This window comes from Hemibagrus wyckioides, linkage group LG17 (genome assembly GCF_019097595.1).
Source record: "Hemibagrus wyckioides isolate EC202008001 linkage group LG17, SWU_Hwy_1.0, whole genome shotgun sequence".
NCBI lineage: Eukaryota > Metazoa > Chordata > Actinopteri > Siluriformes > Bagridae > Hemibagrus > Hemibagrus wyckioides.
Window position 1 is genome coordinate 20,404,514 of NC_080726.1, and position 68,572 is coordinate 20,473,085.

Consider the following 68,572-nt stretch of genomic DNA (forward strand, 5'->3'; position numbering starts at 1 on the left):
GAATTCCAGCGTGGAACTGTGATAGGATGCCACCTGTGCAACAAATCCAGTCGTGAAATTTCCTCGCTCCTAAATATTCCACAGTCAACTGTCAGCTGTATTATAAGAACGTGGAAGTGTTTGGGAACGACAGCAACTCAGCCACGAAGTGGTAGGCCACGTAAACTGACGGGGCGGGGTCAGCGGATGCTGAGGCGCATAGTGCGAAGAGGTCGCCAACTTTCTGTAGAGTCAATCGCTACAGACCTCCAAACTTCATGTGGCCTTCAGATTAGCTCAAGAACAGTGCACAGAGAGCTTCATGGAATGGGTTTCCAACTTTCCAACTTTGGAAGCAGTTGCATCCAAGCCATACATCACCAAGTGCAATGCAAAGCGTCGGATGCAGTGGTGTAAAGCACGCCGCCACTGGACTCTAGAGCAGTGGAGACACGTTCTCTGGAGTGACAAATCGCGCTTCTCCATCTGGCAATCTGATGGACGAGTCTGGGTTTGGTGGTTGCCAGGAGAACGGTACTTGTCTGACTGCATTGTGCCAAGTGTAAAGTTTGGTGGAGGGGGGGATTATGGTGTGGGGTTGTTTTTCAGGAGCTGGGCTTGGCCCCTTAGTTCCAGTGAAAGGAACTCTGAATGCTTCAGCATACCAAGACATTTTGGACAATTCCATGCTCCCAACTTTGTGGGAACAGTTTGGAGCTGGCCCCTTCCTCTTCCAACATGACTGTGCACCAGTGCACAAAGCAAGGTCCATAAAGACATGGATGACAGAGTCTGGTGTGGATGAACTTGACTGGCCTGCACAGAGTCCTGACCTCAACCCGATAGAACACCTTTGGGATGAATTAGAGCGGAGACTGAGAGCCAGGCCTTCTCGTCCAACATCAGTGCCTGACCTCACAAATGCGCTTCTGGAAGAATGGTCAAAAATTCCCATAAACACACTCCTAAACCTTGTGGACAGCCTTCCCAGAAGAGTTGAAGCTGTTATAGCTGCAAAGGGTGGACTAATGTCATATTGAACCCTATGGATTAGGAATGAGATGTCACTTATATATATATATATATATATATATATATATAGATATATAGATATATAGATATATATATAATTATACATACATCACACACACACACGCATATATATATATACACATATGTGTGTGTGTGTCTGTTCCATCCCATACATATATGTTAAACCCGTGCCATTTCTCACGCTGTGCGTCCCAACCCTAGACTGGGTCGTTACACTCTCCTCAAGACTCAGAGAAGGGTTGGGCCTGTTCGCATGCACCACCTGTAAGACAGAAAAGAAAGAAAGAACACCCACAGCATGCACTGCAACCAAACAAATCTTATATACACACACCACTACAGTACCAACTGCCTGATACACACCACACAGCTTGTGCCACCCCACAGGTATCACCTACACCAGAGGAGGCTAAGCCCCTTTAAAGAAAAAGAAACCATAATTGTTAGTTACCAGTCACCTAATTATACAAATATACAAGGGCAACAAGACACAACATACTTTAGTGAAAGTCAGTAAACCAGTTACCAAGTCTCGGTGCTCAATCTCACGACCAAACTCTGAATACATAGAAAATACAAAAAACAAAAGACACAAGTATTACCCACAGCAACAAATCACTTGAGTCTCATAAGTCAACTTTAATAAAATAAACATTTTCAATTTACCAGTTATTCAGCACTCATAGATAGCAGGTACTGCAACAGTAAATACTTTCGGCCCCTCTTTCCCACAGTGTGTGGAAACACCATCATTTAATCACCCTGGGTGAAAAGGAATCACATTGCGCTATATCACACACATTCAGCACAAACAAGATCACACATTTAATTTACATACCTGGATGAAAAGGTGTAAGAGGGAGAAACGGCTGTACATTAAGCATACCTTCGGTAACAAAACAAAACAAACACTGCCTCGTCACTACTTATACCTTCATTGCACCAGCTATCCACCTCTCACAATAAATGGATTTCTAATTTTTCATATTACACTTGAAATATTTTCTTTATTATATTTATGTTCTATATAAAATAAAAATGAGAAGGAGAGAAAATTGAATAATAATAATAATAATAATAATAATAATAATAATAATAATAATAATATTGTTGTTAAATTGCTTTACACTTCTTAGAAAACTCTAAGAAAAGGATGGATTGTGTTCTCTCAGAAAACATCAGGCATCTGATCAGGGGTTTGCTGGTCAATAGGGGGCCCTGGGGTGCCGCCCCCTCAAATTTAGCCACTTTAACATGCTAAAAATAATATATTAATAATATTAATAAAATTAATAAAATAATATTTTAATAACGAAATGAAATCATTTAGTCGTACTATTCCTCTGTTAGTCCTATTATCATTTATTTAAAATAAAAAAAGCAAAACTGTATTTCTTTCATTTGTGTGTGTGTGAGTGGGGCGCACGAGTGTGGATAAACGAGTGTGTTTACGTAAACTTTTGAAAAGCATGTGCCTTGAGGCTGAGCTCTGATTGGCTTATTTCAAATTTTCCTCGGCGCGCAGAACCCGCCCACTGTTGTTGTTAGCGAATCAATATTGTGTTTATATTATTTGGCCTCATGTGATTGGAACATTTTTAACAAGTCTCATTACCGCTCAGCAGATGGTCAGTTAACGTTAGATGAGCCTGTTAGGAAACATCAATCATTGTTCATTAAATAACTCTAATCATCAGCATGAAATCAAGCAGACTTAATCAGTTACAGTTATTTTCATCCTCCTATAATCATAGCTTCTTCCATCGGGCTAATGAATTATAATAATAGTAATTATTATTATACATATGACAGAAAAGCATATGAAAAAAAGATCTATCCAATTAGCTTAGATTTTTATTCATTTCATTTCATTGTCTGTACCACTTATCCGATCTATACTCGGGTCATGGGGAGCCTGTGCGGGCATCAAGGCAGGATACACCCTGGACGGAGTGCCAACCCATCGCCGGGCTTTGGACTGTGGGAGGAAACCTGAGCACCCAGAGGAAACCCACCAAGCACAGGGAGAACATGCAAACGCCACACACACAGTGAACAGGACCCAAGATGCTGGAGGTGTGAGGCGAACGTGCTAACCACTAAGCCACCGTGCCGTCTCTTAGCTTTTTATCTCAAATGAAAATATTAAATAGTGTTAACAAAATAAATATCACTTAACTAATAAATATATTTATTGTATATAAGTATTACTAGTAAATAGTCTGGATTTCTTAATATAACTAATAAAAAATGAAATTAATGTTTCTAGTAAATATTAAATATTACTAGAAAATAGTAAATTCTCAAGGTGAGTGATTTTAAGATATTAAAATAAAATCAAAAATGTGAAAAAATACCTAGTAATTGTCTAAGGGTTTTAATTTAATTTAGAGTATGAAGAGGTGTGTGGGATTTTGAAATCATTCCTCTATCATATAACCCTCGCAAGGTGCTCAGGTATGCTGACTGTCAATTGGTTAGACGCTTTATGTCCCGGGAAGCCTTCATGTCTGTGTCACCTTCTGGCTCTCTCTTTCAGTTGTGCTGTCATAGCTAGTCTTGCCGGAGTCCCTGCCTGCACTTTAAACATCATCTAGTATAGGCATGCCTTTAAACATCACATCACAAGCATAACTTGTATCTTCTCTCTCTCTCTCTCTCTCTCTCTGCATGGACAGCCTGCGACCAGGGAACGGCTGTGCCAATCAACTTTCGGCAGAAAGAAGTTGAAGGTTTTTATGAATCAACTCAGGCAGTAAACAAAACAATTTTTGTAAACAGAAAGTGTATGACATGACATTATATATATATATACACTACTCACAAAAAGTTAAGGATATTTGGCTTTCGGGTGAAATTTCAGGATGCACCTAAAATGCACTATAACCTTTACAGGTGAACTTAATTTGACCTTCTCTACACTTTTGAATGCACATGTCCAACTGTTCAGTGATTCAGTAGTTTTTCCATAACTTGCTGTTCTCTAACAAGGTGCTTAACAACTAAATTCACAACTGGAGTTTGATCCATGAATCGACCAATAAATTTTCTGGTTCAATTAGAATTGGTATTTAAACAGTCCTCTTCATCATGCTGTTCACATTTTGACATCATGAGACCAAGACCACACCTAACAACTGATCAACAGTACCTCACCATTGCGAGGCTTCAAACAGGATGTTCTCAGAGGGAAGTGGCCACTGAGCATAGTGTGTCACAGAGTGTCATCAGCAGGTTGCGACAGAGATACAGAGAGACTGGAAGAGTCACAGAAAGGCATAGAAGTGGACGTCCTTTGGCCACATCCCACGTTGATGACCACTTCATTGTGAACAGTGCCCTGCGGAACCGGATGATGAATGCCACTCAATTCAAGGCACATTTAAGGGAGGTGAGAGGCACCCAAGTGTCACGTCAGACCATTCGAAACCGTTTACATCAGCATGGTCTGCGTGCGTAGCGTGAACTTTTTACATTTTCCTTACAATTTCACCCAAAAGTCACCATTTCAACTCATAATAGACTGTTACAATCACAAACAATCACACTAATAGTTCCAGGAGATTTTTTAATTTGTGCATGCCAAAAATGTATAACTTCCTAATTTTAAATTTTATATATTTTCGCAACCAAAATGCAAATAAATAAATAAATGCAACAAGACTTACAAATAAAAGGTCAAATACAAAAAATGTATTCTATTTAACGGTAAAATAATTATGAAAAAAGAGCTACAGATAATAACACTGAACAGGAGATAACCAAGTTCAAATTAATTAAAAGTTGTATTAAAAAGACCATTTTTATATTATATCAATTAGTTGATCATTAAAAGGTTGCAAAGCTTCTTTAAGAAGTGAAGAAATAATAAACTTATTTGACATAACCTATCAGATAACACAAGTGGATCTGTGGAAATAAAGAATGAAAACAGCTTTTTTTACTGAATTACATTTTTTTAAATTTTAATAGTGTATGCTTTCAACAGTAAACATTAATATAATGCAGCTGTATGAATCTGAAAGTTTATAACCCCACTGAGCAGGCCAGAGGTGATGGTGGCAAGGAAACACACAAAAGACTCAAAAGAGAACCCATTTTCATCTGGGTCACATCAGATCCTGTGTTTCTAAATTAGTAGTCTTCTAATCAGAGTGGTGCTGCTTAACTAAGCAGAAGAGCACTTCCTCTTTAACCAATAAGAAGTGTGCTGCTTCATTAACCAATAAGAAGTGTGCTAGTTCCTTAAAGTAGTTCACTTCCAGAACAAAAATGTACAAAAATGTACAAATTTCCTCACCCCCTTGTCATCCAAGATGTTCATGTATTTCTTTCTTCAGTCATAAAGAGATTGTTTTTTGAGGAAAACATTTCAGGATCTTCCTCCATATAGTGGACTTCTATGGTGCCCGAGAGTTTGAACTTCCAAAACGCAGTTTAAATGCAGCTCTAAACGATCCCAGTCGAGGAAAAAGGATCTTGAAGGGTCTAGCGAAACGATCGGTCATTTTCTTTAAAAATTGTATACTTTTTAATCTATTAAAGATTGTCTAGCACTAGCTCTGGGATGTGTGCCCACGACGCTACGTACTACGTAATCATGTCAAAAGGTCACGCGTGATGTAGGCGGAACTACAGACCCAGTGTTTACAAGTGTGGAGAAGGTGAGATCGTTTCGCTAGATTAGACCCTTCTTCCTCGGCTGGGATAGTTTACAGCACTTTGCTGTATTTAAACAGCATTTAAACAGCATTTTGGAAGTCTAAACTTATGGGCACCATTGAAGTCCACTATATAGAGAAAAATCCTGAAATGTTTTCCATAAAAAACATAATTTCTTTACGACTGAAGAAAGAAAGACATGATCATCTTGGATGACCTGGAAGTTCTGGAAGTGAACTTCTCCTTTAACTAATCAGAAGAGCACTGCTTCTTTAACCAATCAGAAGGCCGCTGCTTTATAAGCCAATTACGAGAATGCTGTTTCCTTCGCCAATCAGAAGAGCACTGCTTAACTTTGGGTTATAACTTTAAGGAGGTTAGCTAATTGGATGGACTTTGCTGGCTCTCCTTCCAGAACTGAAAAGTTGCTTCACGGTCTTCCAGGTTCTTTGAAAGAAGTCACCTTTTGGCGGCGTCTTCTTTTTTTGTTTTCCACCTTTGTTTCAAAATGAAAAAAAGAAAGATGCAATCCATTCAGCTAAATGAATTAGGTTTCTAGAGCTATGAATCATTATAATAAAATAATGGGTATAGTCATTTCCTTTTACTCACCAGTTGGAGTATTTTCTGATGTCATCACATCACTGATGTCTTCTTCCCTAGTGCTGACTTTCATTATCTCAGTGATCAGATCCATGATCGTCCCCGCATTTTCGGGTGAAACAGTCGGCTCCGTCCAGTCAGAAAAATCCCCTCTTGCTATTTTTTGCTGAATTCCACATAGGGCTTCATAGAGGACTCGCTTTCTCTCTAAATGTAAATGGCATGGAAGTTTTCCCCCATGTAGACTGACAGGCTTACTGTTGTCATTTGTACTTTCATCTGATTCATCAGAACTACTGGAGGATGAACGTGACCCACTGGAGGACTTGTCTGATTTCTTCTCACAGAACAGTGGCTTTTTCTCAGAGATCACTAGTGATACTCTGTCCAGTGCAGCTCTTACAAGATTATAAGCGAGGTTGATTTCTGAGGGGCAGTACGAGCTTTCAGTTGTGACGTCTGATGACAGGTCACTTGGAACCTTGCAAGAAAGCTGATTATCAGAATGTGGAGACTGGCAGCTCCTAGGCTGTACCTCATCTCTAGAGGACATTTTCTGTCGAGTCTCAAACTGAACCCACTCCTCCACCATGTCCTTCACCATCATCTCTAATAACACAGCACTCTTGGGATTTTTAGATTCAAGAGTATCAGTTTCAGTTTCTAAAGCTTCAGAGCTCCCAGATGGTAAAGCTGCCTTAGTCTGGGGCAGAAGTGACATCACCCTGTCCATAGCCAACTTCATGATGTTCTCACTAATATGAGGATGAACAGATGAAGACTCAACTTGTGAAGTCGAGGGTTGGACAACTGGGTCATCCGAAGTAATCACCTCTGTGTCCTTCTCAAGTTCAGAGTCTTTCATTGAAGGGTTTCTGCTATCCTTAGAATCCAACATGAGGCTAAGTGTTGAAATTTCCGCTACAAACTTATTCAACTCCTCCAGGACTGCCATCTGAATCTGATCTTTGGGGCTTTTAGGACTCTGAGCTGATAAGAGAGATGAAGAGCCAGAAGACTTGATGCTGCTCAAGAGACTTTTTTGTGCCTGAGAATGAAAAATGGTTGAAAGTTTATCTTGTTTATGGAAGAAATAAACTTTTCAATCTAAAAGGTGTACTTTAGGCACTACATTAGTTTAAGAGGTTTGCAATTTTTTTTTATTATTACACTCTTAAAGATCTGCATCTATCTCTATAGTGCATAAATCTGCATTCTTACCAGCACATCTGCAGATTTCCCAGGTGACTTACTGGTGACCCTTAAACATGGAAGAACACATTAAACACAGGTATTGCAAACATAGAGGTGGAATTCATTTAATTTAAACATATTGGATTTGATTATAGCACTTACTTATTGATTACTCCAACTAATCCAGTCGATCCAGCAGAAAATCTGTGGCGAGGAAATTTCGGGGACGGCTCGACCATTTCCTCGTATATAGTTTGTAGTGCAGGACGTGGAAAAGTCGAGGAGGAAGAGCGGACCTTTGAAGTCCATGCAGTCCTCACAGGTTTTTTCAATGCAGTCTGAATCGGGGGGACATTTTAAACAGTTTATTTTACAGTTAAAAGAAACATTGAAAGGGTTGAGACCTCAAATCATCAGGTAGTAATTCAGTTGCTGATTCATTGAGATTAGCACCTAACCTTTTTATCCTGTTGGAATCTGCGTTCAAGTCGGAGTTCTCTTATCACTTCCTTCTCCATTTTTTCCAGCTGGAGTCTCTGCCTTACCTTCCACAACTGAGGAAACAGATTTTAGTTCAAACTGACACATGAATTTTCTTAAGAATGTGTAGATTGTTTGGAAATCAGTAGCTAAATCTACTTCTATGTCAGTGTGATATTTTAAAAAAGTGTCTACTTACCACTTCATCATAATATGGATTGCTGCCAGGTTTAATGTTTTGTTTGTGCCTGGAGGTATAAAATGAACATTATAGAAAATTACGAATTTTAAAGAATTCTTTGGCTTAAAATTATTTGCGTGTGTTTTAGTTTTGATCACAGACTTATGTTCGTCTGAAGCACAAAATTCACATTTTTATTTAACACAGTCATTTTCAGCACCAATGATTAAAATGATTGGAGGCTACATGGAACTCTAAGATAATTTACATATTAATGTTAAAATTTCCTAGTCAATGTTTTGATCTATGTAAACGCATTAAACACATTTTTACATGAACTGTCAATGTTTTACTATAAAAACTCATAGAAACCTACATTTTCCTGAAGGTGCCCATCCCTTTACGTATCAGGCAGTCGCTCATGTCTGAAATGCTCATCCTGTCTGGGATTTCACCTTTCTGTTTCAGCATCATGAACTGTTTCAGGAGCCGCTTCTACAACCATAAGTGACAGCGTGAGACTTAAGCAAATCCAGTGCACTTAAATCTTTAACATTTCAGTCTCCAGGATTTAAACATCAGGTTAAATGAACGTGACTGAAATCAACATGATCTTTCACATCTGTAATTTATATATAGACGATTCATTTCATAACCATGAAGTGTTCACAGCTAGCAACAATCTTCTGATTGTTCTAGATCAAGTAATATAATTAATTAAATTATATAATAAAGACAAATATAATCCATTTGATAAACACACTAATTAAGACACCATATATAGGACTCTTTATATACTTATATACAGTCCACATATTAAAAATGTCTGTCTGCTCCGTGTTGATGAAGTTACCTGTTGCTCAAGCAAATGCTTCTCACAGCTCAAGTGAAAAGCCTCTCTGTAGCGCATGTACTCCCTGAACTCCTTCAGAGTACACAGCACCTGTAATAAAGCATGACGCTTTTCTGAGCATGACTGCAACTTTTCAACTCTGCAGCTCTAAATTCAATGTTCATCAAAACATTTTAACCTACTTATGAAATACTGTACATATAATAAAAAAAAAACTCTTTATTCAAAACTAAACTTAATGATTTCTCTAAACTATTCCTGTATATTACAGATAAAATATGGACCTTGTTATCTTTTGTGATGAGTCCCAGTTTCATCAGGCGCTGTTTCTTCCCTTGCTGATTAAAAAAGTGCTTCAGGTGAGGATCGTGCAGACTATTATACTCCATGTTCATGAGCTTTATGTTGGGGTCGTCCAGAGTGAACTCTTTAGTTCTTTCATAGATCTGTCCAAGAAGAATTCAAACCATGAGCTAAACCTGACTGACTCACATGCAGTGTTCTGCACCACACATGAAGAACTGATGAAGGTATAGATCTAATGATGCAGGAATTATTTGAGTTAAATCCTGTTCACACACTTACACTCTCTCCCAGCTTGCCTCTGCTGTAAGTGTTGCGAGGAACAGCAGAACTAGACTTCTTCTTAGAGTCGTTCTTCATTGTTTTGTTTCCTGACATCTAAAAAAAAAAAGAGGAGAAAAAAAATACCATCATTACAAAACACCACGCAAACCTGTGGCATTTCACCCGGGATATTTCTCCCTTTACCGTACATGTGGAGTTCATTCTTAATCCCTTCACCCATTTTTTGTTCGTTTTCTCCTAATGTTTTCAAGCAAATCTATCTGACAGACGTTTTATAACTTCCTTTATAACAAATTTTGAATGTTTGGACCTTCCCAAAGACAGTGATACAGCGTACCATTCTCATCCAAACATTTAACACGCATATCTTGGAATATTAGCAGACATATGATGAAGTTTGACAGGAGTTCTCATTAACCGTTTATATTGAATTAAATCTTGAATTTATTGTCTGTGTCTGTGCTTTTGGGTGAGAATTATTCCAATCTACCCCATCAATGTCCTATTTCAATTTCACTAAAGTTTATTCATTATTATATTTAACCATTATGTGTTCCTTCCCTTCCCTGTTATTTCCTCTAATTTTGATAAAGATGTTATACATGTTGATGATTTGTAACATTTTATTTGTAAATACTTAAGAAAAATGTTTTTGGGGAGTATTAAATATTTCTGGCCTAATTGATCAAATAAAGTAAGTAAGTAAGATCCCTTAACGTCTGAGTACTTTTTTTATTCCATAACTTAAATTTTCCATCCCTCTTTCCAGGTGTAAAATGATCAATGCCCCAAACAGGAGTAAACTGGCATATCACCTATATGTTTATGCCCAGCATGCCAAATTGAAATTGTACTTTTACGAAATGGATTTTTGTGCACTTACTCAGTGACTTAATATCTGAAGAGTATGGATATATATTTCAAGATCTGGGATGGACTCTTTCTAAATGCTTACCCAGGCTGAAGGCACTGTTGTATAGAATATATGGAAAAAAATATGGAGAAAATATGGACCTTGTTATCGTTTGTGATGAGCCCCAGTTTCATCAGGCGCTGTTTCTTCCTACACTGATAAAAGTGCTTCAGGTGAGAATCGTGCAGACTATTATACTGCATGGGCTTCGTGCTGGGGTTGTACACAGTGAACTTTTTAGTTCTTTCATAGATCTGTCCAAGAAGAATTCAAACCATGAGTTAAACCTGACTGACTCACATGCAGTGTGATCTAATGATGCAGGAATTATTCGAGTTAAATCCTGTTCACACACTTACACTCTTTTCCAGCTTGCCTGTGCTGTAAGGGTTGCGAGGAACAGCAGAACTAGACTTCTTCTTAGAGTCGTTCTTCACTGTTTTGTTTCCTGACATCTAAAAAAAAAAGAGGAAAAAAAATATACCATCATTACAAAACACCACGCAAACCTGTGGCATTTCACCCAGGATATCTCTGCCTTTACTGTACACGTGGAGTTTATTCTTAATCCATTGTCTATACCCGCTTTATTCCTAATTAGGGTCACGGGGGTCTGCTGGAGCCTATCCCAGCGCACACTGGGCAAAAGGCAGGGGTCCACCCTGGACAGGTCACCAGTCCATCGCAGTCATTCTTAATCCCTTTAACCATTTTTTGTTCGTTTTCTCCTAATGTTTTCAAGCAACTTTGCATAAATATGTGCTGATGGGACGGGACTGACATGTCATTTATAATATCATGTGTAAGAGCATGTGAGAAATCTAGCCCGAATGAAATCCCTTAAATCAAAAGACAAACGTCACTCCTTATGCTTTAGAGGTTTTTCAGCAGTATTGTACTTTATTGTTGTTATTATTATTATTATTGTGGTAAAGTCCTCGGTCAGTTAAAGTGTGTGTTTTGGTCCTTTTTGTGCTTAAGCGTCAGATTTTCTTCAGTCCCACATTTTGTCAGTGAGTTCGAAAGGTCACGTGACCCGCACCTGCGAGTTAGCTAAAAACTTTCACAAGCTAAATACGAGCGGCGTACAACTAAACTCATCACAATACCGATTTTAAATAATACTGAACCTATAGACGGATTTTTTTTCTTTAAAAAAAATACATTTCGGAGCCTGCTTTGACCCGAATTTGACCGAACCACAGCCCGGTTTAATCGGAACTCTGAATTAGCCGTGACAACACGCACGCATGCGCACACCCACACACTTTTCATCCATCTTTCTGCGCCAAAACAAAATCCTAAATCATGCCGCCAATTTTCTAAACTACAGCCTGCTCTATATCCTTTAACAGACTCGTGAAACTTCAGTCTTTCACACAGCGACACGATTTACTTACTTAATCATCAACAGACGGAAAGTAAACTGAGATCTACTCACATGTCCGTTTCTTTTTCTTTCCATTAGAAATGTAAAAATTCGTAAATTCTATCTTTATCTGTTTCTTGGTCAGGACGTTTCCGGTATGTGATGTGTTCAGAATGTTTTTCAGAACAAAATGTAGAGCTTGACTGTGACGTCACGGTGGATGCGTCCTGCGTGATCGACGCAAGAGCAGGTGAATGGGGGGGGGGTGTTCGAGAGGGACGAGAGACAGATTTATAACATTAAAGCCTAAATTATTTTACATTTAAACATTAATTAAATAAGGCAATTAATTACATGGAATTAAATGTGTAGTTAAATATACAGCCACCATTCACTTTATACAGAATACTACTAAAACTAATACTGGGTAAGGCCTCCCTTTGCTCTCACAACAGCGTTGTCATGTGGATGAAGCCAGCTGCTAGAGATGCTAGTAATATCTATTAGAATATGGGTAAATTGTGTTCAAGCAATGCTTAATTGGTATATAATATTGGTATTCCCCACATTATTACACCACCTTCACCAGTCTGGACTGCTGGGTCCACGGTGTTATTGACAAATTCTGACCCTACCATCTGTGTTACTCAGCAGAAATTGAGATTCATTCATTTGACTAAAATAGTGTTTAATGAGTGTATATATGTGCATACATTATACAACCAAATATCCTGCATGTTCAAGGTATTAGAATTAAAATGTTTATTTTAAGATATTGTTGGTATATTGTGAATAAGTGAGCAAATATACATACAAATCAACAAAAGCATCTCTTCTGGGTGGGGCAAGGCCAAAATAATAAATCAAAGAGTTTTAGAAACTTCCTTACCTGAAATAAAATCAGCAAAAAAAAGTGGATACAATGGAGCTTACCTAACTCTCTATGCATAAACAGAGGAAAACGACCCCGATCGCAAAGAAAATGCCACCCACAGCCCTACTGCCGGTGAACTAAGCAAACAATATGTACAGTGATCAATATATATACACAGAGAATGATAACCGCTAACAAGTCCAAAAAGGAAAGACAAGCTTAGACAAAGAAACTCAAGCAGAAGTTAAAACCAGAACAGAGAACTCTACACAACAATCACAAGCACAACAGATCTGCTAAAAACACTCCAAACATGCCATTTCTACCACCCTCCTCCTCAGTTTCCTTCTTCTTCAAATAGGGGGAGCAGTGATGATGCCATCAAAGGATCAGGGCAGGCTAGGGATGGCCAGAAGCTCTGACTGGGGATCGGACCTGCACACAAAACATGGCACAGAGAAAAGATGATAGGAAACAGACACACCAAAATACAGTATAATTGTAACAGTATATATTTAATAATGATCATAATCAATCATAATAAGGCACTCCCTTCACATGCTTTAGAGGTTTTTCATTAGGAAAGAGGGGTTTTTTTTCAGTAAAGAAAAAAGTCCTTGGTCAGTTTAAGCGTGCATTTTTGTCCTTTTTGCTCTCCAGTGTCATTTACTTGTGTTCAACATTTTGACCATTATTTCGCAAACATAAAAGTTCAAGTAACCTGCACAAGTCAGTTAATTCACTTAAATTTTATTTCTATAGCTCTTTTAACAATGGATATTGCCTTAAAGCAGCTTTACACAATATAAAAAAAATATTGAACAGAAATTAAGGTCTAATATTAGACTTGTTTTTAAATTAATATTTATATTCATCTCTAATGAGCAAGCCTGAGCTGACTGTGTCTAGGGAAAAACTCCGAGATGATATGAGGAACAAACTTTGAGAGGAACCAGGCTCATGGGAATCTATCCTCATTTGGGTGAAACCAGAGTGTGTGATTTCTACAGTCTTTCTACACTTTCTACAGTTGCTTAGTCATTTGGACTTGTGTAACCAGGAGCACAATATGGTAATGTGAATTTGATCAAAATGTACTGAAGCGCATGGTTATGGGATGTACACATGTGGACAAAATTGTTGGTACCCTTCCATTAAAGAAAGAAAAACCCACAATAGTCACTGAAATAACATGAAACTGACAAAAGTAATAACTAAAAATTTACTGAAAATTCACAGGTCTTCAAACTTGTAGTCAGTCAGTCTGCTTATTTAAAGGGTGAAATGTCACTGTGCTGTTTGGTATCATGGTGTGCACCACACTGAACATGGACCACAAAAAGCTAAGGAGAACGTTGTCTCAGGAGATTAGAAGGAATGTTAAAGGTGAAGGCTATAAGACCATCTTCAAGCAGCTTGATGTTCTTGTGACTACAGTTTCACATATTCAGAAGTTTAAGGTTCACAGGATTGTAGCCACCCTCCCTGGACGTGGCCACAAGAGCAAAACTGATGACTGTGGCTTGTTTGTTGAAGATGCAGAACAACGACATTTGTGCAGGTGCTCAGCATGAGCCTGTCTATAACTGGACATATTGGCTTTGTCTTTGTAAAGCTCTAATTTAGGTCTTCTCCACTTTCGCTTGAGGTTATGGGTTGCTCTTTCAGAGTACGAGTATGACTATTATACCATAGTGCAGCTGTTTTTCATTGACCTTTTTAATTCGGATGGGGCAACAGTGTCTAACGTCCTAGTGAAGATAGTGCCTATGCTGTTGGTCACTTCATTTACATCATTTGTGTTTAGGGGTATAGTAAGAAGTTGGGACAGATCAGGCTGCTTGTGAATCTGCCTTTAGTGGTCAATAATGCAGTGATCTCTCTAGTTAAGGAACAGACAAAGTTTCTATAGAACGGGCTATATGAGCACTTGCATCAGTTAAATGAGTTGAACAACAGCTATCGTGATTAGGATTTAAGGTATGATTTAGTCAGATGGTGCATAGCATCCTGAAGATGTTGTACGACAGGAGTTACACTACAACTCTGCTGGCCATCATGGTGGATAAGCCTAGGACACTCCCAAAACATTCCAGGTATCAACAAAGAGCAGTTTCTGTTCATTCATTCATTTAAAGCAAATAATCTGCTGAACCTCTCAATTCCTTGTTGGTAGGTGGGAAACAGTCCTGACACGATGATCCTCCATCTCAATCAGGTTCCTGAAGTCCCTCTTCATGATCTTCATCTGCTTCAGCCTGGTGTCTTTCATGCCAGCATGGTGGACAACAGCTCCGATGTTCTCGTTCAGGATCGCAGGTACCTGCACAGCAACACACAGGACATGAGCATCAGGAAAACTGCAAGTGCACACCACCTTACATTTAGCTGAGGTTGCACGGATGTGCCGGAAGATGGAATCTCGGAGGATCACAGCGAGTTCCTCACGAAGGCGGCCGCAGCAGTTCTGTGTGGACATCTTGAAGACCAGTGGCGGCGAAGTGGGAGAGGTCCTTTTCTGTGGTCTGGCTCGGGTCCTCCGTTGCTACTGCACTGCTGCTGCGCTGGGCATGGGCAAAGAAACACGCAGTGTTGAGGTGGTGGGAGTATTAGTTTCACACTGCATCTCAAACGTGTCCACTATTGCCTCCATGTTTTCATAGTGTCTTATCTCTGTCAGTGCCCTAAAAGCATATTCTACAGGTGGATATGCAGTGTTTGGTCCCCACTGTCCCTTTTATACATCATTTGGTAGAGGACTGAATGTGTGTAGGTCAAAATAATATAAATTAGTTTCAGCTGTGAAAGTTATTTTTACATGCCTGTCAATCATGTGAAGGATTTTTAACATGTCTGTCATTAATGCATGTTTACCTCAAATCGCATACATCTAATGTTTAAGCTGAGTTCCTTTATCAAAAACTCCCTAATGGTCATTTAAACAAAAATCTAAAAAAAATAACCACCCATTTAATAAAATACCAGCCCAAAATGTATTGTGATGACTAAGACAATAACAAACAGAAAACCCAAAACAAATGGTTTGGTGCAAAGGGAACTATTTAGTACTTAGTATTTAGTAACTATTTAGTTGGCTACCTGTATACGTTTTGTTTAATTTTCAAACATGACATCAGAATTGTATAGCAGTATAATGGTGTATAAAAACGATTACCTTTTTATAGGGACTTAATGCAGAGAATCTTCGCAGAACTTTTCTGCAGGACTTTCTATATTAACCCCACTTTAGCATGATGATGATAAAAAAAACACTTACAGCTTTGCTAATAACTTTGTGATATTGGCTTAACGAGTACAACGATTACAACAACCTGCCAATTCTGCTAAACTGACCCATAGAATTAAAACGTCAACACTACATATTATACGTCATTGTGAAATTCGTTTGAATGGACAATTAATCAAATATCATATTTATAATCAAAAATAAAAACCTGCCAGTTGCATCATAAAAAAACCCAACAATTTATCAACCCGGCCAATGCATTTTTTCCCGGTTAAACGTAACCAAAAGGAGCCCAATTGTGCGGGAATCCGTACAATCTGGCAACACTTACTTAGTGCGTCTGTTTGTGTGCGCGGGGCGCCGGACAAACGCGTGTGTATGTGGTTACGTAAACTTTTGAAAAGCATGTGACTTGAGGCTGAGCTCTGATTGGCTTGTTTCAAATTTTCCTCGGGGCGCAGAACCCGCCCATTATTTTTGTTGTTAGCGAATCAATATTGTGTTTTATGTATTTGGCCTTATGTGATTGGACCATTCTCAACGAGTCTCATTACCGTTCAGATGATGGTCAGTTAACGGGCAGGTACTGATTAATGGGAAAGCAAGCCAAATATCTCGAGATGAAAGAAAATTCGGTTATATCTTTACAAAAATACCCTTTCACAAGGTGTTTGGATCAGATCGACCCAATTTGCAAATTCAGCAGCAGTCAAGTGATTAGGCAACTTTCCTGTGTGTGTGTGTGTGTGTGTGTGTGTTAGTACTGGCCCTGACTGACTTAGCCGAGTAAAATGATCCGATTCTACATATTAACTCATGATTCATTAGTGCGAGGTCTAAATTAACCCGATTAACCTCGACTGATTCAGCTGATTCTCAGCGGACTCTCGGAGCCGGCTCATCGACTGATTCAGCTGATTCTCAGCGGACTCTCGGAGCCGGCTCATCGACTGATTCAGCTGATTCTCAGCGGACTCTCGGAGCCGGCTCATCGACTGATTCAGCTGATTCTCAGCGGACTCTCGGAGCCGGCTCATCGACTGATTCAGCTGATTCTCAGCGGACTCTCGGAGCCGACTCATCGACTGATTCAGCTGATTCTCAGCGGACTCTCGGAGCCGGCTCATCGACTGATTCAGCTGATTCTCAGCGGACTCTCGGAGCCGGCTCATCGACTGATTCAGCTGATTCTCAGCGGACTCTCGGAGCCGGCTCATCGACTGATTCAGCTGATTCTCAGCGGACTCTGACACTGCAGTGTATGAACCTGTCTTGAGCCAGTGAAAAGATTTGATTAATACTATGGAGTCAATTCAATGCCACATATATTCGCAAAAGAATTTATGTATTGCAAACGAGAAAAAAAGTATTGAGAAAACGTGTTTTTTGCCAACAAAAAAAATAAAATTTGCGAGAAAAAAATAAGTTTTGCAAAACAAAAATAAAGAGTTGCAAAATATAAATGAAACAGAGCACAAGCAATGATTTTGCAACAATTATTTCCCATGGCCATAGTTACTAAATTATTTGCAACGCTGCTTTTAGTTTCAGTCAAATGTGAGTTTGCGATACCGTTTTCCCTTTGCGCTTCACGTTTCTTTGCGTTTCACTTTCTGGCATTGTTTTGATGTGTGGGTGGAGTCAAGGTGTCGGGGCGTGGTAAGTAGGCCCGGGCAGACCTCCCTCGAAGCTACGCCATCAGCTGGAGTCTCAGATGAAGTTAACATGGCTGAGCAGAGGCGTTGAAATTTGGATTTCAGGTATGTGAAGTTGATCATTTCCTTTTATATCACTTACGTTAAAATGAGTATTGTTTTGTTAACTAAATTTGAAAAGTATTAAAAGCGTTTGCATAAGCGTTTGCATTAAAGAAGTTTGAGTTCCTTTACTTGATCTCTGTCTTGCACACTTAGATAATGTCGATAGATGTTATTTATAACTGCGGTGAAGATAGCTTGATATTAGACAGACATTCAGAAGCGGTATTTTAGAAACCGCCGTTCTGTTAATCGATTCATCTTCCCCTTCATAGTAATGCCTGTGACCTTGATGACATATTTTTGACAGTCGTTTCGCACGCCACACTTCATGGTCGTAATTTCGCATGTCGTGCGTGACAGACCTGTTGCAAAAACAAGTGTTATATCTCTAAACTGTCATAGTCGTACATTTTGGAGTTGTACTCCAGCAAACACAAAATCTCGTACCTGTAAACTGTCGTGGCCATAGATTTTGGAATCCAACTCTTGACAAAACACAGAATTACATACAATAGTTTTAAATTACGCACAAGTAAATTAAAATTACCAGGGCTGTAGCTAACGATTATTTTCATAATCGAATGTAATGTTTTTTCCAGCTTTTAAGCAGAAAACTTTTGGCCTTTTAAAACTTAAACCACAAACTGTTTGTGTTTCTTAAAGAAGCAGAACTACTAGACTACCAAGTTAAAAAAATACTGATTAAAAACAAATATTGTTTGTTTATTTTGATCAAACTGTTTTAATTGGACAGTACTGAACGGTCTTGCGCTACAACTATTAGTGCTGTTTATTATCTACATTGTGAATGAGGAGTAACGCAGCGCTCTTCACACAATAAACACCGGACACTGTAGGCCTGCAGATAAAGCATTCACACAGAATAAAGCATTCACACAGAATAAAGCATTCACACAGAAGGCATGTTTGCACAAATACAAGACTCGGTGTATAGGAATGGTTTTAAAAAGCGCAGTACAGAACGCCAAGGGCTCAGGATGTGCCATGCAGTTGCCATGACAACCTGCTACCGTAAACGAGGCTTGCAACACTTGCCCCGCCTCTGGGGCCTTCTGATTGGTCCAATGATCTGTGAGTAACATTGATGAGCTGCGCTGTTTGAAAAAGTTGAAATCATTCGGACATGAGAGGCGCGAGGGACTGCAAGAGATGCGCGCGCAGCGGTCAAAGACATTCGTATATCGCATTCATTGAAAAATAATGGAAAAGGAATTAGGAATAAAACACGTTCTGTGTGAATGACCAACACATTAAGCACACAAATATGGCACGTGACAAATCTGCATTAAACTGACCGTCCTGAAGTTCCGCCTTCATCTGTGATTCCCGCATGCTTCCGTTTTATGTGCTCGTTCATCATTGTCGTGTTTCCGTGACACTGAAGCTCCGCTTTGCGAAGTTTGCAAGTTACAACATTTGGCGTGGAATTTAATATGAAATGCTCCCGACAAGTCGTAGTGGAGCTCCTGACTGAATCATTTAACGGATGCAAGTGCTCATATAGCCCATTCTATAGAAACCTTGTCTGTTCCTTAACTAGTGAGATCACTGCATTATTGACTTGGTTATTATTGACTTATTATTCGTTTAGTTGTACGCCGCTCGTATTTAGCTTGTGTTCATAGTTCTTCGCTAACTCGCGCAGGTGCGGGTCACGTGACATTTCGTTTTCGCGAGCTAATGGACAAAATGTGGGACTGAAGAAAATCTGATGCTTAAGCACAAAAAGGACCAAAACACGCACTTTAACTGACCGAGGACTTTACCGCAATAATAATAATAATAATAAAACACAATCCTGCTTAAAAACCTCTAAAGCATAAGGAGCTACGTTTGTCTTTTGATTTAAGGGATTTCATTCGGGCTAGATTTCTCACATGCTCTTACACATGATATTATAAATGACATGTCAGTCCCGTCCCATCAGCACATATTTATGCAAAGTTGCTTCAAATCATTAGGAGAAAACGAACAAAAAATTGGTAAAGGGATTAACAATGAACTCTGTGCATACAATAAAGGGAGAAATATCCTGGGTGAAATGCCACAGGTTTGCGTGGTGTTTTGTAATGATGGTATATTTTTTTTCCTCTTTTTTTTTTTTAGATGTCAGGAAACAAAACAATGAAGAACGACTCTAAGAAGAAGTCTAGTTCTGCTGTTCCTCGCAACCCTTACAGCAGAGGCAAGCTGGGAGAGAGTGTAAGTGTGTGAACAGGATTTAACTCGAATAATTCCTGCATCATTAGATCTATACCTTCATCAGTTCTTCATGTGTGGTGCAGAACACTGCATATGAGTCAGTCAGGTTTAGCTCATGGTTTGAATTCTTCTTGGACAGATCTATGAAAGAACTAAAGAGTTCACTCTGGACGACCCCAACATAAAGCTCATGAACATGGAGTATAATAGTCTGCACGATCCTCACCTGAAGCACTTTTTTAATCAGCAAGGGAAGAAACAGCGCCTGATGAAACTGGGGCTCATCACAAAAGATAACAAGGTCCATATTTTATTTGTAATATACAGGAATAGTTTAGAGAAATCATTAAGTTTAGTTTTGAATAAAGAGTTTTTCTATTATATGTACAGTATTTCATAAGTAGTTTAAAATGTTTTGATGAACATTGAATTTAGAGCTGCAGAGTTGAGAAGTTGCAGTGTGAGACATTATACTGTAGTCAGATTTAACACAGAAAAGCGTCTCAGTCGGACCCGGTTTGTAACCTCGTGCTTTATTATAGGTGCTGTGTACTCTGAAGGAGTTCAGGGAGTACATGCGCTACAGAGAGGCTTTTCACTTGAGCTGTGAGAAGCATTTGCTTGAGCAACAGGTAACTTCATCAACACGGAGCAGACAGACATTTTTAATATGTGGATTGTATATAAGTATATAAAGAGCCCTATATATGGTGTCTTAATTAGTGTGTTTATCAAATGGATTAATTTTATGTCATTATTATATAATTTAATTAATTATATTACTTGATCTAGAACAGACAGGATGAGCATTTCAGACATGAGCGACTGCCTGATACGTAAAGGGATGGGCACCTTCAGGAAAATGTAAGTTTCTATGAGTTTTTATAGTAAAACATTGACAGTTCATGTAAAAATGTGTTTAATGCTTTTTCACAGATCAATACATTGACTAGGAAATTTTTAATAAATGACTATGAATCATTTATACACCTTTGCCCTCATTAAAAATCAGTTAAAATTAATAAGTAAATTAGCTTGGAGGTCCATGTAGCCTCCAATCATTTTAATCATTGGTGCTGAAAATGACTCTGTATTAAATAAAAATGTGAATTTTGTGCTTCAGACAAACATAAATCTGTGATCAAAACTAAAACACACACAAATGATTTTAAGCCAAAGAATTCTTTAAAATTCGTAATTTTCTATAATGTTCATTTTATACCTCCAGGTACAAACAAAACATTAAACCTGGCAGCAATCCATATTATGATGAAGTGGTAAGTAGACACTTTTTTAAAATATCACACTGACATAGAAGTAGATTTAGCTACTGATTTCCAAACAATCTACACATTCTTAAGAAAATTCATGTGTCAGTTTGAACTAAAATCTGTTTCCTCAGTTGTGGAAGGTAAGGCAGAGACTCCAGCTGGAAAAAATGGAGAAGGAAGTGATAAACTGTATAAAATGTCCCTCCGATTCAGACTGCATTGAAAAAACCTGTGAGGACTGCATGGACTTCAAAGGTCCGCTCTTCCTCCTCGACTTTTCCACGTCCTGCACTACAAACTATATACGAGGAAATGGTCGAACCATCCTCGAAATTCCCTCGCCCCGGATTTTCTGCTGGATCGACTGGATTAGTTGGAGTAATCAATAAGTAAGTGCTATAATCAAATCTAATATATTTAAATTAAATGAATTCCACCTCTATGTTTGCAATACCTGTGTTTAATGTGTTCTTCCATGTTTAAGGGTCACCAGTAAATCACCTGGGAAATCTGCAGATGTGATGGTAAGAATGCAGATTTATGCACTATAGAGATAGATGCAGATCTTTAAGAGTGCAAATGCAAATTGCAAACCTTTTAAACTAATGTAGTGCCTAAAGTACACCTTTTTCCATAAACAGGATGAAATTTCAACCATTTGTCATTCTCAGGCACAAAAAAGTCCTTTGAGCAGCATCCAGCCTTCTAGCTCTTAATCTCTCTTATCAGCTCAGAGTCCTAAAAGCCCCAAAGATCAGATTCAGACAGCAGTCCTAGAGGAGTTGAATAAATTTGTAACGGAAATTTCAACACTTAGCCTCATGTTGGATTCTGAGGATAGCAGAAACCCTTCAATGAAAGACTCTGAACTTAATAAGGACATAGAGGTGATTACTTCGGGTGACCCAGTTATCCAACCCTCGACTTCACAAGTTGAGTCTTAGTCTGTTCATCCTCATATTATTGTGGACATCATGAAGTTGGCTGTGGACAGGGTGATGTCACTTCTGCCCCAGACTGAGGCAGCTTTACCATCTGGGAGATTCAGATTCCAAGTGAGGATGAATCCAACCCCAGCAAACAGCTGAGCAGTCTACAGGTTAAAGGTCTTGCTGAAGGAGTCTTGCTCAAGGCCAGGCTTTCAAAAGTGCTGACATGGCATAATCCTGCCTCCTGCCTGATATTCGGTATATGTCAGTTTATGCATCATTCGAATATGCTGTAGGGTCCAAAAGTCTGAGACCACACTGGAATTCTTGGAGTTAGAAAATAGGACACATTCATGAGCCTTAAATATGCCATATTCTGCCTCATTAAAATTCAGTTCAACTTTATTGTGATTCTATACAGTATATACAGGTGTGTGAAGAATAACAAATAACATAATAACATTAATAACGAATAATATTATTCACAGTATTCATGTATGTAAGGCACAGTATAGCTGTATTGTTAGTGAACGTATTTAAGTGGCTGTGCTAAACATATACAAATTTCAGAGCTGTACACCAGTGCAGACATACTAATAACAGATAGATCAACATGGTGGTAAATAAAGTGGTAGTGCAATATTTCTAGGCCAATATTTAAGTTGGAGTAAAAAAGGTCAGGATTTTCCTCGAGTCTTCTTCTCAATTCTGATTAAACACATGTTCAGAGAGCACTCTGGTGAATTTGCCTTTACACAGATCATCAGGTATTGCACAAACTTGAATGAACCCTGTTATAAAAGCAAACTTCAAATTGATATTTAATGTGATGCTAATCTTTTGAAAGGACAAGACACAATAGAAAGATAGATAGACAGACATGACTGTGTGCATCCCTTCATTTCCACAATTTACCCATTTTATAATGGATATTACTAGCATCTCTAGCAACTGGGTTCATCCAGGATCATCGCTAGGGCTAATCTATGTAAAGATAATTTTAATCTGGTAAATGTTGATCATTTTAGTTGCTGTTTACTGTATGCAATTTTGACTGACATCTCTCTCCGCGCACACACACTCATAAGGTGCAGCAGACCGATTGGTGTATGATCAGTGTATGATGCCAAAATACCGCGAGACATACCGTGAGACTGTTCTGTCAATTCGACTGTTCTGTCAACTGAAAAAGGAATTCTTAGCACTGTAAATGCTAGTATGGTCAGAATACACAGTGTATCACAGTTTGTTGCATCAGGGTGCCTATGCTGACCGGCAACAATGGACACATGAGCATCAGAACTGGACAATGGAGCAATGGAAGAAGGTGGCCTGGTCTGATGAATCACGTTAATGTTCTGCTGGGAAACATTGGGTCCTGCCATCCATGTGGATGTTACTTTAACACGTACCACCTACCTAAGTATTGTTGCAGACCATATACACCCTTTTTATAATCCTTACATTGTGATTAATATATGTAGTATTCAGTATGATAGAGAGACCCTTTTGAAAGTCATGTAATCAACATTGAGGGAAAGACCCTCACTGTATTTTTTTTTTATCTAAATGAAAGACATATTAATAAAGCATGTTTAAGGTTGTTTAAAGGAATGTGGGGGGGGCAACATTTTTAATGAATTTGTCAGGATGGGTGGACATTTCCCTGACGGAACAGCTTGTGACCAAAATAAAATAAAATCTATAAAATAATATAAATCATAATATAAAATCAAGCACCTAGGCATGCAGACTGCTTGTACAATCATTTGTGAAAGAATGGGTCACTCTCAGGAGCTCAGTGAATTCAAGCATGGTACCGTGATAGGTTGCCACCTGTGTAATTATGTTATGTACAATTATGACACAATGTTCACTTGCTGCCTAATAAATCCCACCCACTAACAGGTGCCATGGTGAGGAGATAATCAATGTTATACACTTCAGCTGTCAGTGGTCATAATGTTATGCCTGATCGGTATATTATGTGCAATGTGGTCTTAATTCTCTAGCACCTTTTGTATACATTATGTACACTACCAAAGTTTGGACACACCTTTTAATTCAATGTTTTTTGTTTAGGGGTTTATTTTCTATATTCTAGAACAATACTGGAGATTTCAAAACTAACTGGACTTAAGTAATCCATATGTAATGACAAAAAACAACACAGTTGTTATTTTAACAATTTAACAGTATTGTCAAGTGCATTTGCAAAACCCATCAAGCACCATGATGAAACTGGCTCACATGAAGACCATCCCAGTAAAGCAAGACCAAGATTTACCTCTGCTGCAGAGGAGAAGTTCATTTAGCGTTACCAGCCTCAGAAATCACCAATTAACAGCACCTCAGATTAGAGCCATTATGAAGGCTTTACAGAGCATCAGTAGCAGACATATCTCAATATCAACTGTTCAAAGGACATTATTGTGTATTTCGGCCGCCTTCAGCATTGTTTTACAATGTAGAAAGAAATAAACATCAGGAAAGACCTGTTCTTTATGCCTGCCTGGTCCCAGCCTACATAAATGAGCTTCTGGTTCTTGACCCGGCCTGTTCCCATTTTTGCCTCTCCCTGCCCCTTACCACCACTCTTTGCCAGTCAGTTATTCTGACTTTGTTGGAAATCACCTTCTGGATCACCCATATGCGCTGAAGATTATATTTGCCCTTTGCTGATGGCCCTGGCATTGTGGATTACCCACATGGAGGATTTATGGACTGAGTCAATCAGATTATATTCATAGCAATAACTGTGTCTGTTTTGTCCCAGTGGATTAAACTTGTGGTGTTGTGTTTCTGTTGTAGATTATCCTCCTGTTCATCAGATTATTACCATTGTGAACTTGTATTTACTCAAACTGTGAGATTTTGCCACTTACCTTGTTTCTTTGCCTTTTAATTATCTTTTCATTGGACTTTTTTTGGTTCATGTTTGTTGTTTCTACCTCATCTCCTTTGCTGATAGACTGTGCCTATTTCATTTAAACACATTAACTCAAGTTCAGTCTGATTCCCTGCGTTTGGCCTCCTCCTGCCATTCTTGACACAGGTAACTAGTTTATTTTCCATGGCGCTCTCTCTCTCTCTCTCTCTCTCTCTCTCTCTATATATATATACACACATTTTTTTTTTTATTTCAGGCCATTGGCACAGAGAGCCTCATGGGGTTCTTGAACTACTGTGTGTTCATGTATATCACTGCTTGACCATTTACTTGTCACAAATCTTTATGACATGCTGTGAAACGAACTCTGCAGTGTCTGGAACAGCCCATAGCGATACGAATATTTGAATATTGTTCGATGTTTTCATATGTCTTTTTTGTTTACAATGCCACGAGTTTTGTTTCGATTCCTGTCCTATCTTCACTCATGTCTTATTAATGGTTTTTTCCCTTATGTCTATATTGCCTGCACCTGCTTTATTTGCCAATTTTTTGTCTATGTAAACCCTTGTGTGTCTTTTGCCTTGTCTGTTTATGCACACACTTATTTTTTTGCTTTTCTTATTGCGTAGATTTTGCTCAGTCCTCTCTACACTATTTTGTAGGTTGCCTGACAATTGCCTGTGCCTTGATTTTGAGTAATGCCTATCATTTTGAATCTGTTTGCTCTTCTTACTAAACTGCCTACCTGCCCTGGTATCTTTGTCCTCAAAAGTAAACCTTTCAGATGGTAAAAGGAGGCCACCCAGGCACTCCAAAGTCTGAAGGACCATTTCAACAGTACACCACCCAAATCCTATGCTTTGTTTTATAATGGAGTTTATTTTAGTCCCAAGAATTGAGTTGCAGAAAAATGTCACAGTAGTACTGCAAAAAAGTACACCTGTACACCTTAATTTCTTCTCATGCAAAGAGCTGAAACTATGGCACAGATAACGATGAACCATCAAAAACATCATTAGAGGAGTAGCTTTATTGCCTTACAGAGGTAATAAAAAAAGAACATTCCTGATCATTACTGACCACTTGAAGCTAGAGTACATCAAGTCTAGAAACAACAAAATCTCAGTCAAAATATTTAATTTTTACCTTAGGATATAAACCTAGGTTGAAGAACACCAAGGCAGATATTTTATCATATATGAATATATGCAAGTCCATAATCAAAACCCAGACCGTGAATATGTTAGAATGACCTAGTCAAAGCTCAGAACTTGGCAAGACTTCAAGAGAAAATTTATTTTATTCAGAAGACAAAGTTTCAGGGGAGATGAATCAAAGCAAGGCACTGTATACATTTGTTTGGATGCAGGAAAATTCAGCTTTACTGACAAAGTGGACCACATGCAAACAAACAGCTGTTCATGGATTGAACTAAATGACTGACTCAATAAGAGCTTGTATTTTAGTTACAATAAAATGGTTAGTTCCTATTGTGACTGCTTACACTGTGAGGGCAAATTGCTACAGTTATGCATAAAGCATGAGTACATCATTATATTCCATGTGTTTGGATCAATCATATACAACATATATAAGAATTGCTGAAGAAGTTAATGCTGGTTCTGAGAGAAAGGTGTCAGAATACAGTTACAAACAGTGCATCACAGCGTATGCGACTGCATAGCTGCAGACCAGTCAGGGTGCCCATAATGACCCCGTGCACTGCTGAAAGCGGCAACAATGGGCACATGAGCAAAAGGGGGACCAACACAATATTAAGCAGATGGTCAAAATGTTACAGCTAATCAGTATACATATATATATATATATATATATATATATATATATATATATATATATATATATATATTGCATTGGAAATTTCATTTTGTTTTTAAAGGCAAAACACGACACACAGAAGATATCCAGAGATTTTCTGAATCTTTAATGCAGATTTGGAAGCTTAGACACAGGGGGAGGTGTACTTCGTCTCAGACTGGTCATCTAAATGAAAGAATCAGTAAATGGAAGCAATAGAGTCACAATAACAATGTCAAACAAACTATGAAAATCTTACTTGTTTGGTAGTAATCATAAACTTTGATCACAGCTGGCTTGAGATTCTTGACAGGCAGCATTTGTTTAATGTGTAGATAATAGCTGATAGGATTATCCCTTTTTAGCTGTTGGAGATACACCAGATTTTATATTATAAACATAAAACATAATCCATATTTTTTGTGTGTGTGTAATAAACAAAGCACATATTCCTGGAATGCATATACAGGTGTGTAATATAGGTAAAGAAAAATGTTCTATACAGATTCTTACCTCTTCTATATACATGATAATATGGTCATCCTTGGAATCAACTCTGTTAACCATAAATTGGGTTTGTAGCTGAAAAAAACAACACTAGTTATTCTGCATTAGTAAATTAAATATTAACCACATATAAGGCAATCACCAACACACACACACACACACCAGAAACCTGAGCTTTTATTTAAACTCCTTACTTCACCAGGATCTGCTGTGAACCCTGATAAGAGTTTTATATCCACTATGATCATGTTAGTGCTGTTTAGTTCCCCATTATATCTGAAAATTGAACACAGACAACAATAAGAACTAAGTATCAATTACTATAACAAACACCAATAACTAATAATAGCCAATAATTGCCAATAACCAACAACAGTCATAACAAATAGTAATTATTGTCATGGATGTACAAACATATGCTTTCTCAAATCATAGCTACAATTCTGCAAATTCTGCCAAAATACTGTATCTCTGAAATAAAAAAATATATTTATGGCAATCCAATGAAATATGGTGATACTCTAGAAAACAAAGTGTTCACACTTTATACTGCTAAGTTTTTACATTTTCAAGAAGCGATAAAACAATTTCCATTGCAGAAGTATCAGCATTTCCTACATCAACAATTCCTATAATGTAGATGACATGAATATGGAATCACCATGATATAAACATAATAAAATAATAAAAAATTATTTGGTTATGTTATGCATGCAGAATAATGCTAAATGTATACCTTTTATACTTGATATGATTTTGCAGTATTTTAATGTCAGATTCGAATGACAATTTAAGTATACTTAAAATATGTTTCTTAATCACCTGAGGAATCAGGTACTGTTCTTTCTTTCATATTACTTCAAGGATTTAGCATGTATTTATACTTACAGGACAGAGAACTCAATTTTCAAAGTGTGACCAAATGATTTTGTGCAGTTTCCCTCAGTCTTCGCTAAAATGTTCAGTGTACTGATTTCAGTAGGTGTGGGGACATTGTAGAAAAGTGCTGTCTGCAAGCAGGGATTTGAATTAATAAATAAAATGCAATCAATTAAAAATATATTGAATAGAATTTTTAAATGCATTTGTTGGGGAAACTGGGCAGTCAGTGCTTATACAATCACTTACAGATTTATAGGACTCTATTTTTCTCTGAAAAAATATAAAGGTTTGTAAGGCATTAGATGCACTGACCTGCACTGACACGCAGGTGGAGCCCTTCACATCAATGCTGAATTTGCCAGGAACATCCTGCAATGATCTTTCTTGGTACAGTAACTTGTTGTTCTGGTTCACATCAAAGTTGTGACCGTCTCCATCTGCTGACTTTACAGTTACTGTGCTAGAGCCTTCTGAGCTGAATACTTTAGTGGAATACAGAGCTAGAGCTTGGAGAGCCACCACTGTGTCCTGATTAAAAGAGGAGGAAAATGATTATATTAAAAAAGAAAGCTCCCACTCTTATATCAGTGAGAAAAATGCTTAGTATAAATCAGTATAGTAATAGACCAAAGAAAACTTTAAACCTAATTTGTATAGATTGGAAAAAGATAGCAGAAGATTTGGGTTCAGTGTAAACTATTCTTTAATTGCTTGTATATTCATAATGCTAATTCTTCTTGTACTTGTTTTTAATCAAAGCTTGATTAAAAATAACAGACTTAATATAAAAACTGATCAGTAAAATAGTTCCCTTTTGAGGGAAGGTCATGAAGTGGAGCATGCAAGCAAGACCATAAAAGGGCATCTACGTCTCATTACTCAGCTTTACTCCATCAGACTCTGAGGAGCTGGATGTGGGCAATGAGGAGCAAGCAGCAGTCAAATTGCCACAGCATTCTGTGGTGTTTGAAGAGCTCCTGGAGGTGATTACATTTTCTGTTGTTAAGCTTAGATTGATGAAAAGGCTAGCATTGTCCACTCTAAGATGGATGACTGCTACCTAACTTCATGCTGCCTTCCACTTGCATACAGACCTCTGCCATTTTTCCCAGACCTCCACAATGAGGTGTCGAGGTCATGGAATAATCCTTATTAGGTGACTTCTATCTATTCATCCATTGCTGGCATAGATGGACATGGGTATGCAGCGATGCCTAGGGTTGAAAAGATGCTTGCAAGTTATCTCTCCTCTTCATCGGCCAAATGGAGAAAGTCTGCGCCCCCACTGAAGCCTTATAGGGAAGGCCTATATGGCCACAAGACCTAAAGGAGCTGCAGTGAGGGGCTCACTAATGAGGTCCGAACTCCACCAAGACACAGATTTAGCCTTCGGTGCCACAAAGCAGATGGCCCACACATTAGTCATTTCATGGCTGCATGGATTGCCATGGAAAGGCAATCTGATAGAGATAAAAGAAAGGAATATTTCAGACAAGCATGCTCCAAATTGTACGCTGAAACAAGTTCAAGATGCTAACCCACAAGGTTATTGTGTTGCAGATCATGTGCAAGGACTGGTTTGCAACAATAATCCTAAAGGATGCCTGTCTTCCCATAAGTATCTTGCCAGATCACAGGAGACTCTCCAGGTTTGCTTTTAGGGGTGACGATGAGGACAGACCCTGGTTTCTCACCTGGTCCCACTCTTAAAGCATGTCATCATCGTAAGACTGTGAACAAACGCCTCCCTCTCGGGTTGGCAAGCGGTCCTAAATGGCCACCCTGCCCATGGCATTTGGAAGGGCTCTGTCTCTCATGGCACACAGATTGCCTGAAGATGGGGGCCATGTTTCTAGTGCTGAAACACTTCCTCCCAAGAATCAGGGACTACCTTTGATGGTCCCCTACATCAATCATTAAGGTGGTCTGTGTTTGTGCCATCTGTTCAGATTGCTGCACCAGATGGTGACCTAGGTAAGAACCTGATTTCTCTCACTGAGAGTGATTTATACTCCAGAGCACGTGATTCGGAAGCAGGATTCCTACTGAGGCAGGTGCTGAGGCCCGGGGAATGCCATCTTTACCTACAAGTGTTGGAATGGATATGCCAATTTTTGACCGAGAGGAAGTGGCTTTGTTTGCCTCTGAGCAGTCGACCTACTGTCCCCTGTGCCCTTCTCTTTATGCCATGGTGCAAATGTAGCTGAGGCTCTGTCTGTAAACTTTCTGTAAACTTTCTCTGATAGCTCTGCTCACGGGGGTCCTAGCCAGGGTACACCATGACGAAGTACATGTGTTACATTGGCCCACCTGAGCCTTGCTCCTTGGAATATTCCATTCAGGAGGAACCTGTCTTTCCGGCAAAGGGGACGATTCTCCACCCCCACCCTGAGATTTGGAACCTCTTGGTCTGGCCCCTGAAGGAGACCAGCTCCTAGACTCCGATCTCCCAGAGGTTGTGGAGACTATGTTGAACTTTCGCCTATGGTGTCATCAGCTGGGCGATTAATTGTTATTATCGATTAATTCGAATTTATGGTTTATGTCGATGTTGAAAAAACGAAAATCGATTTTCCAATTTCACTTTGGTTTGGCAGAGCGAGCTTCCGTAGTTCTGCGACACAAAGAGCTTGTTTCTAAGAGAGGCGTGGTTTCTTCAGTCGGATTGAAGAACGCGCTGAAAGATGGGGAAGAGCCGAAAGTCTGCCGCCGTTTTCATATGAAATTTAAAGGGGACTGAAGCGATCATGAATTTGTGTAGAGTTTATGGAGAATCGCAGAATTCTTAGGGTGGCTGAATAGAAATGTTAAAAATGGCCTAGCAACGAAAACGGCGAAGAAACTGCGGCGTCGCAGATCGAGGATCAGAGGACGTGTGTGTGTGTGTGTGTGTGTGTGCATGATCAGGAAGACTCATATTTGGCTTGTTCAGTACTCAAATGTTATAAAACACATCTATGCAATACAGTGGAATGCTGCAATAAGTTTACCATCCTACCCTGTTAGTCAAACCTTTATTTTATTTTATTTTATTTACTTATTTATATTTTTTACTATTATACCCTCATTGGGGACTGAGTACCCCTTAAATGAAAATCCTAGACTCGCCCCTGATTGTGCCCATATACACAGATGTAAAATGCTGTATGGCTCCTGTTTGATTTTATTTACCGTGTTGCATGTTGGTTTTATTTAGCGTGTTAGTTGCATGTTGAACTGATTTACAAAATTGTTTTTCTTCAGGGATTTTTTTTCAGGTGACAATTATTTATTTTATAAAAAGTGATTTAAGTCTGCAGTTTGCACTTTACAAATCCCTCATATTTTGTTATATTACTTTATTTTACTAGAATAATTAGAACTTGTAAAGACTGGTGAAAGTTTGCATTTTATAAATCCCCAAAAAAGGTTTTTATGTTGTATTGATTATTGTTTTTCTAAAATAACAAAAAAAAACTTGTTAGCGAAAGTAATTTTGCACTTTGCACTTTTAGTCCAAATCAGTAGTTCATATGTTTGGTTATATTGTTTTTGCTCAAATTAAAAAAATCTATTCTATAGTCTCTAGTGTTTTATTAATTTTTTTTTAAAGAAAAATAATCGTTTTAAAATTGAAAATCGAATTTTGTTTTTAAAAAATCGGAGATTAAATTTTTTGGCCATATCGCCCAGCTCTACATCAGAATTTAGTTCACTGCCCTGTTAGTACAGTGCTAGAGTTCCTGCAGACACGCCTCTGAGGGCTTATCACCCTATATGTTGGGGTATGCATATGCATGTCAAACATTGCTGCAATTCACGTGCCTGTTCTCAGTGGTCCTGATGGGGCTTCTCTAAGCTCCCTTTGGGCCAATGGGGTCAGCCTCTGAGGAGTTTCTCACCCTGGAAACGGCTAATCTCCATGATCTCCCCTTCTGCCACTGCTCACAACCTTGGGGTAACCATGGACAAACAACTGTCCTTTTCTTCCCATGTTGCTAACGTGACACAATCATGTCGGTTTCTTCCACACAACATCAGAAGTATTTTACCATTTCTATCCACACAGGCTACTCAAGTGTTCAGTCTCTGGTTATTTCGTGACTGGAATACTGCAACTCTTTACTGGCAGGTTTTCCTCTGAATGCAATTCGTCCACTGCAAATGATACAAAATGCTGCTGCATGACTTTTCAACCTGCCTAAGTTCTCCCACACCACCCCACTGCTGTGTTCCCACTGGCTTCAGGTAGCTGCACGCATCAGATTTAAAACACTGATGCTTGCCTACAAAGCCAAAAATGGACCAGCATCATCTATCCTCAAATATCTTATTACCCCTCGCACTGCACTTCGCTCCCTCAGATCCAACTGGTCCCACCTCCGTCTAAGGGCTAATGGTGCTCTGCTCCCGGCTCATTCATTCCCTTTCACAACCTCTAGGACAGACATCTCCAACGCATGTGGTGGCGTTGGTATTGGCGTTCCTATATCATCAGCCATGTCGCAGTGTCAATTTCCCTCAATGGGAACTACACCAGGTTACATATGTAACCCAGTTCTCTGAGAAGGGAAAGAGATGCTGCGTTGCTTGGCACACTCCAGACGTTCACTTGAGCTTGCTTCAGACAAGTATAAGCTAAGGTAATGTGACGTGGATGCCCTTTCTTGGTCTTGCACCGCTTGCTCCACTTCGTCACATGATCTACCTGAACCGATAAAAAGTGATTTCACACAGATCTTCAGAGAGAGTTTCTGCAAAGAAATGTTCCTATAGTGTCTGCCATGACACAGCATCTTGTTCCGTTCTCAGGGAACTGGGTTACATATGTAACCAGGTGTAGTTAGCCTCTTTCTGACATTTACAAGAAAAAAAGGCCAATTTTAGGCCACAAGTAAGCTCACGTGGTAGAAGGACTAGACTTCTAAATGTGTCTTTTAACTCTACAATCATTGCTGTACTGAACATGTAGCAGTGAATTCTCAATATTTAGTGGGATCCCAATGGTTTTTGGTCTACATTTTAGCTGTTGTTTGGTGTTTTGTGTGGGGTTTAGAAATATTGTTTTCTCTGAGCTGGTTGTTTTCTTTATGAGCTGTTTGATGCAAGTTAAAATTTGAGACAGTGAAGCTGGAAGTAAAATTAAATAAAGAAATGCAAATTAGAGTACCTGGGTGGAAGAAAAGCCTCCGTAGGGATTTTGCTGCTTCACCAGCCAGCTGACTATCCTATTAGCATAGCCCAAATCAGCAGCAGTGAGTTGGCCTGTAGTGAGAACAGCGAGCAGCACATAGGAGCTGATTTCCACTGACAATGAGCCGGACTCCTCTAATGCTGACTGAGACCAGTGAAGATGACCAACTAAAATAAAATGACACAAGATAATTAAGACTGACTTGATGGTTCTGAATGCTTATAGGAGGCATTCCTCCTGTGCTTTGTACCACAGACAGAAACCACGATTCACACTGTCATCATAGCAAATTAGCTTGAAGAACAGATCACTTATCATGTGACAAATTATTCTACTTATTCCATACCTCCAACAATAGCAACATTATCCAACCCTTTTAGTAGCTGCTCTCGAATTTCCTTCTCTCCAGCCAGACTGAAAGTGTAGGCCAAGAGTGCAGTGGTGTAGGTGTTTGTCAGGTTACCAACAGAAGATTTTAGGCACAACAGCCCTTTATTCACAACAGGATCCTGCAATCAAAGCATAAATAATACTAAATAAGAACTGCAATAGTTCAGAAAGTTTCAAGAAAAGTTTTAGTTTAATTTGTTTTATTATTAGAGTGTCATTTGTAAGCAAAATGTAAAACTGTATGCTCTTACTGTAATGCCCAATTCAAGGAATGCTGCAGTGATGTAGGCAGTAATGGTCACTTCATCATTTACACCACCCTGTAATACATGAAAATGATGCACACAGGTAAAATAAATTTAGTAAATATATACATAAATAAGTTCCCTTTTGAGGGAACCTGACACTGTGTCATGGCTGACACTATGGGAACGCTTCTACAGTATGTAAAAGTTATGTCTGAAGCTCTGTGTGAAATCAAACTGATTTATCGGCTCGGGTAGGTCATGTGACGAAGCGGAGCACACCATCAAGACCATAAAAGGGCATCTACGTCACATTACACTGTTGAGTTTCATGCACTGTCGCTATGCTAATTCCGCATTCGCTTGCTTGTATTTACAGACAAACACTTGTACTGCATGGCTCGAGTCCCATGTCTATCGAGGCAGCATGCTGGATTCAGTCATGGTTTTACGGCTTCATGAATCCCTTTCATCCTCTCAGCTGACTCTAATACCTCCACCTCAGCTCTGGGAGCATGCATGGCAATTTCTCCCGACCTAGTTGAGGATATAATGCTATCTGCATCGGACTCTGAGGATGAGGGCAACAAGGAGCAAACAGCATTCGAAATGCCACCGCATTCTGTGGTGTTTGAAAAGCTCCTGGAGGTGATCACACATGCTGTTGCTAAGCTTAGTTTAGTTTGGCATGATGAAAGGTTTGGCCTGTTGTCTGCTATGACCTTGATAATCTCTGACTAACTTCACACCGCCTTCTACCTCCATGTAGGTGTCTTCCATTTTTTTTCCAAACCTCTACACTGAGGTTGTGGAATAATCCTTATTCTGTCTGACTGTTCTCAACCACTGCTGACTATTCAGCCATCGTGAACTTTGATGAACAGGGGTATGTGGCAATACCTAGGGTTGAAGAGACGCTTGCAGGCACCCCCTTCAATGGCTGCATGGAGAAAGTCTGCATTCCCATTGAGGCCCTGTTGGGCCACATCGGCCTTTGAGGGAAGGCTTACAATCCCGCAGGTAAAGCCATTGTGGTGCTGCACACAATGGCAGTTTTGCAGTCGTACCAAGCTGATCTGCTGAAGGAGCTCATCTGTGGTAAGGGGCTCAGCAATGAGACTGGCTCATCTTGGCTCAGTTGAGGTAGGTGGCAGCCAGGCATTGAGATGCCGTGCTTGCCCACATGAGGTCCCTAGGCCTCAACCCAGTTAAGTGTGTGCTTTCTCCCTCTCCGAGAACCACCTTCTGGTGGATAGTTTGGGATTCGGCCACGATGCGGGCACGTCTGTCTCCCTCTCTGGGGAATTACATCCTTTCTGCCGTAAAGGTCTGACTTTAAAATCTGACTAGGCCAATGCTTTTCTGCCTCTCAGGCTTAGAGGGTGCTGGGCTCATGACTGTAGCGGCCAAAGATATTCCTTTGGGTCTGCTACACATGAGGCTCAGGAGCATGGGTTTTCACCCAGGGTTATGCGTTACAAGCTTCATACCCTTCTTATGTGAACAGACCTTTATCACCTTGGGTCCAACTCTTAGGGCGTGTCCTTGTTGCAGGATTCTTTCGACAGATGCTCCCCTCTGTTCAGGTTGGTGCACCAGATCTGGCCCTAGGTAGAGACCAGATTTCTCTCACTAAGAGCTTTTTACACACCTGCTCTGAGCCTCTGTTCTCCCAACTGAGGTTGTGGAGACTATTTTAAACCTTTGTAATTGTACACCTCTGGTGTAATTGGTGTCATCAGGATCACGTGCCTGTTTTCTGGTCTCTCACCTCCAGGCGGCTGAGGCTTTAGACCGTGTCTCCCCTTCTGGGACCTCTCAGTGGTCCTGGAGGGGCTTCTCCAAGCCCCCTTTGAGCCAATGGAGTCAGCCTCTGAGGAGTTTCTGCCCTTGAACTGGCTCTGCTGTAAGCCAGTCATATGGCCTTTCTGCAGGCCTTCTGCCCTCCGCCCCATGAGTTGGCAGAGCAGGAGAGAGTGCACCTGCTGTGCCTAGTTTGTATTCTTGGGACTTACGCCTATTGCTCAAGCAGAAGGCATAAGTCCTCTCCCTTTTTCGTCTGTTTTGGCGGCCCCAACATCTGGTCTCCAAGCAGCACCTTGTGCTGGGTAGTGGTAGCTATCTCCTAGGCCTATGAGGTGGACTGTGTGGCTTCACCTCTAGGGATTACAGCTCACCCCACTGGGTCTATCGCCTTGTCCAGCACTCTGGCTAGGGGCGTTCGACCCCAGGATGTTTGTGCTGTAGCAGGTTGGTCCTTTCCACACACCTTTATCAGGTTCTATAATCTGGACCTAGACCCCACTCGTGTGTCCTGGGTCTTACAGGGCTAATGATGCTCTGCTCCTGGCTTGTTTATGCTCTTTCACAAACTCCAGGACAGACATCTCCAGGCATGTGGCGGTATTGGTATTGGTGTTCCCATAGCGTCAGCACAGAGCTTCAGACACTTCCACATAGAAGCGTTCCTATAGCATCAGCCATGATGCAGCGTCTCGTTCCCTTCTCAGGGAACTGGGTTACATACGTAACCTGGTGTAGTTCTCTAGTATGGAGAGCCTTAAAACAAGACATACCTTCATTCTATTATTGAACAGATTTCCCTGTTGTATGAAACAGCCACCTGATCTCTGCATATTTATGAGCCATTGCTTTGCACTGTTAATGATGTCTGGATCAATAAAAATGAAATGTTGTGCTTTGCCAAAAGTCCTCAATACAAAAGCAGTTAACCTGGTGGGAGAGATTTATTTGTGTCCATAATTAAAATATCTTTGTGAAACAGTTTCTCATGATATTCAGAAAGTATATTAATAAGCTTTGCGTTTTTAAACATTTTCATCATTAATGCTACCTATGTGCCACATAAAATTCTTACCATGTGTTCTCCTCTCCCCTGCCAAATGTGCTATATCCACCACTAATATGCTTATAGTTTAGCTGCCTCTGGTATCCTGTGTAAAGACAAATTACTGATTCTGATTACTTCAGAAAAAAATATATTCATAATGGCTAGTACTGACCTGTTAAAAAATTATAAAGAGAAATATAATGTCACTGACCACTCTTTAGAAAACCAGTAGCCCTCTCACGGATATCTGAGGTGAGTTGCTCAGTGTTCTCTAGATACTGAAGAATGTAGATATTGGGGGCAAGGATAGCGATGTTTTGTTCTCCACAGCCATATGGCATCTTTAGCAGTCCATCCAGATTTTTTAATGCACGGCCAAGTATGTCTCCTACAAATGAACACAAAAATATTCCTTTATTATTTAGAAAAACACAATGCTTAAAAATATTCATAAACAATTTAAAACAATCAAGAAATCGCTAAATGAATTATTAGATACTACTGTCTTATGTTCTGTACTACCAAAGCAGCTACATTTGGGAGTATAAGGAGCTTATTACAGCTTTCTTATAGAGATAGACCCTGCTCTGTCTGTGGCAGCTTCTGATTGTCTAAACAAGATTAATGAGCTCGCTTTAGTGGAGAGTGCTGACAGCTTACCATCTAAGCATCCTGAAGAGAGCGGCTTAGCAACAGTGAATACACTGCAGTATTTTATTCAGACTACGTTATTGAAACTGACACTGGAAGCTAGATTCCAGTTTGCTGATTGAATATAACGTGGCAAGACATGATATGGCACAATACAGATTTGTTTTTAGACACTACTGAACCTGAAGTTGGACATGGATCCACATCAGAAAGGGCGGTCATATGAGTTCCTGCTCTTAACACTGCCAGTTTCAGGGAGCCACCAGGCCATCCACATGATTAGATTAAGAATTCAGGAAGGAGGATTCTTCTATTATTTTATATACATTTACACTATTTGTGTTACCTTGTTTTATTTCTTACTTGTTTTTTTCATTGCTGCCAGTAATGCTTTTGAACCCCAGCAATTGTTATTTATTAGAAATGTACATATAAACTGCAAATTTAAATTTTAGCACAAAAAATTTAATTTAAAAATGTAAATTTTAGCACAAAAGCACCCTTACCAAGCACTGAAACAGAAGCTCGTGCTGATCCCTCTATTACATCCTCAGGAAGAGTCAGCTCCAATTCCTCTGAAACACTGTTGCCTGTAAGAGAAAGGAAATACATCTATACATTTACCTAGTGGTATTGCTGGTACAAGTTTTACATAAGTGTAAACAATTAGAAATAAATCAGTTGTTTATCTGTGTAAATCTAACCTTGCGGGCATAACAACCAGCTTTGGCTCTTTGTCTTTTCACTTCCTTCAGCCTATATGGGAATAAAGTGTTACTGAATCTTAGAAATAATTAGAACAATAAGCATATATTTTCTGATAACATCAATTTGCTGACCTGTACAATGAGGCTTCGTGTAACTGTGTCAATACGGCCTCTCTCTGGAACACTCACAATCTCATTATCACACACAGTCTGGGATTGTTCTGCCTCTGCACTCACGGTCACATTCACGACTCCTGTAGCAAAAAGAAGGTAATTCTAATTAACTAAAATCCATTGCAGCAGATATGTGATCATGGACCCTGTTTCAAATTGGTACGAAAAAAACAAGAACCCAGTAAAAAAAAAAAAAAAAAAAAAAAATCAAGAATGAGATATTTCTACTTTCCACTGGGCTTTACAATGTCCCTACGCTTCACTAATTTCACGTTATTTCCGTTTCTGCTTTGGAAATAAGTGCTGCAAATATCTGTTCTGACTGTAAGCACATTATAAACACATACTGCCAATGTGAATTAGAAAACGCATTTTGTTAATATATGAAGTTTGCATTTTAACCATTGCAAGGGTGCACACAGTTACAGTAGGGCTACAGGTTTTAAGTTTGGTAATGTTCTATTTACATCATATTATTTATACATCATTATTTAAATCATATGCTGTACATGTTCATCCTTATGCTCTACAGTAAATATATTTTTAGGCACTTATGCAGATTGACTATAAACATATGTGGATTGTGCTAAACATATTTGCTCAGTGTATGCCCACCTTTTAGAATACTATGTACAAAAAATAGGCTTTGCCTCATCAAACTAATGACACCACAAATGTGTAGTGTAACAGGTCAGAATTCCTTAAAATTCCATCAACCCCTGCACATACAAACTAATTTGTGAAGATCATATGATCATAATATTCATTCATTCATCTTCTATACCCGCTTTATTCCTAATTAGGGTCACAGGGATCTGCTGGAGTCTTTCCCAGCACACATTGGGTGAAAGGCAGAGGTACACCCAGGACAGGTTGCCAGTCCATCACAGGGCCTCACATACAGACAGACAACCACACACACTCACTCCTATTTAGACAATTTAGGCAATTTAGAATTACCAATCAACCTAATGTACATGTTTTTGGACTGTGGGAGGAAACTGCAGTACCCGGAGTAAACCCAGGTAAGCACAGGGAGAACATGCAAACTCCACACAGAAACGCCCCTGCCTGTTCAAACCCGGGATTTGAACCCAGGACCTTCACGCTGTGAGGCAACAGTGCTATCCACTAAGCCACCATGCAAAGCAGATGATCATAATAGTGTACATAAAAAAATAGTACTTTTAACCCAACAAGAAATATGAATATGCCTGCATCTACGATCAAATTAGGATTACACTGGCAAAAAAAGCAGAGCTCCATGAATGAGTCTGAAAGAGTTAGAGGACTGACCAAGCACAGAGGGGATTAGAGTCCACTTGAAGGTCTTTCTTCCATTTGCACAAAGGCAGGATGAATACTCGCCCTCAGAAGATGGTTCCAGAGTGTAATCCGAGGAAGGGGCTGGGGTCACTTTAACCTGTCAGTGAGGCACAGGTGATTAATTTACTGTTCGACTTAATTGACATATCTGTAAATATATCTCTTTTGGCCTTGCAGTACCATAATGCATTTGGAAAGATAATTGAAGACAGTGGCCTTCAGCTCAAAAACCTCTCCCCGGATAATGGAGTAGGGCAACGAGAGCTCCAGGAAGAAGGGCTGAAACACAGTGAGCTGAACAGGAGGGGCCAGACCCAGACCCTTAGAGGATACGCAGAATGCCTCTGTCTCCCAAGTGGTGATGGTGTCAGGAACAGTGACAGGAAGCTGTACTGATCCAGAGTCTCTGTGAAAAAAAAAAAAAAAGAGACTAATCTTTTTACATTGTGGAATGAAAGCATTTTCAGTTTATTATAGTTCAAATTTCAAATCAGTACAGCACACAAACATACATGATAAAAGTAAAACAAAAATGTAATATGTTGATTCACTAACCCAACTTCAAGAAGTTGCCATATCCAAGTTTCTGGAAAGAATTTACGAACTGTCTCGATGGGTTCCTGTATTTTAGAAAACTCTGCTAATGCAATTGGAAGACCCAAATTTGTCCTGTATGCAACTGCAAAGCAGCAAAAATATGAACAATTACCAGAACTCGTACAACAGTTGATATATCTGTGAGAACTATGTAGGTACAAAGCTCATTACGTGTAACTTATTCTATCAGTATTACGTGTATCTTATCCTATTATTACCAATAGGTACTGGGTTTAATTCTACTGCAGTTTATCTAACATAAGAAATTTAATTACATTTCCTAATTTAAAAAATTTAATTTTTTGGAAGTTAGTTATAACTTATATAATAGTTTTTAAAACTTAATTAAAGGAATGAGAAATTTCACTATTTTTCATATATAAATATATATGAAAAAGATCCAGGGCGTACCAAATAGAGGTTCACGATGATAATGCACGCCTTTGTACACCAAACAACGAGGGTGTCTAACAACCAAATTTGTTGCCATCTTCAGCCCCACTCCCTGTCAGGAAAAAATACATCATAGTATCATCCATGTAGTACAGCATTGATCAGTGAACTAAAAGCACTTAGTGTCAAACAGATGTACGATTCACATATTAAACAAGATACACATGGCATTTTTACATTGGGCAGATGCCCTTATCCAGAGAGACTTATATTTTTTATGTCATTTTTTATGTCTCAGTGGCCCAGCAGTGGCAGCTTGGTGAACCTGGGATTCAAACTCACTGCCTTACAAATCAGTAGGCCAACAACTTAACCACTAAGCTACCACATCCTTATTATAGTAAAGATTTGTTTTCCTAATTTAATAATATACAAACAATGCACAACTGTCCAGTCAGTTACCTTTAATGTACTGTAAACATGGTCAACCCGTACATCCCTCTGGGGTCTAACATGCAAGCACTCTTGCTGATCTTCAACTGTATAGGGATAACTTGATACCGATGCCAATGGTAACAAATTAAATATCTACAGAACATATAAGCACAAATTATTCATAATAATAATAATTATACAAATAATTCATAATAATTTCATTTCAAATAATTCCTTGTATATCTCATAACATAAACATGGATAGTTTACCTTCTGACCTGCATATGTAAGCTTAGTGCATGGAAGATTTTAATTAACATTAGGGACAAGACAGAAACAGTCTGTTTCATTCACACACTGAACACCAGACTAACCACTGGAGATCCCAGTCTTCTGATTTCTTGCAATGGAAATTAAGTATGTGCAGCCTAACTGTTACTCATCACAATTGTTGAGACCTTCAGGATTTCTATCCTAGATAAATGGTTCCTAAAGGGGATTGTTAAAATTAAACATTACAAATTAGACAGAACAAGTTCATTACATCCTGATTTCACCTTTTCAGCGTTAAGGTGGTTTACAGATTCCAGGATGAACACACTCTGATCCACAGCACTGAGGCCACACAGTGATCCAGGATGAGCTGAGACCTCGAGATTGTTCTTCTCACCTGGAACTGACTTGGAGGGAGAAAACTGTAGCGAAACCTGAAAAAAAGTTTACACAGGTTTAGCAATTCCATTGCAAAAAACAGCACTATCAGAATAATTGAATGAATGTAAAACGTGCATAATGATGGTGCATTACCTTATTTCTGAAACATTTTTCAACATCAAAATTCTTGCTAGCAACGATGATGTTCTCACTGGGCAGGACAGAGTACACCACAACCTGCACTACGGGAGCCAGCTCAGCCTGAACAGATAGTTTAAATGAGACTTTTCCTTTTCTGACATCTGTAGACTCTTCCACTTCAACTGTCTCATGTCCATGATGGACAATGGCTCCTTTAGATAAGACCTGAACCAGAAAGAGAAACAATATAATAATTAGGTAATGCAGGTGGCAGATAGTAATGTATCTGTCTCAAAAAATGTATGGCTTGTACTTACAATGTACATAAGATCAATACTGTGACTTTCAGTAGTTTCCCCAACAATATAGTAGTTAATGGTAATGGTAATTTCAGCATCACATTTAAACGGTTCCTCTGAGCTCTCTATTGAAAGTTCACTGAACACGGGACTGTAAGATGTAGCAGGTTGGAGCAGCTGTATACGTTTTTCTGCAGTTGAAAAGAATGGTGTTTTGTATTGGTGGTATTTTTCCTCCGGATTGACACTTGCCTAGATAACAGTGACACAGGGACAACAATGATAGAAATTTGCTTTACTGCATGATGGTGTACCAAAAATTGATTTCTTGTTCCTTCTTTTCTTTTCCTTTATTGAGTTGTTTTGTCATAACATACCCTCAATATTATTTCTGTTTTAGGATGTTCAGGTGAAGGGACTGAGAAGTTTGCCAAGCCATTACTGTCTGTGGTAAGATTGAGTAGTAACGTTTGAGACCACCATTCACCTTCTGATAGATACACCTTCTTGTTAGGAATTGGTGTTCCACTGAAGGTAGTAACTTTAATCTAATTAAGGAAAAAAATAATTATTGTCATAGTCCTGTCAAACACTGTAAACAATTTTAAAGCAGAAAAAAACACACACACAAAAACCTACTCTTCCTTCTATAGATTTTTCCCGTTCAAAGTTTTTTGGTGAATCAAGGATTTCCACTTTACCAATTTGGAAAGAAAGTCTTATCCCATCAGATTTCATCATGGAAATACCTAAGCAAGTAAAAGATACAAAACACAGTATGTTATGATGAAATACAAACAAAAATTGTGTTAAAAAGTTTAATAATAGACTTAAAGTATAACATAAGGAATCAGTCTGTTAATAGCTGTGGGTTCTTTGTTTTAGGGATCTGTCACTAACTCACCTGTTCCATCCTCTGTGAGTGTAGTAGTAAGTTGAAGTTGATCATCCAATTTATTTTCAAATTCAGTATTCATGAAGGTTGATATATTGATGACAAGAAATGCACAGCCATTTTGACCCATCTAAAAAAAAACACCCAATAACAAATGGTGTGAATTATTATCACTAGAGATAGAGAGAAATGATTCTTAATAGAAGGTAACACACATACCTCCACAGTCTCACTCAGACAGGGTGAAATCATATGTGGCTCATAAAAATGCTGCCTAAATCGCCGGCACACCTGAACCACTGCTTGACCAGGCACTGGTTGTCCATAAGTGTACCTTGAGTTCATAGTTTTAATCCATTAATTCACATTAATCCAATATAAGACATACAGCATGAAAGATCATATACACATGTGCTAGAAACTCAGCTATATGAACACTGTTAATAAAACGATAATTTTAAGACTAGTTTTTGAGGAAAAAAAAAAACTTACTTTCCACAAACTTCTAGCTTCACTTCCTCCTCACCAATGCTGTGTTTTTCAGGTGCTTTTAATGTAACCTCAAACTTGGGTAAAACTAAATCAGACACAGTTTATTATTACATTGAGTTAAGTCTGCTTACAGCTCTATATATGCAAAAAAAAAAAAGAAATTCTCTGTTATTAGTAGTGACTTACTATACTTTTTCACTTTAAATTGGTGTGGGATCAACCTGTCTCCAATCTCAGCAGTTAACTGATATTCTCCCTGTGGAGCTTCAGGATTTAGCTCATGAGAAAGCTGCAGTATCAGACCTGGCGAGGACACATTTGTCCACTGACCAATTCTGTTATGATTACTATCCTGTTGGGTTCCACAAAAGATACATTTATAAGAAACACTTATAGACAAAACCATACAAATGGACAAAGGTGTCATAAAATATGTAATGTTGAGTAGGATTCCAGATTACCTGAAGAAACACTGTGCTGTACTGTGGAGTGAAAGACAGTGCTTGTAATTTCCATGATAAAACAACCACATTAAATTCAACACATTACGACAATATGACACATTACAAGGAAGAAAGCTATGGTTTATTCAGTTATCAACTTTGCATAACTGAAAAAATCTACACATAGATGGGAGCAACACTATAAAACTCTCCTCTTACCTTTTGTTTAAGTGGGACTAAATGAGAATCCGTAGAGACAATTCTGAAATTCACTGTTAAAAAACAAGAGCAAGTGTGATGTTTTGGGCTGTACCATCAATAACCTTTATGAAGCTAAAATGGAAATTTGTGAGGCATATTGCAAGAATTTAGTCACCTGTTTGGCCTGGATTGTAGATGGGTTTATCAGTCTGGATAAAAGTCAATGTGACAAAGGATTTAAACATCACTTTCCTTATCTCTGTCATCTTAAAACTTTCCCCTTTGATTTCTACTTTAATCTCCTGCACTGATTCACCCTCTACCTGTGGAGCCTGTGAAGATGTATTCCATGATAAACCACCATCTCAATCATTAATACATTATTTCATATGCATGGTGTGTGCGTGTGTGTGGACACCTAGCCATCACACCCCAAAGTGTTGCTGAGAAGAATTAGTTCAGAGCCCAAGCTCACTAATGCACTTGTGACTAAATGGCCAAATTCCCACAGCCACACTTGAAAATCTACTGTTCAAAAAGCACATATGGGTGTGACGGTCAGTTGTCTACATACTTCAGTCAATAAAGTGTAGAGATGCAATTGCTGACCTCAAAATCAAAGCAGTGGTGAAGGTCCTTTTCCACTGTCTCTTGAAAAAGAGTTCTACTCTGGTTGCCATGAACCAGATAAACGCTCATTTGCAAAGTCTCATTAGGCTTCAGAAGACTCGCACAGAATACTGCACGAAAGCCAGACTCTATTACTGCAGGAAAGGTCACCATAAAATATCTAAAGACATAAGTGAAGGTTTATGATGATTATCAATTTGTTCATATGTAATCCGTGAAAAATGGAGACAGGTTATATAAGTTACTGTATAATTACTGTAGACAGATTACATCAGTAGTTTGAGAAAACTCTTACCTAACTTAACCATACTCAACTGAACAATCGATATTGTTGCAAAAGTATATACAAAGTGCCTTAAGGTACGCTGACCTAAGTACCTATCTGCAGTCATTGTTATTGCTGGGTTAGATGTTTAAATATATAAAATCATGCAGCTAAACTTCTATTTATGAGACAAAATAGTATCACACAGCATGACTGCCTAAAACACCTGAAAAGCAAACCCTTTTTTTCAGTATTAAGATATGCTTAAGATATACATAAATATGCATGGTGTAAGAGTCTGAAAAATAAGCAATTTCTTCAATGCCCCTGAACTGATGAAATTAGGTACTGACAATTAAAGGTAATAAACATTCTGATAGGCCTATAATAGTATTCTGGCACACTGGTATTTTATGGTTATTCATTGTGGCAGCTGCTGGGGCTTAATTGCTGGTGCTCAGTCAAATTCCTTCGGGGTGAAAGCTGTTCAATGTCATTGATCTTATTGTTATTGCTCCAGCAGTGTTGGTGATTGACAGTGTGAAAAATTTGAATGATAGGTTTGTGATATGTTGAAGGATATGTTTAGGGTATCTGTTAATTCTTTCGTACCCTGAATGTTTAGAGGTGGCTTTTACGTTCTGAAAATGTTTTTAAAATAGTTGTGCCATAATAGATTTTTACTGAATTGTTAATGGCAATTAAGTTAAAATTATAAAACCAGCGTGCGTCATTTCTGTCGTGTTAACACAGTCCCTGTTCAAGCTTGGCAATCTGACAGATTTTATGACAACAGTGTAAAGTTGTATGATACTTACGGTCCTGAAGTTTGTCCATAGACAGAGAGAAGGAGAAAGCTGGCTAACAGCAGCCTTCTCCTTATGTGGACCTGACTGACCACCATGATGAAGTCCATCAGCACTGCCAATAAGTACACATACCTTTTTAAAACCCATCTGCACTTATCATCTCTCAACCACTCTGAATTGCAAACTTCTGCCATAAGAAAAACTGTATTAACATGTTGTAGGGTTCACAATAGTGTGATATGTATAGTACAAAAGGCAGATGTAAATAAAAATAAAACCTATTACATTTTCTTGCCTTAATTTGCCACAATCAATACATCAATGATAACAACATATTAAACTAAATGTTTTAATAGCATAAGCAATTAATTAATGTAGTGTACCAACTGGCACATAGTAATATAACTGTACAAGTTGGCACATAGTAATATATCTGTACAAGCTGGCCCACAGTTATATAACTGTACAAGCTGGCCCACAGTTATATAACTGTACAAGCTGGCCCACAGTAATATAACTGTACAAGCTGGCCCACAGTAATATAACTGTACAAGCTGGCCCACAGTATCATAACTGTACAAGCTGGCCCACAGTAATATAACTGTACAAGCTGGCCCACAGTATCATAACTGTACAAGCTGGCACACAGAAATATAACTGTACAAGCTGGCCCACAGTAATATAACTGTACAAGCTGGCACACAGTATCATAACTGTACAAGCTGGCCCACAGTATCATAACTGTACAAGCTGGCCCACAGTAATATAACTGTACAAGCTGGCCCACAGTATCATAACTGTACAAGCTGGCACACAGTATCATAACTGTACAAGCTGGCCCACAGTAATATAACTGTACAAGCTGGCACACAGTATCATAACTGTACAAGCTGGCCCACAGTAATATAACTGTACAAGCTGGCACACAGTATCATAACTGTACAAGCTGGCCCACAGTAATATAACTGTACAAGCTGGCCCACAGTATCATAACTGTACAAGCTGGCCCACAGAAATATAACTGTACAAGCTGGCCCACAGTATCATAACTGTACAAGCTGGCCCACAGTATCATAACTGTACAAGCTGGCCCACAGTAATATAACTGTACAAGCTGGCCCACAGTATCATAACTGTACAAGCTGGCCCACAGTATCATAACTGTACAAGCTGGCCCACAGTAATATAACTGTACAAGCTGGCCCACAGTAATATAACTGTACAAGCTGGCCCACAGTAATATAACTGTACAAGCTGGCCCACAGTAATATAACTGTACAAGCTGGCCCACAGTATCATAACTGTACAAGCTGGCCCACAGAATCATAACTGTACAAGCTGGCCCACAGAAATATAACTGTACAAGCTGGCCCACAGAAATATAACTGTACAAGCTGGCCCACAGTAATATAACTGTACAAGCTGGCCCACAGTATCATAACTGTACAAGCTGGCCCACAGTATCATAACTGTACAAGCTGGCCCACAGTATCATAACTGTACAAGCTGGCCCACAGTAATATAACTGTACAAGCTGGCCCACAGAAATATAACTGTACAAGCTGGCCCACAGAAATATAACTGTACAAGCTGGCCCACAGAAATATAACTGTACAAGCTGGCCCACAGTAATATAACTGTACAAGCTGGCACACAGTAATATAACTGTACAAGCTGGCCCACAGTATCATAACTGTACAAGCTGGCACACAGAAATATAACTGTACAAGCTGGCCCACAGAAATATAACTGTACAAGCTGGCCCACAGTATCATAACTGTACAAGCTGGCCCACAGAAATATAACTGTACAAGCTGGCCCACAGAAATATAACTGTACAAGCTGGCCCACAGTAATATAACTGTACAAGCTGGCCCACAGTATCATAACTGTACAAGCTGGCCCACAGTATCATAACTGTACAAGCTGGCCCACAGTATCATAACTGTACAAGCTGGCCCACAGTATCATAACTGTACAAGCTGGCCCACAGTAATATAACTGTACAAGCTGGCCCACAGTAATATAACTGTACAAGCTGGCACACAGAAATATAACTGTACAAGCTGGCACACAGAAATATAACTGTACAAGCTGGCCCACAGTAATATAACTGTACAAGCTGGCACACAGAAATATAACTGTACAAGCTGGCACACAGAAATATAACTGTACAAGCTGGCCCACAGTTAACATTTCAGTGGTTTGATATTGAGATATTTTGGTTCAGTTCCGAATCTGCACTTAGTCTCATTTATTGCAGTGTTTACTTACAGTAAACATACGGTCACTAAACTATGTTACTCTGCTTTTGGTAAAAGCATCACCCACACAGTAACTACCTTGATCTTTAGATCATTTACTTTACTATAATGGCCAAGTAATGATTTTTTAAAACAGTGATAGTACGTGAAATATAAAGTGCAGAAAAACTCCAACAGTACTCTAGCATGTATAAGAGAAGGAACCTGTTGCAACAAATGAAAAGATTTATAATTGTATATAAAAAATAATCAAAGAAATGGATGTATTTATGCCTCAATGTAATCAATATTTGTAATAAATAAATTAGTGAAACTGGTGAAGTTTGCAAATACTTTACGCTGCACTTTTAAATTTTACAAATGCTTCTGCATCTATTTCACTTGGTGCTGACAATCACAACACCCCACAATATTTCCTAAATGCACCTGATTATGTAACAACTGTAAGAATTACATGCCACAACCAAACAACAGCACTGAACTCCATTTCCCAGAAACACAAAAGACAACAAACTGCACCACATGAACTGTACATCTGGGTCTGTTTTAAACGTCTAACATACCATTAATCTCATCACTATTCATCTAACACACAACCTTTCAATAACAACTACTGAATCCCTTAAAAATAGCACATTACAGTGTTTATAATTTTTTTTAAAAAAATGTAAGAAATTAAGCAACAAGTAAAATATGAAAACTTACCAGTGAAATGAGCTGACCCAATATATATATAATATCAAATCAATTTTTAACAGCCTTGGAGTGAGAACAAGATCAGATCTAAGAGCCTTCCTTGAGACTAGATAGCACAGTCTCTTCACCAAGATCTCCTCTAGTCTAACTCTCATACCCTACTTATAGCCTATGCACTTCTTTGTAGTGCATAATGGCCAGAGTATCAAATGGGACAGACACGATGGATTGTATGGGAGGATGGACCCCCAACCTGGTGAATTCTCCCCAAGGTGTTACATGCTAATTCAGTCTCTGGGAATGATTTTGTGAAACAATGGCAAAATGTTGCCGGTGTAGACAAAGTGGCTCCAGTATGTGTGGGGGTGTGTGTGAGAGAGAGGACACACACACACACACTGCAATATTTAAAAGCATATACTGCAAATATTATTTCATAAACTTACATGATATTTCACCATATTGCTCATGATGAAATATTAAATCATTTGATACCAAACATCCTGAGGAATGTTTTGGTAGATGGTTTGGTACATGTATATTGACACACTATGTTTACAACACCATTCACATAAACACTGTTTACATGCTGCCACCAACTGCTGCTACTGTATGCACAATGGTCAATACAGACTGTATACTGGTCGGCGCTTTGTTATATTTTATGTCCTGTTTTGTCATGCACTATTTGCACTAGGTTTCACACCATGCACTTTTCGTGGCTAGGACAACCTACTTGTAGCACCAGGGTCCTGGAGAAACGTGGTTTCATGTCACTGTGTACTGCGTCAGCTACATATTCACTTCTTGAAATGACAATAAACGCTTCTTGACACTTGTATAGGAAACTAACAGTACTTTAGCTAACTAACTAACACAATCTCAACACAAACACATGCGTAAACAATGTCAGTAGAGCTTACCTCAATTCAAACTATAGAAAGAAAGTCCTTCTTAAAACCTGAACACTCTCTGTAGTTAGTCCAATGCACGATAAAACAAGAAAAAAGAAAGAGACTCAAAGCAGGTACGCAGCAGACATGTTACTGAGAAGCGAGCCAGAAGACAATCCAAGCATTGAGTTCTAGAGCCCCTGATATTCTTTAAGAGAGATCAAAGGAAACCTGTGTCTGTGGGGGCGTGGTCGAGCGTCGGCTGTGCGAAGAGGAGGCAGGTCGAACCCGCAGGTAAACACGTTGTGTCTTATTACTCTGAGTTTACTCTTGTGTGCCTATTTGCGTCTTCAGTAAAAGGGGCTGAGCGGATAAGACACATCCCTCTGTCACACACACACGCGTCCAGATCGCGATGACCAGTCTTCCCACATTTATGCGCTTTTTTTTTTACGCGAAACTATTTCAGTGGCCATTTTATTATTTAACACCTTTCTGTCTACACTAACTGCTGTCTAAATAGTACCCTATGGTATAGACTGTGCTTTTCTGCTCACCATGGCAATAAAGAGCAGCTATCTGGGTGATAGTTTTAGTTCTGAGACTTTCTAATAGCTCAGTCAGACTGGTGTGTGTGTCTCTGGAGATCAGCAGTTTCTGAAATACTCAGGGCACTGTTCAGTCATGTGTTTCATACATTACAGACTTCCAGGGGACATTGTATCAGACAGAGGAGTCAAGTTAACATCTAAGGTCTGGAAGGCTTTCTGCGAACGTTTGGGGATTAATGTCAGTCTGATGTCAAGTTACCATCCACAATCTACAGACACATTGTAGTTAGGAACAGCACAGATAGAGCTCGCTCCTCCTGTGGGCGGAGTACACCCAAATCTCCTTCACCTAGACTTCAACTGGTCTCGCCCCATTCCAGTGCGGCCTCGGCTACCGACCCCTTCCATTTCCACGGTCAGGCAAGCCGTCCAATGTCCAAGCCATAGACGACTGCTACCGAAGGAGCAGAGAAGTCTGGGAGGGCACACATGTATGACTCCAGAGGTGCAATTTGGCACCAGGAGGCTCAGGTTAATCACAGATGTCTCCCCCACCCACAATACTAGCCAGGACAATGGGTCTGGCTGTCTATGAGAAATCTTCACCCAAAATTGCCCTTCAAAAAGCTGAGCCCCAAATACATAGGACCATTTAAGAACATCTGTCAAGCCCACCCAGTAATATATAACCTTCAGCTATCATTTCCCTGTCATTTCACACCACCCTTAACATAGAGACCACCACCACCACCTCCCCTCCGCCACAGTTCATGCTAACCTAGACTCCCAAAGGAGGTGGGGTCAATTGCAGTACCTAATTGACTAGAAATATTCCCCTGAAGAAAGATCCTGGGTCAATGTAGGGACATACTCACTAACCACCGAATTTCACCTGGCACACCAGGATCGGCCAACCCTGCGACTGTGAGGACGCCCCAGGAGAACAACCTGGAGATGTTCCTGGGGGGGATTCTGTAACGGTGCCACCTGTACTTCCCCCTCTGCTAGAGGGAAGCCTCGAAATTCTAACCATTTCTGGTTCATGGGGACTACTTCCGGTTTAACAGACATTTAACCCATGCTGACACCAACCATTCTCTGCAAAGTATTGTCAGTTTGTCTGCAATTCCAAGCCGTTCTCTGTTGTTTGGATTTATTGAGTTTTTGGATTGTGTTTTCTGGCTCTGTTTGCTCCGAAGATTGCTGTCTCGGGTTTGTTTACTCTTTTGCAGTGTCTTTAACACACCGATCAAATGTCAAGAACATGTTTATACAAATTTGATTTCAAACATTGTAGCACACATATGCTATAACTCCCCAGATTAATAAAACTTGGCATAGGAGTGCATTAGACCAGGTCACAATCACAGTCTGGCAGGCACAGGTATTTATGTTCCAAAGTATTTATTTCAAATGCATATGGATAGTGAGCTGTATCTTGCATATAACCAGGAAAATACCATAATATAGTTGACTTAACTGCAGTGAAAAAGTATGAAACATGCAAGTATTTTCATTTTTGCCATCAGAATTGTTTCTGAATGATGTACCAGAAAGGTTCTCATGCATCTGCCCAACTTTTAGAAGTACATAAAAGAAATGCATTATTAGGTCAAGTAAAAATTGTGTTGTACAAAACAAATATATACATGATAAAGTAAGACCCGTTAAAAGTAAATGTACATAACTGACTAAGAAATCTTGCATTAAGCATTGTCCATGATTGCTGCTGTGACCTCAGAAACCTGGAAACGTCTTTTAGTATCTGGATTTTCATTATTTTTGTTTTTAACCTTCCACAATGGGTCACAACCAGCATTTAAACGACAGCTCCCATCACTCTTCACTGCGGCTCGGCACTGGCTGCTGCTACAATGCCGTGCTGCCTGAGCTGGCTTCTCAAAATCTGATTTTTTGATTTCCAGTCCTCCACCTGGGGCAAAAAAAAGTAAGTTTAATTTTTTATTTATAAATGCTAAATACTGAACTTGGAAAGTAAAAAAGTAATAAAGGCTTACTTCTTGCCGTAAAAGCTGGTTGTCCATCCTCAACCTATCCAGTGTATTGAGCTCCTCTGCTAATCGATTATTACTCTGTCGTAGCTCCTGGATGTAATCACAGGCCTTTGAGAGGATCCCACCTTTACTCTGAGGCAAACCACAAGGGAGAAAAAGCCATCATATTGCCCCACTGTGTGACCTGTAGTGAAATTCCAGATAAACTGAAACCAACCTGTCCTGTCTTGGTAGCGTCCAGCGTGCAGTCTGGAATGGTCTTGGAAAGCTGAACGATCCAGTTGTTAATCTTATCTCTGCGCCTTCGTTCAACTACAAATCAGCAAACAAAAATATTGCCCTGCTGTAAAGAGATTGCATTTATCTGATTCTTCAATACAACAAATAGACTGCTTTAAAACTTGAGGTCACCACTCACCTTCGTTGTGCTGTGCTCGCCGTTTCTCATCTCTAGAGGTCCTTGGTGCCTCTGACTTGCTGTCAATATAAAATATACACTACAATAAAACATACCTTCTCAAAACTCTAGGCATTTCACACAAATCTGATAATTCATACTCAATATAAATAGACATTACAAGCTCTTATAACATTCTAAATGAGGAGATCAGATTACGTGTTGCAGGTTTGTGTGCGAGGTGCAATAGATCTCTGGGTTGCTCCTGTCAGAACCTCCTGGGGTGACATCATCACATATAACTGACCTTTACCAAAGGTACCAAAAAAAGTACAGTTAGCATTTTATATAATAAACAAAATATACACTAGGAAACTATCATATAAAACCTCGATCATAACTGTACAAGTTATGAGCACTTGCAAGACAGACTGTGAACAAATTGCATGATGGTGCGAAATGTGACACAGTGTGTTAACTAATTATACAAAGATAGAAGGATCTGTTATTGTGCTATTTATTACAACTCTTATGCAATAGATACTGTTCACACCTCCAGGTTGAATGAAGATACATATTCTTATTATAAATCATATTCACATAAACAGAAGTGGTGGTTTACATGTACATACTACATTACTGTGCTCTTAATGACAGCATTTTACATGCATGTTCAAGCAGCATAAATTAGTACTGATATTCTCTCTAAATATGCACAATAGCAAAAGTGCTGCTTTATATGCACATAAACTTGACATGCCTTTTATTCTAAAACCATAGCGTTGTACTGAAATTCCACATCTTAAAACTTATACCATGTGCAATATCACATCATGTGGAATATCATATTATGTACAATATGTTCTTCAAGCACCTTCTTTTTTGTACTTTTGAATACATTTGTGTGTATATATATATATATATATATATATATATATATATATATATATATATATATATATATATATATAGAGAGAGAGAGAGAGAGAGAGAGAGAGAGAGAGAGAGATTATTTCATTTATATTTCTTGTAATCTGAAGCAGTCTCTGGCAAAAGAATTTCCTTCAGGACAAATAAAGTTTAATCTTATCTTATCAATACTTCAAATATGCTCACACGATCACAATAAACACACTTTGTTGGTATTCAGAAACATGCACATTCCAGTTAAAAAAATCCCTCCTCTCATCTCTGAATAAGTGACCTACACAACCCACAAACTCTAATGAAATCAATCTCTGCATCCAGCAAGATATCAATAAAAAGATAACATTCGTTCTTTGTTTTCTTGTTTGGAAAATTAACCCTTTATTTAATACTAATTAATTGCAAATGGCCCCATTGGAATGTGAAGATTTAAGGTTTTAGTCATATTAGTAAGAAAGACATCTTGCAAAAGGAAAAGAAACAAAGACTTTTCCCATTACCTGTAGGTGTGCCCTGGCTGAGGATCGTGTCAGAAGTCTGCACACCAGTAACCATAGTGCCTGTTCCAGCATCTGAAATAGTGGCAGGGTAATAGGTGTAATGGGTTTCTGTGCCATCTCCCTCTAAGGCTTCGGACTGAGAGAACACAGCCTATTTACATGGACCACCAGAGGTATTAGTTGCATTGGCAGAATGATAATCTTTTATCTAGAATTTAACATAGATCACAATGCACTTGCCTGCGTAACCGGCTGCGTTGTAGCAGGAAACCCAGCAACAACACTGACGGCTGTTGTGCCGTCTGGTTGAGCCTCCAACTGTCCATCTGCAACCTGAATCACCCGATATGTCACCTGCAAAAAAAAAATCTGGAGGATCACTAACATCTACTACAACACGTGTCTTAAGATCCTATTGCATGTAAGACGACGCTAACACAAAACATATATCCACTCCAACTACTTGAACTGACACATACTTATAGAACATACGGATAAAGTGTACAACTTCATCACTTCTGTTCCTGTCCTACCTGCCCGATGGGAGGGTACAGTTCCCCTACCTGTCCCCCAGCTCCCTCTGTCTTAAACAGGTATTTTATGGGCTGTTCGGAAGAAAACGTGGCAGCTGACTGAATAGTTGTAATTGCCGACGGATCCTCGGCAGTAGCCACTACTCCTGATGGAACAACACAAATGCAGCATTTTAGTCAGTGGCATTACCCGTAAGATTTCTCTTAGGACTGGGACAGGTAAGGAAGAAAGGACAGTACAGGACAGGGCACTGTATGAGAAAAATTAAAGACATTTCATAATATTTCTCTTTAAAAGCTGTGAAATGTCTCAATTTTAGATCATTACATAAGGCTAATGATACCTTCTTCAATTACAGGAACATTACAGTCAGGGTCCGGACTTTTCTGCTGCCTATAAATGAAGTGTTCAGAGGAAGAAAAATATCAGAGTTATGCACAAATAATAAGATCAATAACATTTAACTGAGTGTAGGAAGAGAAAGCATTGATTCCGCTATCCCACAAATATATTGGAAGCAGTGACCCTTTCATTTCCACCGGCATGTGAAACAGCAAGTCCTTCTTAAATCCTCCTTTCTGTAAAATAAAAACAGACTTAAATCAAACCCTGACCAAAGACCCCAGACACGTACATTATTTACAGCAGAATAAAAAATATATATATATTGCAAAAAAAATAAAATAAATCAAGCTAACTGCTAGTTAGCTAGCTAGTGAGACGTTTTTGCACTTTAGGCCAAACTACACAAAGAGACTCTCACATTCAGCGTTTTGCATTTTTGCAATTTCTGCCATTAATCTGTAAATAAAAACCAAGAGCCAAATAAACTACCCATATTAAACCAGGTGAACAAGGCATCCACTGAGCTTAGCTAACGCTAACTGCGCTGCTAAAACTTGCCAGATTTGGTTAACTGTTAACGCAAGTGAAGAGATTTAAGGATTAGATCGAAACGTGTAGCACACAGTATTTTAAAAACATATAAATAAATAAATATTTAGCTAATAAAAAAGAAGAAAATCCCATGAAAATCATATCATCACATAGCTTACCGTTTAATATGCCTGTATTGTTTACTTGCGCCGGTATGATGGGGGGTTGCCAGATCACTGTGAATTAAGCAAAACAACAAGGGAGAGAGCGAAAAAAATCCCTTATCTCGCATATATATAACCTGATATTTAACCAAATACACTGCACTTTTACAAGGTCATAACATTATTTAAAAAAAACCCATTAATTATGATTAAATAATATAACTATTAAAACATAGAGTTTTTCTTACTGAAATTTCCATTTTCTATGCATATGATAGTAGCAATAATTCAGAAACGTATTCATATCATGTCTTCCAGAAGTCTTTTAACTAGCCAGCGTAGTAGGAGTTGAATAAAACTGTGTTTCTATTTAATAGGAACGGTTTAGAAAATGTTTTTCTGACCTAAGCTCTTGTTATAATTCTTATTTATTGGTTCATAAAGATAAAACCTGGTCAAACAGTATACTCTACAGCTGTAACAGTAGGTCTACATTAACTTCAGTCACATTGCCTTATTTTGCTTATGCACCGTTTTAGCTGTTCACATAACCACTCTGCATAAGGCGTGTAATTATAAATTAGGATTCCAACGGATCTGGCAACACTATGTGACTCGCTGTGGCTGTGTGTGTGTGTGTGTGTGTGTGTGTGTGTGTTATTGCGTCATTATTAATCGACGAATTAAAAAGGCTTCGGAGTGACTGACAGTTGTGGTTTGAGCTCTCTAATTGTTTGATGAGAGTGGGCAAATATAGTTAATTTTGTGCCAGATGTTTCAAATTAAATACAAAAAATCCACAAGCAAAATATTAATAATCGAAATATGTTGCTTTTTCTTGTTTAAAAATATATAAGGGCTTGGAATAGCGGGAAGGGGATTAAGCCCCTGATATTGTGTGTCAGGTGTATATTATTAATGTTTATATTATCGTGATCTGTTCTAAATTTTCTTCCTTTCCAAGCTGGCACATCACAGATCACCTACTTTAGTTGCTGTTGGTGGAACATCGTTTAATGCTATATCCTAGGTAAAACACACTGGTCTGCATTTTGTAGCTTTCAAATGACACAAGCCCCGCACTTCTTGAGCTATGGTGCCTCTGCCATCAATGTTATGGCTCTATATGTTTCAATAAGTTCTCAAAAACATGAGTAACAGCTGTACACAAACACCATGACGTGCCATGTCGTTTTTTGGACTGGATACCTAGTCTTGTACCTAGTCATCTTCATCAGGTATGCAGATGATACCACAGTTGTTGGTCAGATCAGCAACAACGAGGAATCGGCCTACAGGGAGGAGATCCAAAGCCTGTCAGCATGGTGTTCCATGAACAACCTCACCCTCAATGCCACGAAGACCAAAGAGCTCATTGTGGACTTCTGGAAATCTAACAGCAGCAGACACTCCCCCATCTACATCAATGGGTCTGAAGTAGAGCGTCTCCAGCTTTGAGTCCCTGGGCGTCCACATCTCTGAGGATCAGTCTTTGCATCTGAACATCTCAACTCTGGTTAGGAAGTCACAACAGCATCTTTACTTCCTAAGAATATTAAAGAAAGTTCACCTATCTCCAAGAACCTGACCAGTTTTTACTGCTGCATTAGTGAGAGCATCTTGACACGCTCCACCACAGTGTGGTATGGCAGCTCCACAGTGTGTGAAAAGAAATCACTGCAAAGGGATCTGAAAACCGCCCAACGCATCTTTGTCACCCAACTAGCTGCCAGTGAGTCTCTTCACCACAGTAGGTGTCTGCGCAGAGCACACAAAATCATCAAAGACTCCTCCCACCCGAGTCACAAACTGTTAAACCTCATTCCGTCCAGGAGGTTCAGGGCCAGTTTCTTCCCCATAGCCATAAATCCACTGACCTCTACACTATACCACTAGGACACTCATGTCTTACTACACTTCACCACCTTGCAGTTCTGCTTCACCCTGTACATTCTGCTACATTTTCTCTGTATAATATATACAGAGTATATACAGGGGTTGGACAATGAAACTGAAACGCCTGGTTTTAGACCACAATAATTCATTAGTATGGTGTAGGGCCTCCTTTTGCGGCCAATACAGCATCAATTCGTCTTGGGAATGACAGATACAAGTCCTGCACAGTGGCCAGAGGGATTTTGAGCCATTCTTCTTGCAGAATAGTGGCCAGGTCACTACGTGATGCTGGTGGAGGAAAACGTTTCCTGGCTCCTCCAAAACACCCCAAAGTGGCTCAATAATATTTAGATCTGGTGACTGTGCAGGCCATGGGAGATGTTCAACTTCTCTTTCATGTGCATCAAACCACTCTGTCACCAGTCTTGCTGTGTGTATTGGTGCATTATCATCCTGATACTCGGCACCGCCTTCAGGATACAACGTTTGAACCATTGGGTGCACATGGTCCTCCAGAATGGTTCGGTAGTCCTTGGCAGTGACGCGCCCATCTAGCATAAGTATTAGGCCTAGGGAATGCCTTGATATTGCAGCCCAAACCATCACTGATCCACCCCCATGCTTCACTCTGGGCATGCAACAGTCTGGGTGGTACGCTTCTTTGGGGCTTCTCCACACCGTAACTCTCCCGGATGTGGGAAAGACAGTGAAGGTGGACTCATCAGAGAACAATACATGTTTCACATTGTCCACAGTCCAAGATTTTCGCTGCTGGAACCATTGAAACCGACGTTTGGCATTGGCACGAGTGACCAAAGGTTTGGCTATAGCCAGCCATGTACATTGACCCTGTGGAGCTCCAGACGGACAATTTTGGTGGAAACAGGAGAGTTGAGGTGCACATTTAATTCTGCAGTGAGTTGGGCAGCTGTGGTTTTATGTTTTTTGGATATAATCCTGGTTAGCACCCGGACATCCCTTTCAGACAGCTTCCTCTTGCGTCCACAGTTACTCCTGTTGGATGTGGTTCGTCCTTCTTTGTGGTATGCTGACATTACCCTGGATACCGTGGCTCTTGATACATCACAAAGACTTGCTGTCTTAGTCACAGGTGTGCCAGTGAGACGTGCACCAACAATTTGTCCTCTTTTGAACTCTGTCACCCATAATGTTGTGTACATTGCAATATTTTAAGCAAAACTGTGCTATTACTCTGCTAATTAAACCTTCACACTCTGCTCTAAATGGTGGAATGTGCAATCAATGAAGATTGGCCACCAGGCTGGTCAGATTTTGCCATGGAACCTCCAACACTAAATTGGCCAGTGTTTCAGTTTCATTGTCCAACCCCTGTATATATATATATATATATATATATATATATATATATATATATATATATATATATATATACCACTGCAAAATAATCAGTTTCTTATGTCTTTTTCTTACAGGTGCATGTATTGGTGAGATTTTGTTTCATTTTTTGTGAACTGCTGACAATATTTCTCCTAAATTCAAAATATATCTATTGTTATTTAGAGTGTATATTTAAAGGAAATGACAACACATCAAAATAACCCAAGATCATGCAGTATTTGCAGAGCTTTAATAACTCAAATAAAATAAAATGCAAATAATTTGTAAACAAATTGTGTTAATGCTTTGGCTAAATAACATTAAGAAATCAGTATTTGGTGGAATAACCCCAATTTGCATGCGTTTTGGCTCCCTGCTCTCCACCAGTTTTTCACATTGCTGTTGGGTAACTTTATACCACTCTTCACTCTTTTTGCAAAAAAGCAAACAGCTCAGCTTTGCTTGATGGTTTGTGACCATCCATCTTCCTCTTGATGACATTCCAGAGGTTTTCAATAGGGTTTAAATCTGGAGATCCAATGAATAGCTTGAAGTGGTACAAAGGTAAGTGGTTAACTGCCAGAGGTTTAAAAAAAAAGGTAAGGTTCCCCAAAACTGAAAAATAATGTACATTTCAGAATTATACAAAAAGGCCTTTTTCAGGGAACACAAAATGGGTTAACAATTTAAAGCTGTTCTGCAGCAATGGAGGTTGATCAAGCCTTGAAAACTGGTGCTACTAATTCCTACAGGTGCTCCAACTTTTCTGGATTACTTACAACCCCCTCTGTCTGCATAAAAGCAGTGTTGGAACACACTGTGGTACCATACCCTCGTGAGCATCAGTTGAACAGTATTGTACTGCAGAAAGTAGTGTGTTGCTACACCACTAAAATGGTGAGAAAAAGGCAATTAACAATGTAAGAGAGACAGACCATCATAACACTTAAAAATGTAGGTCTTTCTTACAGAGAAATTGCAAAGAAAGTCAAGGTGTCAGTGAGTACAATTTCCTTCACCATCAAAAGGCACTCAGAAACTGGGGCAAACTCTGACAGGAAGAGGTCTGGCAGACCCAAAGCCACAACTGAATCAGAGGACAAGTTTCTGAGAGTTAGCAGCTTGCGTGATAGGCAGCTCACAGGAAAACAGCTTCAAGCACAGCTTAATAGTGGTCATAGTAAGCAAGTCTCAGTTTCAACTGTGAAGAGAAGACTTCGAGCTGCAGGTTTGACAGGACGAGTTGCAGCAAGAAAGCCATTGCTAAGACATCAGAATAAGACAAAGAGGCTTGCCTGGGCCATGAAACACCGCCATTGGACTACTGAAGACTGGAAGAAGGTATTATGGACTGATGAATCAAAATTTGAAATCTTCGGTTCATCACGCAGGACCTTTGTACGCCTTCGAGTGGGCGAAAGGATGGTTCCACAGTGTGTGGCATCAACTGTCAAACATGGAGGAGGAAGTGTGATGGTCTGGGGCTGTTTTGCTGGATCCAGGGTCGGTTACTTGTACAGAGTGAGAGGCACCCTGAACCAAAACAGCTACCACAGCATTCTGCAGTGCCATGCTTCTGGTATTCGCCCAGTTGGTCAGGGGTTCATCCTACAGCAAGATAATGACCCAAAACATAAGTCCAAGCTATGCCAGAACTACCTCAGGAAAAAAGAACAAGATGGTAAGCTTGAAAACATGGAGTGGCCAGCACAGTCTCTAGACTTAAACCCCATCAAGCTGGTTTGGGATGAACTGGACAGAAGAGTGAAAGCAAAGCAACCTACAAGTGCCACACATTTATGGGAACTTCTGCAACAGATTTGGGAAGAACTTTCTGAAGAATATTTGATTTCTGTTGTAGAAAGAATGGCACAAGTGTGTTCAGCTGTTATATCTGCCAAAGGTGGCTACTTTGATGAGTCAAAAATTTAGAATACATTTTGGTCTAGAAATTGATTCCATGATTTCTTTTTTAACTCCAATTGCTTATATGTACTATGCTTTCATTTCAGAGTGCAATGAGACATTAAACTGAATAATTTTCAATAAAAAAACTAGAAAAATTGGGGTGTTCTAAAACTTTTGACCAGTAGTGTATGTATGTGTGTATATATATATATATATATATATACACACTATCTGTATATACACTGTATATGAACTCTGTTATTGCTGTACATACAATGTATATAATGCACACATTTTGCACAAACATATAATTACTCTCTTCGTAACACTTTATATGCTGTAAATTCAACTTGCATATACTGACATAGCCTTATTTATTGGTGCACATATTTAAATATTTATCTGCACTTGTTCATTTGCACAATTTTTACTATTTGCACTTCTGGTAGATGCTAAACAGCATTTTGTTGCTATATACCTGTACTTTGCAATGACAAAGTTCTATCTATCTATCTATCTATCCATCCATCTATCCATCCATCCATCCAACACTTTGGATGAAAGTCGTTATGTCAGTGTTCATTCCTCAAGCCTGTTTGCAGAGGAGGATGCTAATGCAGATTCAGTTTATTACAAGTGAAAACACAAGATGCATGAAGATGTCAGGAGCAGACAGGAAAAAATCAGACCCATGTGCCGGGATAGACATCAGACAGGGGTTTATAAAATATTATATAATATAATATTATAAAATAACCTGGAAACCACTGCACAGCACCCAAAGACAAGGACTTAGCAAACACATGATAGACAATCAGTATAAATAGGGGAGGTAATTAGTGAAACATGAGGGACAGGTGTGCAGAGGCAGGACCAGGCTAAGGATCAGGCAGGCAAACACGTGAGAACACAAAACATAAACACATAAGACACATGGCAGTATAAACAAACCCCTGCTGGAATGCCCCCTAGTGTTCCAACAGGGAATTAGCCAAGCCATCCATGACAAGAACATGAATGAAAATGAGTAGTAGCAAAGGAATAGAACAACATGAACAAAAGCTAGAGAATGAGTACTATACAAGATGTGACTTAAATACTAGTGCACATTAAACATAAACATGACACAGGCACACACAATCATGTGACATGAGTGTTGTGATCATACAATGTGCAGTGGTATTTTGTTACATAATTTACTTTATTTTGTTTACTTAATTTATTTGTTACTTATTTTATAAAATAATTAAGTTAATAAGTTCCCTAACAAAAACTTCACTACATCACCAATTATACTTTATTTTGTGGTCCAAGCACCCTGTTAGAGCAGAGACTCGGAGGAGGATGCAAATGCAGGTAGATGTTCATTAAACAGGCACACAAATCCAAATCAATAGGCAAAAATTAGTGTGGTAAACACCACAGGTCAGGTGATAAATAACCAATATCAGGGGCAAAAACCCAGGAAACTAGGACAAAGGCTTGGTAATGATACAACACACAGTAACTAAGCAATTACTTCACCGTGAGGATGTTTAAAAAAAAGGTGTACTGTGTACTGTGTGTGTGTGTGTGTGTGTGTGTGTGTGATAGATAACAGGTGAGTTATCAGAATGTGAGAGTGCAGGTGTGTTGTAGATGTTGGTTGGTTAATGGCAAGGGGGCCTGGCAAGAGAAGGAACACATGGAATGTGGGGTATGCACCAGTGCTGGAGAAGTTCGGGGTTTGTTTCATCATTGACTTTCTTAAGGATTCTGAATATGCACCAGTTTACCAGAGATTAAGCTTTTCTCCTGGTTGGCCTGCTTGACCTGGCCATTTTACTCTGGTTACCCCCAGTTTCTCTATGAAGCCAGCCCACACCCGGGAGACTCCAGTCACTCACTATGTCCTTAGGGATGCTGAAATAAAGGAACACATAGGTGAACAGCAGTTCAGTAATGGCAAGAGGGTAGGCTGGTGAGTGGAATGAGGCGTAGATACTTGAAAGTCAATGATTACTAAGATCATGGTGTGGCCTGAGGATTTGGGCAGGTCTGTGATAAACTTTTAACTCTCCTATTGCCTGGTCGCAAGCCCAGGATGTGAATAAAATACTCTTGCTACAGAAACGCCAACTACATCGTCAGAAATCCTTAAAATTCAGGGCAAACAGCTGAGGACTGAAGCAGCAATGCCTTGTATGCTGACTCACCCAGGACAGAAATGTCTGTAGAAGATTTGTCAACGCCTTATGCTCCATCAGGAGTGAAGAGCATTAACTAAGTAAGTAAGTGTGTGATAAAGGTAATGTGCAGCCTGGGATTGACATGGCTCTTGGGGCCCTGGCTTGGGCTCATGTGCTGCAAGTTTACAGCCCAAGGGACATAAAAAAAACATATGAGGCCACCAAAAACTGGCCCACAGCAGGGGGTGAGTGTGCTGAGCTCCTGGGTGGTCTGTGGCAACAGAAGTATGGGATGCAGAGCTTGCCAAGATACAGTCGCTGAGAACCTTGTAGCATGGGAACTGACTAACTGCCAGTTGATGGCCCCTCTGACACAGGAGAGGATAGACGCTTCCCTCTCGGCTTGGGGCTCGGCTGAGTAAACGGGCAAGACATTGTGTCTGCCTTAGTGATTTTTGAGCCTGGTTGGTAGGAGAGGGTGAAACTAAATCTAGCAAAGAACAGGGACCAAACAGGCATGTCTGGGTTTCAGTTGCCTTGTGGTGCACAGGTAATCCAGGTTTTTATGGTCAGTGAAAAGGACAAAAGGGTGTTCTGCCGCCTCCAACCAGTGTCTTTACTACTCCAGTAGCAACGTTATGGTAACAGCTAACAGTAGCCCAGGGCAATTAATCCCTGTATGAATAATTTCAAGAAATTAGCGATATGTCATCCAAGCACTGTAAATCCTTGATGGTGTTGGAAGTAGGCCAGTTTACCATTGCTGCTGCATTGGCTTGGTCCATTGACACTTGGCCCATTGATCACCTACCCCAGGAAGGAAATGCCACACTAGTGAAATTTCCTCTTCTCCCCCTTCATGTAAAGCTGATAGGGAAGGAGCTATGCAGGACTTGGTGCATATAGTTAACATGGGTCTCATAGGTGTAGGAATACATGAGAATGTCATCAATTTATGCTGTCACAAACTTGCCTGTCATGTCTCTCAGCACATCATTTATGAGACACTGGAAGATTTCGGGGGCTCTAGTTGTCACAGTGGCCCATGTCAGTGCTAAAGACTGTCATCCACTCGTCCACTGCTGCAAAAAGTCAAACAGGAAGTGAATCCTCTGTATGTTGTACAGAGAGATCTACTGCATTGCCTTGATCCCAAATCACAATGTGGTCTGCATCACATGAAGCAATTCGAGCTAAATGCAACAATGCAACATAGTAATGCTATGACAACCCAACTGTGGGAACTTTAATGCAACATAGATCCTGATTGTTCTTGCCTGAAATAGCATCTGACATAAAAAGATATTGCATATCTTGCACACTCTGCCAGCTCTCAAATCCATGCCTGAGGTATTCAGCTGGGGTCATGGTCCTTATACTTTGACAGAGTTTTTGGGAATATGCGGGAGTCAATTTTGTCTGCCACAAACACCCTCAGGTTGTGTCCAGCATGTTTTTGAGCAGTTTTTGCAAAGCACTCTGTTTCTGTATATGTCATCTGCAACTAAGGCTGAACCTTTGTATGTGAGCATTTTTAACATATGCAATCTACCCTTGGGTCTAAGCACAATCTCACAAAAGCATATCACCCCCAGACAAATGCAACATTGAAGACAGCCATTTGTTCTTATGAAAGGGACAAACACACTTCACGGGATATGTACAGATTTAATGTACAGATTTAAGATTTAATTTATATTTAACATAAAAATAGCAGTGATGATGCTCTATGATCAGGAGATGGAGCCACTTGACTTTACAAAGCCTGTGCATGATGGACCTGAGAAGCCAGAGGTCCCTTGTCAACATATTGACTGTCAGGTCCATAACAGACTGGCAGATTTACTGTACAAAAATTGTCCCAGAAAGTGGTAACTGTACCTAGATGTGGTACAACAGATCTTGGAAAAGTTTAGCCAGTGTATGTGTACTACAATGCTGTTTACTTCAGAAGGAAACAAACAAATATCCATACAGTGAAACATGCTTTCACACATACAGCCCTTTCCTGATTTCTTCCAGTTGTGCTTAGTTGTCACACTTTCAGATCTCAGACAAAGACAACCACAGTAAAATAGTTGTATTCATAGTAAATGATTTCATTTCATTTATTGAATTGAACATAGTATTACCAACTGGTCTTTTGTGAAAAGTAATTGTCCCCTCAGTTACATGAATCAACCAAATTCATTTGCAGTTGAGGATATACTGAGGTATTATTACTAGAGGAACCATTGAATCTAAACACCTAAACATCAATTATATAGAACCTTTCCAGCGCTGTGAACTAAAAGGCAAGAAGCACACTATGCCATGACCAAAAGAAATTTCAGAAGAGATGAGTAGGAATTTTATCAAAATATCTGGAAAGTCTGGAAAGTTATAAAAAGCCATTTCTCACTCTGGGACTAAGAAAACCACAGAGAAAGCCATTACTTACTAATTGAGAAAATAAGAGCCCAGATGGTGATCTGGCAGACATCACTTACCTCAGCAATCATGATTCCACTAGCCTCACATTTGCTAGAAAACACCTTGATAACCCCCAGGCAAAGGAATTGTGGCTTTGTCTTTAGCATGCTTGCCTTACACTTGAAAAGCCTCTGGTGTGGCTAAAATAAAGCGATCCTACAAATAAGACTGGGCAAATATTCCAAATATAATCCACAATGTGAATGACTGATCTTACCTAAGGGGTTTTGGTGTAGTTGTTGCTGCTAAAAGTTTAAAAGTTTAAAGGGTCTTTTACTTTACATGGGTAACAGGTGTTGCACAACTTACTTTTCTCAATAAACCAAATTACCATTTAAAAGCTATGTCTTGTGTTCTTATATTATCAATAAAGAAAATAAGGTGGAAAAAAGTTTTACTCTATAAGGCATGCTAATTGCAATCTTAAAAAAAAAAAAACATTTCAAATTCTGTAATGATTGATCACCTGTTTTATCAGTTCAGTGTATTTGTCTGACTGTTTAGCCTATTATTTCATCATCAGCTTATTGATCCAGTTAAAAGTCCAACATGTCTATGTACTAAGTGAAAACTGTGTAAACTGTCGGGCTCAGCTCGAATGAGTAATGCTTGCTCATACCAAGCAATAATGCAGCTTGATGAGTAATAAATCAAGGAATGCTTCTGTTTATCATAACATATACTTAAAATTATATAGGAAAATTTGATAGTCATCAAAATGTTGACATTTTTAGCCAGAAGGACTTCTACATTTACAGTTCAATAAGGCTTGTGCATTAAGGCATTAATGAAATCCTTAGAGAATTCGAAAGTAGTTTTTAAATAATAAATACAAAATTTTAAATACTAAGTCTCTAAAACATGTTTAGCATTAAATACATTAAAAATACCATTTACAATTTTTATTATAAAATACCAAATTTACCACAACAATGAGGAAAAACAACACAAAATCTATTACTAAGAATGTTACTATGAACCACCCCTAGTTACACTGGAAAGTTCAGACTTTTTTTCATGAAGCATATGTAGAACAACAGCTAATAATAAATGTTTTTCTCTGGCTTGTCAAACTGAATGTTTGTCACACATTTTCTATTCTGTCAGAGTGTAAACAGAACATGGATACTGATTCATTCATTCATTCTAGATGATGTCAGGTTAGCCTATATAATCTTAAAAAAGCTAAATTATCTGTAGGTGTGGACATACTATCATATAAAAATAACACCACAGGAGAATAAAGTATTTGTATTGGTTTCTGTGTTTATCTATTTTTTGAACATATTGCAATTAGAAATGCTTTTGTCATATATCTAAAATGCTGAGTCCTGCAATCAATCTGCAATTATTATTTTTTTACCTCTAAAAATCCTTGACAAAATAATTATTTTGCAGCCTTTTGTTTAAGTAAATTGCATAAAGATCAAGGCCTGTGTGGGTGAGATATTTGTACAAGAGAAACAGATTACATAACATGGCCGAATGTTAAACAGAGTAAGTAAACAGTGTATAGTACACTGATTAATGAAAAAATTCAGAATGTAGTAGTTTTTAATTTCAGAACCAAAGTTTCTTAGTGCTCAGTTGTTTTCATCCAACCCACAGAATTTCCATTTATATTACTGAATACATTTAAAAAGTTTTTAAACCCCTTTTATAGTTCTTTAATGTATTAGTTTAGTTTTAGAATATTATCCTAAATGTCACACTCAGTCAGAAACCCAAAAAAATCAAAGCTGACATCTCTATGTTTATATAAAATATTTATAAAACTATTTCATAAGCTTAAGTCACTGAAATTTGTCATATATTTGGTCACAGTTTTTTCAAAGAAAATCCTATTTTCTAATCCCTGCTGCATAAATATATTTCATAAACATATATAAACATATATAGATGGCTATAAATATTTATTTCAGTAAATGTAGAGATATCTTCGCCCCTTCCAGCTCATCCTTAATAATTCATCAGTGAGCACTGTCACTGCATCATACATCATCTCACGCCACTTGGCAAAGTTCCATCTACTCCAGGCTATTCTAGTGCAATTGTATACTGCCAGTATGGAAAGCACCCGTATGTCTGCCATCACCATTTGGTTTGGTGCACTATCAAAGGCCACTGAAAAAATCATCGGCTAATACTTCCTACCCTGCTTTTCCAAAAAGTACCACAGGAACGAGATCTTCTACATCTACATTTTAATACATCTACATTTTATCACAAAACCTGAGAAGCATCTTCAGGACCACACCCTCAACGTAGTAAGATGTTTTGTGCCAGATAATAGTCAAGAATTATAACAACTTTTTCTCATAATATTTGAATGCCTCATAAACTCTTGAAATTCAAGCAATCTAAGATATTGGATTTTGTCAAATATTCACCTCTTTCTCACCTCATTCTTACTTCTTCCTAAACAAATTATGTCCATCAAAGCATGCATCATCTTCAGACTAACCTGGATTAAAGTTATCAAAAGCATTTTGCATACTCTAAATGGTTTGAATGGGTTATCAGTCTGACCGTGAACCCATCAAACATGAGTCTCCATCTCAGAAATGACTTTGTGTAGTGACATGAAACCTGGTAGGCATCTTCAAGATTGTGTCCTGAGGCTATTCCACAAATTTCGTGATAGTGCAACATACTGGTTATGTGTTAAGTTACAATAACCTTCAAAAATAATTCCATCTAAGGGCCATTTTTACTACTCATCCTACAAATATTGTTCATCTTCATTAGATTTGGCATATCATCATCTTGTAGCATTTCTAAAAGTAATCAGAGGACCTTTATATCCATGTATTATGATTTTTTTTTCTTGGTGTTTGGTCAATCAACATCTCAGACAAAACAATACAACTACCATCCTAATATACAAATATTACATTACATA

At 39.0% G+C, this 68,572-nt stretch overlaps 3 protein-coding genes and 2 long non-coding RNA genes across 12 annotated transcripts; 1 reads left to right on the forward strand and 4 right to left on the reverse strand.

The window, feature by feature from the left end:
- Positions 1-4,872: 4,872 nt before the first annotated feature.
- Positions 4,873-12,055, reverse strand: LOC131368147 (uncharacterized). The gene is made up of 13 exons (XM_058414066.1): positions 11,948-12,055; positions 10,866-10,961; positions 10,608-10,760; positions 9,591-9,686; positions 9,290-9,451; positions 9,006-9,095; positions 8,529-8,647; positions 8,171-8,219; positions 7,950-8,045; positions 7,654-7,829; positions 7,519-7,558; positions 6,307-7,345; positions 4,873-6,190 (listed from the first exon to the last, which is right to left on the reverse strand). Exons 1-13 carry the CDS (start codon positions 11,969-11,971, stop codon positions 6,072-6,074), a joined length of 2,259 nt encoding a protein of 752 aa, XP_058270049.1. The 5' UTR covers positions 11,972-12,055; the 3' UTR covers positions 4,873-6,071.
- A 561-nt stretch (positions 12,056-12,616) lies between these two features.
- LOC131368221 (uncharacterized) lies at positions 12,617-16,283 on the reverse strand. 2 transcript variants are annotated; one of them, XR_009207021.1, is made up of 3 exons: positions 15,925-16,283; positions 14,905-15,308; positions 12,617-13,184 (listed from the first exon to the last, which is right to left on the reverse strand). It is a non-coding gene; the product is annotated as an uncharacterized LOC131368221 (long non-coding RNA). The 2 variants fall into 2 exon arrangements; XR_009207020.1 differs by having other exon boundaries at positions 14,905-15,313.
- A 1,347-nt stretch (positions 16,284-17,630) lies between these two features.
- Positions 17,631-26,199, forward strand: LOC131368111 (uncharacterized). 3 transcript variants are annotated; one of them, XR_009207006.1, is made up of 9 exons: positions 17,631-17,756; positions 19,884-19,979; positions 20,119-20,280; positions 20,522-20,611; positions 20,772-20,843; positions 21,208-21,256; positions 21,382-21,639; positions 21,735-21,774; positions 21,892-26,199. It is a non-coding gene; the product is annotated as an uncharacterized LOC131368111 (long non-coding RNA). The 3 variants fall into 3 exon arrangements; XR_009207007.1 differs by having other exon boundaries at positions 23,268-26,199; XR_009207005.1 differs by having other exon boundaries at positions 21,735-26,199.
- A 144-nt stretch (positions 26,200-26,343) lies between these two features.
- LOC131368110 (alpha-2-macroglobulin-like) lies at positions 26,344-50,253 on the reverse strand. 2 transcript variants are annotated; one of them, XM_058414000.1, is made up of 35 exons: positions 49,934-50,253; positions 46,060-46,162; positions 44,956-45,136; positions 44,522-44,678; positions 44,365-44,417; positions 44,164-44,184; positions 43,889-44,054; positions 43,703-43,787; positions 43,430-43,544; positions 43,220-43,340; positions 42,955-43,064; positions 42,693-42,863; positions 42,334-42,567; positions 42,029-42,241; positions 41,779-41,928; positions 41,249-41,374; positions 40,805-40,898; positions 40,352-40,475; positions 39,977-40,202; positions 39,767-39,893; positions 38,429-38,550; positions 38,294-38,345; positions 38,096-38,179; positions 37,150-37,326; positions 36,966-37,041; positions 36,664-36,820; positions 34,094-34,162; positions 33,799-33,961; positions 33,429-33,619; positions 28,592-28,807; positions 28,286-28,407; positions 27,592-27,673; positions 27,404-27,472; positions 27,150-27,255; positions 26,344-27,076 (listed from the first exon to the last, which is right to left on the reverse strand). In XM_058414000.1, exons 2-35 carry the CDS (start codon positions 46,155-46,157, stop codon positions 27,036-27,038), a joined length of 4,299 nt encoding a protein of 1,432 aa, XP_058269983.1. In that variant the 5' UTR covers positions 46,158-46,162; positions 49,934-50,253; the 3' UTR covers positions 26,344-27,035. The 2 variants fall into 2 exon arrangements, with proteins under 2 accessions (XP_058269983.1, XP_058269984.1); XM_058414001.1 differs by lacking the exon at positions 49,934-50,253 and adding an exon at positions 49,020-49,907.
- Positions 50,254-51,848: 1,595 nt separating this feature from the next.
- Positions 51,849-55,945, reverse strand: usf1 (upstream transcription factor 1). 4 transcript variants are annotated; one of them, XM_058413413.1, is made up of 11 exons: positions 55,883-55,915; positions 55,332-55,405; positions 55,171-55,220; positions 54,857-54,972; positions 54,534-54,647; positions 54,294-54,444; positions 53,086-53,173; positions 52,888-52,946; positions 52,687-52,781; positions 52,473-52,601; positions 51,849-52,387 (listed from the first exon to the last, which is right to left on the reverse strand). In XM_058413413.1, exons 2-11 carry the CDS (start codon positions 55,370-55,372, stop codon positions 52,298-52,300), a joined length of 933 nt encoding a protein of 310 aa, XP_058269396.1. In that variant the 5' UTR covers positions 55,373-55,405; positions 55,883-55,915; the 3' UTR covers positions 51,849-52,297. The 4 variants fall into 4 exon arrangements, with proteins under 4 accessions (XP_058269396.1, XP_058269393.1, XP_058269397.1 ...); XM_058413410.1 differs by having other exon boundaries at positions 54,827-54,972; positions 55,883-55,913; XM_058413414.1 differs by having other exon boundaries at positions 51,850-52,387; positions 55,353-55,405; positions 55,883-55,945.
- Positions 55,946-68,572: the final 12,627 nt, after the last annotated feature.

Excerpts from the sequence above, each read along its gene's own strand:
- LOC131368147 (XM_058414066.1), bottom strand. The coding sequence starts at position 11,971 with ATGGAAAGAAAAAGAAACGGACAT. Across the intron at positions 9,096-9,289 it reads TCATCACAAAAGATAACAAG|GTGCTGTGTACTCTGAAGGA; the intron begins GTCCATATTTTA and ends GCTTTATTACAG. Across the intron at positions 6,191-6,306 it reads ATCAGAAAATACTCCAACTG|GTGGAAAACAAAAAAAGAAG; the intron begins GTGAGTAAAAGG and ends TTTGAAACAAAG.
- LOC131368110 (XM_058414000.1), bottom strand. The coding sequence starts at position 46,157 with ATGGACTTCATCATGGTGGTCAGTCAGGTCCACATAAGGAGAAGGCTG. Across the intron at positions 41,929-42,028 it reads AAAAATGTTTCAGAAATAAG|GTTTCGCTACAGTTTTCTCC; the intron begins GTAATGCACCAT and ends ACTTTTTTTCAG. Across the intron at positions 40,899-41,248 it reads ATGTTTACAGTACATTAAAG|GGAGTGGGGCTGAAGATGGC; the intron begins GTAACTGACTGG and ends TTTTCCTGACAG.
- usf1 (XM_058413410.1), bottom strand. The coding sequence starts at position 55,372 with ATGCCGGTGGAAATGAAAGGGTCACTGCTTCCAATATATTT. Across the intron at positions 54,973-55,170 it reads TGTTCCTGTAATTGAAGAAG|GAGTAGTGGCTACTGCCGAG; the intron begins GTATCATTAGCC and ends TTGTTCCATCAG. Across the intron at positions 54,445-54,533 it reads CAACGCAGCCGGTTACGCAG|GCTGTGTTCTCTCAGTCCGA; the intron begins GCAAGTGCATTG and ends CCATGTAAATAG.